Consider the following 72,089-nt stretch of genomic DNA (forward strand, 5'->3'; position numbering starts at 1 on the left):
AAAATGAATTCTGAGGTGATGTTTGTCATCAGACTTTGTCACTAGAATGTTCTTAGTAAATCTTTGTCACTAGAATGTTCTTAGTAAATCTTAGTAAATCATTGTGAATCTGGTACCAGCTTAAAGATGTACTGTTAGTGTGACGGTCCAGTAGTTAGGGTTTAGCAATCTTAGCACCACAGCCTGAAGATCATTCCTGGTCAAGAGACCTCTTGAGAAATGGCATTTCACATTCAATAAGCATTGTTGATGGTGATGGATGGAAAATGGGCTCTAAAAATTTTGGAAACAAATTTAGGATCCTGATTTTTACTTAGTTTAGGAAATTAATCCTTTAAGAAATAACTATAAAGAAACTTCTATGTATGTTCTTAGTATACTGTTTCTAAAAGAAAATTAGGAGTCACTACATGCTGTATGAATCCATATTGTGGTTTGCATGTAAAAAAAGGAAACGATGTGGAGGGACATACATCACCATGTAAACATGTTCCTCTTTGAGTGATGGGATTACAGGTCATGTTGATTGTCTTATTTTTGCTTACTTTTATTTGATAGTGTTTCATAGAGTAAGTATGTGTTACCTTTGTAAAAATATTTTTAATAGAGGTAAAACTTTCAGTGAAAGACACAGAGCATAAGTATACAATCTGACGAGTTTTTGACAACTATATATACTCATTTAACCCAACCAAGACATAAAGTCCAATCAAGGTATAACCCCAAAATTATATAACCCCAATCAAGATACATAACATTTCCATTTTCCTAGGAAGCTGCCTTTTACCCCCTTCCAGTTAATGCCCACATCCCATAAGCAACCATTGTTCTGATTTCTATTTTTTTTAGAAGGGGGGGGGGCAGAAGGAGAGGGAGAGAGAGAATCTTAAGCAGGCTTCACACTCAGCCCAGAGCCCGAAGCAGGGCTTGATCTCACAACCCCAGGATCATGATCTGAGCCAAAATCACGCACGAGTCGGACACTTAACTGACTGAGCCACACAGGTACTCCTGTTCTGATTTCTATCATAGATGAGCATGCCACTTTTTAATGAAAAAACACAGCATAGGTTTTTTTTTTAAAGAAATTTCTGTGTAGACTAAGATAGCACTAAAAATTAAATAAAGAAGTTGAAACATTCCTTGCATTCAAATATCTTACCTTGTCAGTGAGGAGATGAGAAAAATAATAAAGTATGGAAGAGAGAATTTAAGAGCTAAATCAAGAAAACTCAGAGAAGAGCAAGATAACACCTAAGATTTTATGAGATCTTAAATTCCATTATTTTATTCCAGTAGAAAAAGGGGGAAAGTCTACTAGACTGTAAGCTGTAAGGGGTCAGGAACTGTGTTCATTTTGTTCACTGTATCCTCAGTAACCTGCACATTACCTGGCAAAGGTAATGACTCGAGAAATATCTGTGGACTGAATAAGTGGATACTATTATTCGGTTACACAGTCAACAAATAGTCTTCCAACAAATATTTGCTGACGTCTTACTATGTGCCATGGATTGTGCTAAATCCCTGGAGACAGAATGATAGACAATGACCCCTGAAAAAGATAGACATGGTGTCTAACCTCATGGACCTCCCGATGTGTATTGTCAGGAAGACTGATAGTAGCAGTGTTTTAGAGACAGACAGAATGGCACGAGTGAGGGACTAAAGAGCAAGGAGCTTGGGGAGGCTGAAGAAATGAGAGAAGCAAGGGTGAGGATGCAGCAGACGGGGCTGCAGAGTTAGTCAAGGAGATGATGCAGACAGGACCTTGTTGGTTGTCAGATGGAGTTGATATTTTATCCCAAGAAGAACAAGGAGCCATTGAAGGATTTTAAGCAGGAGAAAGACATGGTTGGTTTTGTGTTTCTAAAGTATCATTCTGGCTCTTGGATAGAGAGAGGACGGCTTGGACGAAGGCAATGGCAGACAGAGGAAGACCAGTCGAGAGGTTGTGGTACTAGTGTGAAGGGGGGTGGAGGGCCCTGGAGAGGATGGCAGCAGACGGAGGGGAAGAAGTGGAGTTAAGGCATATTCAGAGGTAGAACTGAGCCTTGGCATATGACTGGCTGTGATGAAAAAATGAGTAGAGGTGTCAGGAGTGACTCCAGGTCCTGGCATGGGCAATTTGGTTGATGGTAGAACCATTTAATTTTTTTTTTCTCTCAGATCAATATGTAAAAGAAGCCAAGCTCATAGACTGGCCATGGTGAGGGTCAGCCCTCTGTTGGGCGGAGTTCAGAGCATGGGTCTATGATGTGTCCATTGCATACCTGAGGCACAACGGTGGTGATTTGCAATGGCTGGTGTAGGCAACATGGCGGTGGTGTGAGGATTTTTATGCCCACCCCCTTTTCTGTTGGGTGCTCTTCCTTGATCTTGCCTCTGTTCCTCCCTTTCTTCCAACAACCCTAATATCTTTTTCAGGTGTCTGATAATTCATTTCTACTGAGGTAATTATTGATACCTGTGGCTCTAAGGTGGGGTTGGCTTTTCCCCACCTCCTAGACCCCACATATCTCAAGTCTTTGCTCTTTAGAAGTAATGGGATGGATATCAGGGAAATAGGATGGGTCACAGAGTCAGTTGTTGGAATCGTAATTTCGTAGAGAAATGAGGTGGTCCTTAGCTTTTGTAAACTGGGTTGCTTCTCTTGCTCTCTGTGTCCCCTATTATTTTCTTTCTTGCCCTTTCCCAGTATTTTCTTTGCACTCTCTATCAGTTATTTTTATTTTGGGTCCAAGCTGTGTGACCTGGGGAAGTTTACTTAAGATCTCTGAACCTCAGTTTCTTCAACTATAATTGGGGCATAATATTAATGTCAGTGGGTTCAATGCCTTCTACATGATAATTTTTCACTGTTGATTGCTTCCCCCCAGCACCCATTCATTGGCTTCATTGCTGAGCACCCTCAGGAAGTCACTGTCAGACATACTCAGCTTCTGTAGACAAGCTGAAAGTACCACCACTGTTGGATTTGGAAGGTGTTTCTCCCATCTCTATTCCCCTCATCACTTGCACACTACATGAGGACATGCCATCTTTGAGAGATGGTTATTTGTCTCACCAAGTGATAGGTATATCTCATTGGACACAATAATGATTAAGGAAGAGAGTGTGGCTCGATCTGCACAAGTCATCTCCATGACGAGAAAAGCAGTTCAGTAAGTGTCCTATACTGATTACCAATCACAAATGTCCTTGTGTATAAAAACGAGTTCTTTGTTTGAAGAGTACACATATGAATCAAGCAAAGTAGCTCATATCGTTTACATCTGTGAATAATACGTGTGTCTATCCAAATCAGTTAACAAGGACCCAACCCCACTCATTTGTTTAGTCATACATGGTTGTTAAGCACCTTCCACATGCAAGAGGGTGTCCAGCAGGAACTGGGTCCACAGTGATGAACAAGACAGAGCTCCAGTGGGGTTCCCATTCTGTTGAAGAAGATGCACTTGAAACAACTAATTGCAGATTTAATTGATCGATTATAATTGTGGTGAGTTCTACAAAGAAACAATTACAGGTTGCTATGAGAATTTATAGCAGGGGATCTGATCACATGGAGAGGTCAGGGAGGTGGGGAAAGACTTCTGCAGAAATTACTAGTTAGTACTGAATAAGAAGGCTAAAAAGCAGTTCCGAGACAAAAAGGAGAGCTCCGCACTTGTTTGGGAAGTGAAGATTCTGAGTTTCCCAGTGCTGGTGGTGGTGTCTCAGGATCTGACCCTGAGATCTGCAGAGCAGATTTCAGTCTCAGCGACTTTCATGTTTTAAAGCTGGAATCTTACCACTTGGTTACACCCAAAGGGCAGAAATGTATTCAGGTACTCTCAGAACCAAGCAAGAAAAATTGGGTAGAGAGTATAAAGGCATCAAAGAGAGTATAAATGTGGTGGTGTCTCAGGATCTGACCCTGAAATCTGCAGAGCAGATTTCAGTCTCAGCGACTTTCATGTTTTAAAGCTGGAATCTTACCACTTGGTTACACCCAAAGGGAAGAAATGTACTCAGGTACTCTCAGAACCAAGCAAGAAAAATTGGGTAGAGAGTATAAAGGCATCAAAAAATGTTTAATTTTCCTTACCAAAGACACACACCGCCTACTCAGGAACCCTCACTCTATGGAGGGTCTGCTTTGGGACACTAATATACACAAGCAAGAGCTCACTCAGCCCTACGCTAACTTTGCAATGCAAATATAAACCCACTTCACGCCCGGGGAACTGAGGGCTAAATAACCTGTCCCAAATCACACCTGTACCAACGCTTATTCCCGTGAAAGCCCATGATCGTCCAGCTACACCAAGCTGCCCCATTCTTAGCATGTTGTTAGATGACTGCTGTCCTGATCAGGAGCAGTTAGCAGGTTAAAGAAACGGTTTCAAAGTGACAGTGAGCCCTGGAACCGGAGAGTAAGCCTAAGTACAATCTGCAATGTTCCCATTTTTAAAAAATAGTTTTTAGGGGCGCCTGGGTGGCACAGCGGTTAAGCGCCTGCCTTCAGCTCAGGGCGTGATCCTGGCGTTATGGGATCGAGCCCCACATCAGGCTCCTCTGCTGTAAGCCTGCTTCTTCCTCTCCCACTCCCCCTGCTTGTGTTCCCTCTCTCGCTGGCTGTCTCTATCTCTGTCGAATAAATAAATAAAATCTTAAAAAAAAAAATAGTTTTTAATAAAGATACCGATGGCTTGTGAGCAGGTCCATGCTTCAACGATTTAAGTTAGTCTATGTTGCTATTCTGGTTCCTTACGTTTCATCAACAAAGAGGTGACAAAGGGAGGTTAACAGGATTAGGATTGCTACAAATGGGCTGAACCTTGAAAACTTAATAAAAGACACCATCAGAGGGTTAAGGAGAAGAAACTAGTTGTGTGAACCGTTCTAAGCTTCCCAGGATCTGCATGCTTACTGTCTTTGTGTAAATGAAACTAATATTACCGTATTTACATTGAACTTCCATTTCCAAAGCACTCATGTGTTATTTAATTTTATCCTTATTATATTGGAGATCACATTCAAATAGGGCCAGAAAGCCAAAGAGAACTCAGGAAGCTTCTTGAGAACAGTTTGGCAATTGAGAAATCACATCGGAAGGGTTTAAGGATTATTTCTTTTTCTATTTCATGGGAAAACTCGAGTGACCCAAAAAACCATGGTTCTTTGGAAGGAGATCAAGAGACAAATAAATAGACTCTTCATGTGCCTTTTTGCTTGTGGGAGTTGGAAAAATGGAAATCCACACAAGAACTTCATTTCTTGCAGTTTGTGCATTGGTCTTCTCCAGAACCGGGGGTGTCCCTGATACACCTGATGCTAAGTAATTATATCGAGTACTACTTTAAATTGGTCTGGTAGGCCGAAGCAAAATGCCGTGCTCTCTTGAACCCACACCCTTGGTTGAGCCTTGGGTCCATTCCTCTTTCCTCACAGACTCCTTGTGCACCTGCAGTGTCAACTCCTACAAGATGTGTCCTGCTCTTTCTCACACATCCCCACTGACAAACACAAGTTCAAGGCTTGAGCCTCTCTGGCCCCATATAATTGCTACAGCTGCTGTGCCGCCCCACCCCCACCCCTTTCCTCCCTGAACTCCCCAAGGGAGTGCCGGAAGTATCTTTTTGCAAACGAATCCAATCAGGTTGCATCACTGTGGAGAACCTTTATATGGCTTTAACTGTGGAGCAAAGTCCAGGCTGCACAGCATGGCAAACGATCTGACCTCCACTGGCCTCCCCAGGGTCATTTCCTGTCTTATAAAGTACTTACGCCCCCAGGTACTTCTTGTTCCAGCAGCGCTGGAGCATTTATGGTGCCCAATGGGTCTGGCTTCAGGGAGGTGCAAGCTGTGTCGTCACATAAGACCCTGTGCCTAGAAGGCCTATTTGAAAGGTCTGCTATAAGGGTTTGAAATTCTTAATAATTTATGAATAAGGGGCCCCACATTTCCATTTTGTTCTGGGCTCCGCAAACTAGGTGGTTGGTCCTTGTGCCCAAACATCAGCCTGCTTCCCTCCTCTGTGTGTTGTGGGTACCTTTCTCTCTGCCTACCATTCCTTTCCCTGTGTCTCCATCTCATGTGCTCTTTATAGTCTTTCAAACCTAATTTGAGGGGTGCCTGAGTGGCTCAGTCAGTTAAGCATCTGCCTTCAGCTCAGATCATGATCCCAGTGTCCTGGGATCAAGTTCTGCATCAGGCTCCTTGCTCAGTGGGGAGCCTGCTTTGCCCTCTCCTTCTGCCTGCTGCTCCCCCTGCTTGTGCTCTCTCTCTCTGACAAATAAATAAATAAAATCTTTAAAAGAACCTAATCTGAACACTGCTTCTTTAGTGAAGACTTCCCAGAACCCTTGTCTTTTTACCCTCTACCACGTTAACCCCTCCCCCCTCTGTACTATTCTCATGCAGTTATTACAGTCCTTCCTTGCTATATATAGTGATTAATCACTTACCTGTCACCCTCTACCAACCTCTGAACTTCTTGAGGACAGGCCCATGCAGGGCCCAGGCGGTGGAGTGCTAGAACCAGACCATGTGTCTGGATGTCACCCTGGCCAAGTCACCTGGCCTGTGTCTTAGTTTTCTCACTTAACAAAAGGAGGACAATCATAGAATCTATCCTGAAGGGTTGTTACTGCAAGGACTGAACAAGATGATCTCTGTAAAGTGCTTGGCACAGGGCCTGCTATATTGTTAGTGCTCAGTAAATGTTTCCTGTTCTTATACATTACTCTCTTTTGATTTCCTGGAATGTAGTTCAATGACTAGAACATTTGTTCTTGAACGTTTATTGAAGACCTACTGTGCACCAGGTTCTGTGCGGGCTGCCTGAGATGCAAAGTGAGATAAAACAGGACCTCTCCTCTCAAAGAATTTCATTTTAGACACGGAGAGAGGCAAGCAATGAACAATTATGGTCCAGCATGATAAGATACTAAGCGCAGATTACCTTGAGAGCACAGCAGAAAGGCATCTGAATCCGACTGGGGAGGTGAAGTTTGATCTGACTTGTGCAGAACGAGTAGGAGTTAGCTAAACATGGAAAAGGAGGAAGATTATTTTAGGGAGAGGAAGCAGCATATGTAAAGGCAGCTGAGGGTGAAAATCTTGCATGTTTAGTTAGAAAACCAACTGTCATTTTCTGTTCCTGAAGCAAGTGGTGTTTGGTGATGTTTGGAAGACTAGAGATAGCCTGGCAGGACTAGCGAATAGATTGAACTCTGGTCTATTGGTGGTAGCCGCCCGGAACATTGCATCGAGCAGGATTCCGAGACCATGTCTAGTCTGTGGGAAATGTGATGAGATCCATTAGTTCCGTTTGTCAGAGAAGTAGAAGAGAGGAGTGGGAGCCTGCATGTCACATGTCTGCCATGAGTGATAGATTCCGTAGGGCCTCATACGCTCTACTGAGGAGGTTGGCTTTTCTCCTGAATACTATAGGGAATAATCAAAAGATTTTAAGTATGGCAGGGATATGATCAGATTTCATAATAGGTGCCCCATAAATGCTTGTTGAATTGAACTGACTATGGGCCTCTCTTCACCTATTAATGATTTAGTGTATCAAATGCACCCAAATGATCTGAACCCAGCAAATTAAACACGCATAACTGAGCCTGTCGTGCTCAGAGGCACCGTGCTAAGTGCTGAAAGAATGAGAGCAGCATCTGAAAGGTGCTTAACATGCTCCCAGGGTGTGGTTTACACAGGAAAACAGTCTGCTTCACACAGCAGTTTCAAACAGAGGATTCAAGGGGTATTAATAATTTATGTGGCTATAATATTTCATGCTATGAGCTGGACATAGCCCAAAAGAAAGACTTCCAGGGGCTTTTTGAACCTTTAACCATTCTGCTAGTTACAAATCAAATGGTAAGGAAATGATTGGAAGAAACAAGTTATAATGTTCTTAAACATAAATATATTCATACGTGTTTTTATAAATATTTCTGATAGGTATTTCATTTGTAACTAGATGGAAAGGGTTCTGAAATTTGGGCTATTAAAAACATAAATACCCTAACTTATTATTATCAAGAATAGGTTAAAACCCTATAAAATTGCAATCACTATCTTTTTAAACTGCGGTTTAAAAAATCTTGTGAGAAGCGGTGAGTCTGCTAGAATACGCAAAGGGAAGATGTCTGCAAGAAATCTCGTACAGTGGCCCATGACAGAGTCCTCCTCGCTTTCCTTGATTCCCAAGGGATTTAAGAACAGTGCAAATAGGATAGCAAGGAAACATTAATTTAAAATAACTACAAAACATGGGGTAAAAGAAATTTGAATGTAAGAAAATCCAGTGTGGAATTAGTGCACAACAAATAAAGAATTGTATGCATCTCAACACATTCAAGCCAAACAACACTTGAGTTCATATTAGGTACCAAGAAGAAAACTGTAATAATCGACATGTCTGATTTAATTATTATAAGTAAAAAGACTAAAAGCAGATGTTTCAGATACTGGCTAGAAATGATTAAAAGAATCAATGAAGAAAAAAAAGAATCAATGAAGATATCAAGATTAAAATTTCACTTTTTCGGAAAAAAATTTTAAGTTCTCTTTTTTATTGAAGTATCGTTGACATACGATGCTACATTAGTTTCGGCCATGTGACAAGATCATACTTAGGCTGTGCTCACCACAAGTGTAGCTGCCATCTGTCACCACAGAACACCGTCACGACACCATGGACTATATTCCCTATGCTGTGCCTTTTAGTCCTATGATCTCACTCTCTCTCTTTTTTAAAAGATTGTATTTATTCATCTGAGAGAGAGCAAGCGGGGAGAGCATGAGCTGGGGTTGGGGGGGGAGAGGCAGAGGGACAGGGAGAAGCAGACTCCCTGCTGAGCAGGGAGCCCGATGATGCAGGGCTTGATCCCAGATCCCAGGACCCCGAGATCACTAATGGAGCCAGAGCCAAAGGCAGAGGCTTCAGGGGCTAAGCCACGCAGGCGCCCCTCATTCTTTCTTACGGGTCTATTTGTTTTGTCTGTAGCTGCCTGGCATTTCCCCCCTTTGACTTCCTATCATTATAAAGGCTGACAATGGTCATAGGTGAGTATGGAAGAGTTTCGTCTTTGTGTAAATATCCTTGTTTGCAGTCACATTTCAGGGGTTGAGGGTAAAAGGAAAGGATTTGAACTGCAAACGACTTGAGCAGTGTTACGTCTGTATCACTAGTCTCTAGCACAGTTGGTAATATATAATTGATACTCAATAATTCGGAGTTGAAAGAAGAAATGAAGCTTCACAGAGTTCATTAATCCTTACAAAACTGCGTAAGCACTAAAGGTTTGCGCCTCTATGGTACCTTTATCATAGCTCAATTTTTAATTTATATGGTCACGTTACCCGGACATTTTCTTCTAAAAGCATCTCAGCTACAACGAAGAAGGTACATTAGGAAGACAAGGAATGGAAGTCAAAGAAAAATCAAAGAGCAATTTCTCTTGCTTTGCTATTACTCCATTTGTTGTTTCTTTAATTCATGCTTTTGTGAAAAACAGGAAGACCTCCAGGGCCTCCGACAAGACTCTCCCACTCCCACTCCCACCCAGCTGCCTCTTACTCTCAGAAAGGACTTTGTTTTGGCTTCCTTTCACTGAGACTCCAGAACACTCGAGAGATCTGGGAAGGAGATCGCTTTTTTTTTTTTTTTAATCTACTTTGTGCCAGGTACTACTATACTAGGCAATTTAGCAGAGATGATACTATTTAATTCTCACAAAAAATTTGAGAGGCAGGTATATTCTCGCTTTATACATAAACTACTGCACATGAAGATATCTAGCTTCAAAAATCGTAAGTAATGGGATGGAGTTATAATTCAAGCACTTGTGCTCTCCGCTTCTTCCCCCTGGGCTCTGCTCCCACTCTCAAACCTGACCCAAGGTCTTTCTTGTTTAGATTGTTGCTCAAGACCCTTTATGCTCCATCATGATGAGGACGCAGTATTCTTACCTTAGAATGGGCATTAGTATTGTTGTTTATCTTTCTAATACAATTGGCATGGACTGTTGTCGCAGCAGATCAATCCAGTGACCGAGGTTCTTCATAACAATCTATCGTTTGAGTAGGAAAAGGAGGCCATGGCCAGTATATAGAAAAAATACCTCTGTACTGTCATAAACACAAGAGATCTCCTGTTCCATGAGTTGACCATTAAAATGAGTTACTCGAATTACCAATAGAATGATGATGATGATGTTAGTTATAACTCCTGTTTACTAAGCATTTAAGATGTGTCAGTTTGTTTCCAATACTCCTATTATATCATTTAACCTTCATAATAACCCTATGAAGTAGGTGTTATTGTCCTCACTGTTCAGATGAGAAAACTAAAGCTCAGAGTTGGGCTTTGCTGAGTTCTTATAGTACTAAATGGCAGAACTGGGTTTGAACCCAGATTGACGCTCATGCCCCTAATTTTAGACATGATGCCATATAGCCTTCGACGAAAACATCTGGCATCATGCTGCTACCTTAGATTTTAGTTTTGCTTTCATGTCTCTACCAGCATTGCATTTATTAGATTTTTTTTCTGGTATATTTGTGTGTGGGCAGACACACGCGTACGTGCACATGTGTGTGTAGTATGTGGTTGTAGTTAACCCTGCCATAAGGGAGAATTCTACCGATAATCCCACAGCTCCAAGAGTCTTCTCGGCCAGGATATGCTAGTTTGTCTAGTAACTTAATTTTATTATAAGTTATAATGCTTATTTTTTGTAATAGTTTTCAGGAAATGCTATTGTTTTACTTCATTCGTGTGTGTGTGTGTGTGTGTGTGTGTATTCACATATATAATATGAAAAACTTGTGCATATAATGTCAGTGGCATTATTTACCATTAAGGAGACATGATGTTTCCTCTCACAACCCAGCTTCTGCCACTTTTACTTATTTCGTATGTATTTGCGCACTATCAGTTGGATACTCTGGTCGACATCCAGGACGCGCTGATATAAGGATATGGCTCCTGTACTCAAGGAACTTACAGTATCTTATTGTCGTTTATGTTTAAAGCGCAGGTAAGGTTAATCTTAAATTAGTGGCACAGTTGCAGCTTAATTAAGTGAAATAAATACCCGCAATCCTGTTCCCCACCCTCCACAGAAACTCTTCTATGATGTGGCAATAACTTATAGATTACCTATGTTTAGCATGCAGAATAAGAGTTGCCCAGTAGCCTGTGGATGGATTCTAGTTAGTTCCTGCTCAAGATGTTCCCCATAGTCCTGGAACACTAGATACTGGAGGAGTCCCAGAAACGAAGGGATTACCTTCACAGCTATCAGAGGATTCTGTTGTTTTAAATACATTATCCAAAGCCTTGAACACCATGTCCCACAGTCGAATCCTGGCTTCTCCAGCCACTATCTGTATCATGTTGCTATGTTATATAACCCTTCTGAACGTCAATATCCTTATTTGTAAGACACTAATAAGATAATAGAATAATAATAAAACAATAATAAGCTAATAAAAAGATGATAATGCCTTATATTGGTTTGCTTATATGTTTATTCATCCAGAAAACATTTTTAAAATGTTTACGTTCCAGGCCTTGAGCTAGGCACTATATATAAATAATGTTCAACAAGATAGACCCTGTTTGTGCACTCATGAAATTTCCAGCCTGGGGGTGGGGGGAGAGAAGCAATAAACGAACCAGATGCTATGATAGGGAATGAGGAGAGAAACCTGCTTTTGGGTGGGTGAGTGGTCAGCAAAGGCCTCTCTGCAGAGGTGACATGTAGGCTGACATCTGAAGACTGCAGAGGGTGAACTTTGTAAGTGGCAAGTGGGAAAAGTGTTTCAGGTAAGGGAGATGATTTGTGCGAAGGCCCTGAGCGGGTAAAGAGGGGTTGAGAAATTAAATGTAGTCTGGTAGATTGGACAATGAAAAGGAGGGCATTATGCTAAAAAGTGGATATTAACTACCCCCCAATCCAGCAGTTCTACTTCTGGGTATATGTCCTAGAGAAATTCTTGCATGGGTCTACTAGAAGACACGTCTAAGAATACTTCTAGTGGTGCTGACCTTTGTTCACGATAGCACAAAATTAAAACAACCCAAATACTGACAGAAGAAAAGAGAAGTAAGTCTTGGTATAGTCACATAATGCAATGTTACAAAAATGAATGAATTGTAGCTACATGGACCAACAAAGATGTATCTTATAAACATTATTTGGAGTGGAGAAAACAAATCATTAAAAAAAGAGCTTGTATTATTTACTACACATTTAAAATCATCTTAGAATATCCAAGATTTAAAAATATTTTTTGTGGATACATATTATATTGTAAAAGTATTTTTAAAAAGCAAGGAAACTGAACCTTCTGCTTCTGGCCAAGATACTGGAACAGAGAGTAAACTTAGCCTTCTGCCTTAACTAGGAAAGTAGACTATATGAAACAATGGTTTTTTGAATTTGAACAACAGCAGAGAAGGACTGTAATGCCTGAGCAAAGGAAAACAAACAAGGTGGGATCTGTCATTGTACCAGCTGATCCCCTGGAAGGAGTTTCCAGGTGGTGGTGCAGGAAGGGGGACCCCAAACAGAGGCCAGTGATCTTGCTGAGTGGAGGAAACAGAGACGGGAGTAAGGAAGAGCAAGGCAGCCAGGGTTTGCTGGTAGCGTCCTGCAGAAGAGGGAAGCATACAGAAAGAGAGCTGCAGAGATCTGCAGAGGGGTCCCCTTCACATCTTTGGCTGAGTGCTTATCTATGCTGGAGTGAGACGGGCTTACCCAAGGTCAGGGAAAGGCCTATTAGAAAGGCATGGGTCTCACACAGGACTGGGAAAAGTTCTTGTTTCACAAGTTAAAGTAAAAAGATCTCACGATATATGGGGTACCAGGTAGGAATCTTAGAAGTCAAACACCCGACCAGTGGGCTTAAGATCTGACTAAAGGCTGCAATGAACCCCAAATAACAAAGCTTAAACCAAGCTTGAAAGGATCCAACTATGTTCTAAATAACGTAACTGTGTGCCAGAAACAACAACAACAACAACAACAACAACATGAACCATGATTTAAAGGAATACAAGAAAATCTAGCAACCAGCAACACAAATTCATAATGTCCCGCATCTGATAAAAATAAATAACTGGGAGGCGTGCAAAGATGGAGGAGCGTGATGAGCATAACGACCCGGAACCTAGACAAAAGCAGTCCACGGAAAGAGATACAGAAATGAAAGCAACCAGCGAACTTGCAGATAAGGGCATGAAAGCAGCTGTTATAAATGTGCTGTGTGCGTTCAAAAGGTGGAAGAAAACACAGCTCTAGTGAAGAGAGAATCCGAAGAAGTGAAAAAGACCCAAGTGGAACTTCTAGAGATGAAAAATATAATAGCCAACATGAAGAATACCCTGGACAGCATTTAAAATGCATCTCTGGCAGAAAACATATGTCAAATCTTACTCTTTAGAATCTGGTCTGACAAGCTCTGAATCTTGGAGTCTTTAGTCCCTTATATGAAACGTAGTCATGAGTATAGTTGGATGAAGTAGGCCATTTTGCTGGTTTTTTTCTATTCACCTCATCTCTCTCTCTCTCTCTCTCTCTCTTTTTTAATCATTGTCACTCTCCTGTTCTTCCTTTACTACTTTTTTTGTCCTTAAAAACTTATTTTTTGTATTCCATTTAAATTTGTCTATTAACTTGATTGTTATATTTCTTTGCCTGGTTTTTTAGTGGTTCCTCTAAAGACATAATACGTATCTTTAACTTATACCAATCTACCTCCAGTACATACTGATAAACTTCTGCTAAAATACAGGAATTTATCACCAGCCTAGTGGCATTTCCCTTCCCTTTGTGCTGTTGTCATATTTATTACATCCACATATGTTGTAAACCCCATAATAAAGTATATAATGTTTGCTTTAAAGATTCATGTACCTTTTAAAGAAATTAAAGAGAATAAAAAATATGTACGTAAGTGTAATCTTTCATGTTTATGCTCATATTTCCCAATTCCAGTGTTTTCCATTTCTTCCTGTGGATCTGAGTTACCATCTGGTGTCATTTTCCTTTAGCCTGCTGGATTTCCTCTAGCATTTCTGATGGTGCAGACATGCAAGCCACAAATTTCATCAGTTTGTTTATTTGGAATTGTCTTTATTTTGTCCTCATTTCTGAAAAATAGTCTGGATACAGAATTCTTGGTTGACAGATTTTTCTTTTAACATCTGAATCATCATTCCAATGTTTTCTGGCTTCTATTGTCTCTTACAAGGAGTTAACCATTAATTGTACTGTTTTCATTCTTTATTCATTATGCTTCCTGCCACTTTCTTATTCTCCCTTTGTGGGATTTCAGCTACATGTAGGATGAAGTGTTTCATGAGATTCTGTTCATTTTTCTTTAATCTTTTTTCTCTCTGTTCTTCAGATATTTAATTTCTATTGATCTATCTTATTTAAGCTCACCAACTTTCCTCTGTCAGCTCAAATCTTCTGTTGAGCTCCTCTAATAACATTTTTCATTTCAGTTTTGTACTTCCCAGCTCTAGAAGTTCCATTTGGATCTTTTTTATAGGATCTGTTTCTCTGGGAGATTCCTTATTTGTTCACTCATTATTAGCATATTTCCCCTTAATTATTTAAATATATACGTTTAAAAAAATTCCTTGGATGTACTTATAATAGCTGCTTTGAAAACTTTTTGTGCTAAATCTAACACCTGGGGCCTTTTGGAATCAGTTTTCATTGACTGATTTTTATTTCTGTGTATGGGTCACACATTTCTGTTTCTTTGTGTATCTAATAATATTTTTGGTTAAGAAGCAAACGTTGTCAGTAATCTATTTAGTGATTTGGGGTCTGTTTTATTCTTCTTATAATTGTTGGGCTTTGTGTCAGTAGGTAACTAATTCATCTGCACTCTGTAAAATTGTAAAAATTGCCTCTTCCAGAGTGTACAGCCATTGACATCTCCGCTCGGTTTTGTTTTCTCCTAGAAGAAGAATGCTTGGCTCCCAAAGTCTACCCGATACGAACATGGCTTATTAGTAAGTCAATGATTTGGGTGCAGGTTTATGCTCTGATACTGCAAGCCAACAAGGCTTTCACTCTCTGCTGAGTTGTGTGTAGACTGAGGAACACATTTAAAAGTATAGCAAAGTCACAAGTCTCCCCAGACTTTCCATATTCACTGGCTGCTTTGGAGGGCACATGTGGTACAGCACGCCGGAGATCTGTGCAGATTTTATGATGTCAGCCTTTCCAGGATTCGCAGACTTCCACAATTTCCCTATCCTAGCTGTTCTGCCAACACTCCCCCCAAACCAAGACAACCACTTTATCCAGCTGATAAAATTATCTTTTTGCTACTTGACATGGGGTGGGTACATGGCGATGCCTCCAGCATGAAGGCCACAAACTCGTTCTTTTTATTTGGTATGGTAAAATTAGAATTCTCATGACTAAAACTTCTTATATTGTTTCCCAACTTTGGTCACTTTCCAGTGCTATGAAATTGTTGTTGTTAGTAATTTTGTTCAGTTTTATACTAGTTTGCTATAGAGGGGAATTTCTTTACCTCTTCTTCCTGCCACCATTACAGAAAGTAGAGCCTCCAAGGAGACTTTTTTAAAAATGGAAATTGACAAGTTGATTCTAAGACTTCATGGAAATGGAAGGACTGAAAATAGTCAAATAATTTTGAAAAAGTAAAAAAAAACTTACTCTACGTGACTCCCAAGACATACTATACAACTAGTGTGATTTTAGCATAAGAAGAGACACCTAGGTCAACAGAAAAGAGTAGACCCACTCCTACATGGTCAACTGATTTTTGATAAAGGTGCCAAGGCATTTCAATGGGGAGAGGATAGTCTTTTAAATAAATGGCACTACAACAATTGGCCCATACATTATATCACATACAAAAAGTAACTTGTAACTTGAAATGTATCATAGACCTAAACATAAGAGCTAAAACTATTAAAATTATAGAGGAAAAGTCTTAGGAGAAGATCTTTATGACTCTGTAGTAACAAAGATGTTTTTTGATGGGACACAAAAAGTATAAACGATAAAAGAAAAAAATTAATAAACTGGATTTCGTCAAAATTAAAATCATTTATTCTTTGAAAGACATTGTTAAGAAAACAGAGATGCAGGCCACCAATTGCGGGAAATTGCAAATCATGCATCTGGTAAAAGACTTGTATCCAGAATACACTAAGAACTCTTACAACCTGATGAGAAGACAAACACCTAATTAAAAAAAGCCAGTGAATATGGAAAGTCTGGGGAGACTCGTGACTTTGCTATACTTTTAAATGTGTTCCTCAGTCTACACACAACTCAGCAGAGAGTGAAAGCCTTGTTGGCTTGCAGTATCAGAGCATAAACCTGCACCCAAATTTTTGAAAAGAGATTTCACCAAAGAAAATATATGGATGACAAACACATAAAAAGAGGTTCAACATCATTAGCCAATAGAGAAATGCTAATTAAAACCACAATGAGATACCACTACATACTAGAATGGCTTGAGTTAAAAAGACCAACCATACCAAGTGTTAATGAGAATATGAAGCAACTGGAACTCTCATACATTACAGGTGGGGCTGAAAAAATGGTGCAACCACTTTGGAAAAAGCTTGGCAGTTTTTTATAAAGTTAAATATACACTTTCCATAGAACCTGGCAATTCCATCCCTGGATATTTACCCAAGAGAAATAAAACATAAATTTACAGAAAGACCTGTAACTGAATGTTCAAAGCAGCCTTAGTCATAATAGCCAAAACCTGAAAACAACCCAAATGTCCAACTGGTGAATGGATAAATACATTGTGGTATATCCGTATAATCAATTACTATTCAACCTAAGGAGTGAACTATTGATATACATAACAACATGGATAAATCTCAAAAGTATTATGCTAACTGCAAGAAATCAGACACAAAACTCTGTATTATGTCATTCCATGTATATAAAATTCTAGAAGAGGTAAGACTATAGTCACAGAAATCAGGGGTTGTTAGGGGCTGAGGGTGGAGGTGGAGATTGACTACAGAGGGGTAAGAGAATTTTGGAGGTGAAAGAAATGTGCTAGATTATAGTTATGTGGTGGTTAACGATCGCATGTATTTAGCAAAATTCATCCAATTGTACTCTTAAATTATGTGCATTTTACTGCATATAAATGATTAAGCAGTACATCTGATTAAGAAAAATCAAGGGAATAATAAAAAAAATTCAGATGGGGTTAACTTTGGAGGAGATGCAAGGGGACTGACTATGAGAGGTGTACATAAGAACCTTGAATACTGGGGATCTTTTATATTATGTTTCTGTATATTAAGTTAAAATAAAAAATAATAGTGGAGAATGAATGAATAGGGGAGAAGAGATGTAGACACATGCAAATAACCTTAGGGAATGAAATCAGCAGCAACAGAAGGATGGAATGCCAAGGCTTTTGTTTGTTGGTAAATGTAGAAGACCTAGAGCATATTGTTATGCCGATGAGAATGAGTCACTGAAGAGGGAGGGAATAGTGACAGAAGAAGAAGGGAACAAAGGAGCCAAGTCCTTGGGAGGGCAAGAGGGGATGGCTTTTGGAGCCCAAAGGAGGGACTGCCTTTGGTCATGCGAAGCTCTCTTCCTCCCCCATAAGGAGGGAGTAAAGAGAAGATGGGCACAGATTCAGTTAGGTTTCAGATCATGGTGCTGGGAAGATGAAGCAATTTCCTTCTGAAAGCTCCAATTTTCTCAATGAGGTGTGGGTTCAGGCCATCGGGGAAGTGGGGAGGAGTAGGAGATTTGAGGGCAGGGCTTAGAATGGCCACCTGGAGCGAGTAGTGAGCATCGCACCCGGGAGTGTATGCTGAGTGCCTGCTGGTACATAGCACCCCGTCCTTCGTCCTTCTCCGTCCTGCTCACACTTCAGCTACCCTCAGGGCCTCCTCTGGTGGAGGGTTATTGCCTCCCGGGCTGCGGTCAGGAGGGGAGAAGTGCTCAGTCATGAGTAAGAGTCAGCAGAGGAGGCAGCTGTCTCCCTGGCAGTCTCCTTGTCCCGGATCTGCAGTCGAAAACATGGCTAGAGATCTGTTTACAGCATTTTGCAATCCACGGAGGGCAAGAGAGGCCTCTTCTGAGCGTTTTGCTTGCTAATCTAAAGTTTCCAGCTAGGCCACTGCTACACAGGATGTTTTCTGGGGTGGTTTTGTTTCGGACGTGCGTACGTGGTGTTTCTGATGGGTGCTGAATGGATCAGAGGATTGCTCCTGTAGTTGCGTGCCCACTCTCTGCGCTGTGCTGTAAGACAGCTTCCGCTGTGTGTGGGAGTCGGTAGACTGTGACTTAGGGTCTACTATAATAGTATTTCCTACTTGTAATGTGTGCTTTACCTTTCTGAGATTGTAGGTTTTCATTCAATGTGGAAGGAGCGAATCAATCAACCGAAGTGTACTGATCGAACACTTGTGCAGGGTTGGGAGACAGGCTTCAGCAAGGAGTGTTGACAGACACTGCCCTCGGCTCAACTACGACCCGGTTGCTAAGATACATACATACTAAGGAGATACAGTGTGGTAAAATACCAACATACAGAATCTGGATTTGAATCTGAAACCTGCAGATGCTAACGACATCTATGACCTTAGGGCAAAATGCTTCACTCCCTGGGCCTTGTTTTCCTTGTTTATAAAACATGGGGGCTTGACGTGTTGTGAGAAATAAATAATACAGGTAAACTGACTAACGTGATAACTGAGCATAGTCAGGACTCAAAAAAGTTGACCCTGCCACGTGGAAATATCTTGTTAGTTAAGCGCCCCATCAAAGGGCAGACAGTTGTTTTCTGCTCTATAAAACGGAGAGCCCAGCAGCACCTACTCCTTAGGGTCATTATGGGACTTGTGCTACCACAATACTAAGTTGCTTACCTGCATTATTTCATTTGCTCTTCATAAGAGGCCTGCGAGGTGGGTGAAGCAATACCCATTTTACAGATGAGGAAACTCAAATACAGAGAGATTAATTAATTTTCTCCCAAGGTCACCCAACTAGTACATGGTAGAACCAAGGGGTACCAGCCCAGACCGCCTTTTAACTAGATGTGAGCGTTCGTCGTGGTATTAGCAGTACTACTAGTAGGAGCGGTAGAAGGAAGACTCAAAGGCGGATCACTTTGGTGGTGGTGGGCACGAAAGACTTCCTGGCAGTGGGGTCTGAGATTGGCTTTTAAGTGTGCCAAGATCTCTGTAGGCAGAGAGGGAGGGAGGCTTCCCGAAGCGGAGGGCGATAGCGAAAGTTCAGTCTGGGTAGGCTTGGGCTTGCTCGCTGAACTCGGCCTTCTTGACCCCTGGGAAGGGTCTGCCTTATAGGGAAGTAGTGTAAGATGCGGCCAGAAAAGGGGTAGGGCCTGCTACGGAGAGAACTAAATACTGGAATACGACATTTGCTTACAAGTTCGCTGTGAACGCTGGGAGTCTTTGGGTGCGCCAGCCTGGAACTCAGGACATAGGCCGGCATAGAAATAAAGATTTGGGATCCGTGTGTACAAAGGTGGTGAAGACTTCCGTGTCTTCCACTCTTCCAGAGCTTCAGAGTTTGCCTCGTGCTTTCACCTCCGAGGCTTTTGCAGCTGCTCACAGTAACCTTGTCCTCAGGGAGGGCAGGTCACTCCCGCTGAGCTCTCACAGGTGAAATGCCTGCTTTCGAGTAGATACTTAAGTCACTTGTTTATAAACAAGACAATGAGGGTCAAAGATGTCAAGTAACTTACCCAAGTTCACAGTTAGTAGGTGTTGGAGCTTGGACTTGAGCACTTCCTTTGCTCCCAGCTTATTCAGTTTTCCACACCATATACTGTCAGCGCAGTAATTAGCTCTGTATAATTCGTGCAGCCGACCACTGAGCACCTACTGTGTATCTTAGGCAGTATCACGCTACAGGGATGCGAAGACAAATATGTGTAGTGACGCTTGCAAACCACTGGGAAAAACAGACTTAAATCTGGCAGAGTCTGGCAAGCGCAGAGATGGTCGTGGGAGCCCAACCGCTCCAGGATGGGGTAGTGTGCGGGGAGAGTGGCTTTGCAACGAAGGCCACGTTTGACTGAGCCACGTATCCCAAGTCGGCGCGCCCAGATGGTCTGTCTCGCACTTAACCCTCCCAGGATGTCAAGCGGTTGTGGACATGCTGGAGCTTCTAAGAGGAAACATTGTGTGAACCAAAGATAGGAAGGAGATGGATGTGGCAGCCAGGGGGGTGCAGCCTCGGATCTCCCTCCAGAGAAGCAGATGTGAGGCCTACAGGAGCTGACAGCTTCCAGCTGCGGCCCCGCTGGGGTCCGTGCAGTGTTCGCTCCCCGGCTGCTCCCGGCCAGGGGCAGGGCCTGACAAAGTACCAGAGCAGGTCATTCCTGCCCCACAGCGGAGTCTTCCAACAGGTAGTCTTTGCTCTGGAGCTCCTTTTCTGGAGCTGCCCTGCAGCCCGGGGCGCTTCCTACCCAAACCTCCTCCTTTCCCCTCTCCTTTTCCCGGTGTCGTATCTGCATCACGGTCCGAGGTTCTCCAAACCCATTCCCACTCCCTCTCTTGCCCCGACACGACACTCAGAGTTAGACAAGGAGAGACACTAAGGGCGAAATGCTTGGAAATGTCTTTTTTTTTTAGGAGGGAGGAGGAGAATGAAAAGCACCACGGAGGTAAGAGGAAACGCAGCAGAAAGCCTGGTGACCACAAGGCAGAGAGCGCAAATCTCAGGAGGATGTTGGATTCTGAAGAGAAAACGGGGGTTGGGGAGACGTGAGAATACTCACAGCTACGTTTCCAGGCACAACAGTCTGTGCGAGAAAAGTGTTGACTGCATGAATGAACAGAAATGGAGAACTACTCGGATATTTAAAGCCAGCAGCTGCGACAGAAAAAAACCCCAAATTCTCAGTTGGTTTAACCCAGTAAAGGTTTGTTTTTCACTCACAGAGAGACCAGTGCTGGTCAGGAGACCCTTCTCTGTGGCTGGTCCCTCTCAAGCAAGAGTTGCCCTTCACAGCCAGAAAGAGGGGGAGGCAGCTGGAGCGTGCGGGTTGGGGAACTTTAAGGGTCTGCCTTTGGAGTGGCCTGCATACTTCTCTGCACACCCCCGTGTGCCAGAACCTAGGCACCTGGCCGCCACCTCCCAGGGAGAGAGGAGAAAGATCGGCTCCCGAGCACCCAGGAGGAGGAAGACGGAAGGAAGCTGGCTGAACCCACACCATTACCTCGGCCGCATGGAGTACGCGCTAGTGCTTGGCACTTAGGGCAAACCTTCAACAAGATGAGTGTGCACATGAGGGGTGGGGGAGGGGAGGGCAATTAAACCCACCAAGCGTTTCGGTAGAGTGAGAGCACGGTCCAGGTGCAAGCAGCGAGGGAAAGAGCAGAGGCTGTAGCTGTGAGCAGGTAGAGAGAACTCAGGGCTGCCTGCCTCTCTTCTCCCTTCTGAGCCCAGGGCTGAGAGCTGTGCTCTCATTTCCCAGACAGCCTGCACACTCGTCCATCCTGCAGCTCTACAGATAGCACTCCTTCCCTTTGCAAGGCCAAGGCCATGAGCTCTGCCAGGAGGGGACGGTATGTGCCGCAGGTCTGCAACCCCAGCTTCTTGCACGGTGCCTGGGGCAGAGCCGCTATCCGGTGGGGGACTGGGAAATATTCTTCACTCTGGAGATTCTGATGTAGGGATCTGGGTGGAGAAAGGGCACCCTTCTTTTTTAATATTAAAAAAATTGCTGTGAAATATAGATAATATAAAGTTTACCATTTTAACCGTTTTTTCCCCATTTTACCCATTTTTAAGTCTACAGCTCTGTGGCTTTGAGTACATTCACATTGTTGTGCTGCCATCACAACCAGCCGGAACCTTTTCCCTCCTGCAAAACTAAAACTCAAACAAGTCCCCTCCCAGCCCTTGGCCCCCACCATTTCACTGTCTGTCTCGATGAATTTGCTCTTAGTACCACAGATAAGCAGAATCATATAGTATTTCTCTTTTTGTGACCGACGCATATCACACAGCATGAGGACCTCAATGTCCCCCCAAACTGTGCATATGCCAGAATACCCTTCCTGTGGCAGGCTGCACGGTATTCCATCGTACGCACACAGCATGTTTTGTGTATCCATCCATCCATGGAGGCACAGCGGGGTCACTTCCACCTTTTGACTATCGTGAGTAATGTGGCTGTGAACATCAGTGTCATATCTCTTCAAGAGCCTGTCTTCCATTGTTTTGAGTATATCCGTACTTTTTTTTAAGGCACCTCCGGTGATCTGAAGCGCAGCTAGGGTTGAATGCCTTTCATGCAAATGAGAAGGAGAGCAGAGGAACTGATGAGGAACATGGGAGTTTGGGGCAATGGGTGACAGCGTGAGGGTCCCCAGGGCGCTGGGTCCAGTGGAGGAGTTTTCTGTGGCTGGGAACCAAGAAAAGAGAAGGAGGAAAGTCACAGCCCTCTGAAAAGGAAAGAATATCGGATGACCTAATTCCTTAAGTAGAGGTGATGTCATCTGCTGACCAGAGCAGGGGCAGGGTGAAGGTGAGGTTGGAGCCTGAGAAAAGAGAAGATTCCCGGCAGCTGTGGAGAAGAACACAATGGGAGGGTAGAGGATCAAAGGACAGAGACAAGTAAAGGTCCCAGTGGGGGTGTGTGTGTGTTGGTGGAAAGGGGTAGAAGTAGCCGGAACACCTTTCTATAGAAATGAAGCTCATCTGAGGTCAGGGAGTAAAGAAAGTAGGTGGCAAGTGTGCTCAGAAATGGATGAGAAATTGTTAGGCGGCCGGTAGGGTGTCTGTAAGCACCCAGGCAGATGGGCGCCTGGCAGACCAGGTCACGTGCTGGGCTCAGGGGGCTCCAGAGCGAGGTGGAGAAAGTGGATCGTGGAAATGATCCAGGATTGGAAATGGGCCAGAGGATGTGGCAGAAGGTCAAGGGAGGGGAGGGAGGCTAAATGCCAAAGAAGTGCTGAGCCTTGCATACCTAAACAATCCCATGGCTTGCAGAGGTTTCCCCGGTACAAACAAGGAGAGTCACTGTCTCCTACGTGGACACCCTTGTCTTATCCCATCAAAGCAATCACAATGTCCGCTGGAGAGCAATCTCTAGGCCTAGACTGACAGTCTTTCCAGCCAGTGAAAACTTGCCTTATAGATCAAGGTCTTCCAGGGGCCCTCGGGAACTAGAATTTTCCCTTGTCCCTGCCTCGTTGCTCTGTCACTGCAGCACTTAGCACAGTCCAGGGCCAACAGCTAGCTAAGACCTCAGGGAATCCCCCAATGAGTCGAAGCAGGCCTAGAAGTTCTAGAAGTCCTCACCCTTCCTACTTGACTATGACAGCTGCAGGCGGCAGTGACAAGGTCTCCAGTGATCTCATGTTGAGCTCATCTTTGTAAAAAGGAACAAATCAGAAGTTTTCTAAGCAATTGTACTGAAAAATGCATTCCCCTCCTCCTCCCTTCCTCCTCCTCCCTTCCTCCTAGATGACCCAATCTGTCTTTTGGATCTGGAACTTTATCTGGACTCTATGGCAAATAGGAAGCTTTGTTCATGTTTCCCTCTGCTGCCCCCATTTACCCCTAAGTCTTTGTTGGCGTTGTTCCATGTCTTCTCATTGCTCTGGGGCTTGGCTTCTTCCCTGTGTAATTGCTCACACTGCCTCCCGCCTGCTCTGAGCAATCTGTCAGTTGCTCCCTGCTGCTTGCTGTCTGCTATCTTTTACTTGCTCCACTGGGCTTTTGGCTGCCCTCTGGACATTGCTGCTGTTCTAGGACTAGATATAGATCTGTTTGTTTTTCTAAGCAGCCTCTTACACTAGCGTTTTGCTGTCCACATTTTACTGCGTTTCATTTGTTTGTTTCCCTGCTGAGACCAGGCATGTCAGAAGCACTTCAGAAAGGAGGCAGCCTAGGGAAGCCACCATCCTACTGGAGTCCTTGGAAGGGTCCAACGTGACAGGGTCCTTCAATTGCAAATGCGCAGGCAGCCTGGTGAGTAGCCAGCTGACATTGGGACAACCCAGTCCTCAGAGGATGTGGGGGCATTAACTTTGTTTAATACATAGAAGAGCCAGATGAAATTAAGTATAAAGATATGGAGCTGAGAAATGAAAAAGGGATGAAAGGAAGTATCCCCTTTCTTTTGTGTGTGCCATGTGGCTTCTAACTGGTAATGGGAAGTGAGGCCACTCTGGGCTCTTCTTGGAAATGCCCAGGACCCTCCTTGCTTCTTTTCCAGCCTGCTTCCACTTCATTCCAGCTTCTGCAGAGCTGCTGACCTTTGACCCCTCTGTTTGCCTCCAGAAACTGGTGTTGGCCCTTGGCTTCCTGTGTTTGTACTGGCAGCACTCCCTGGGGACTTAGGCTGTTTCAATTCTTGGCTGCCCCAAGCAGAACACCCCACACTCGCTTTGGTCCCATTCTGAACCAACTCTAGATGCTACAGCCAGGCTTTTCCCATCTGCCCAGGCCTTCAGAGGCTGTCAAGTTTGGGAGGTGGAGGGGGTGGTGGAACATAGGTCACAAGGAGTATTTGAAGGATTCTTGTCCCTGGGTGGCAGAAATATGGGAAGAGAGAAATTTCAGGAAAGGAGTGGAAAGTGGTTCAGAATAAGTTCTTTGCAATCTGGATAAAAGAAATATAGGGGAAAAATTAAAGCATCAGTCAAGTGGTGAAGAAAATCACGCATCCAAAACTGGTAAGGGTTTTAAGAAATAGGGGAAAATATTGAGTCAAATATTGGTGTTGAACATAAGAATCTGTGTCAGACTTCGATCTTATAAAATGCAGTCATAATAATCCAGATCACGAATTCACAGCTGCCTACCACTATTTTACGTAAATACCATTCCCTGATCAAAAGCGTGAGACGATCTGGCCTTATTCTTTCATTCCTTCGCTGACCTATTTTACTGAATACCAGCCAAGTGCCTGCCTGTTGCTAGATGCCACGGAAGATAAAAAGAAGTATAACACATAGTACGTGCCCTCAAGATAGACACAGAAAGGGGAGTTAGGTAAAGAAACAAAAGGTGCTGCAAGAGAATATGATTAAGTACCAACTAAATAAGTACTGTGTGTCCTCAAGAGGAAACACCCCTGGAGGCTGGAGGGAATCACAGAGGGTTCACAGAGAACAGGCGCCTCAAGGGACCTTGATGAATAGGTAAGATTGTAAAGGAAAAGAGGACTCATGCTTAGCGATGGTTCAGTGGGTTCTCATTACGTATGACAAACTGTAGACGAGCTGTCTCAAGTTAAAATCAACAAATGATGTCTCTGCTGTTTTCCTAAAGTGAGAGAAGAGTAAGAGTCAGGGACAAACATCTGGTTTCTGGGTGCTGGGTGATTGGTTGGTCACGGTGTGTTTTAGAGGCTGTGTGGTATCCTTAATGTGGTACCTATCTGGAAGGTGTGTTCTGTGACCTGGAGAAAAATATAGGCTTAGGATGCACTCACCTTCCATAACAAAGAGCTTGATCAACATTGGCTTCATCAATAAACTTTAATTATCTCACAAAACAAGAAGTCTGTGGTTACTATAAGTTCCCCCATACATCCTGTAGGGCCCAAGCTATTTCCTTCACTCTGCCAACTGCCGTGGAATTTTTTGCATGTCCTAAGGCTAATTTCCCCCATGGTCATAAGATGGTGGCTGCAATTCCCACAGAACTGCATTACAAGCATGAAGAAAGGGGCGAGGGCCAAGGACATTCTCCTCCTGAGGCTCCGTCTTCCCTCTAAGAAGAAATGTCTTTGGCGGACTCTCCAGCCCTTTTCCCTGAAATCTCATTGGCCAGAATTAAATCATATGCTTACCTCTAGCGAATTACTGGCAAAGATTTAAGCCATTCATGATTCATCCCCTCAGTCTGGGGTAGACGGCCAGCTTCCATGAGATCAAGGGATCTCTCCTCACTTTCTGAACAAAACCAGACTTCTCTTTGGCAGAGGAGGGAGTGGTGATGATAGAGGAGTAGACAGGAAACAGCGTCTGCCACATTCACCAGTGCTAACGGTTCCTGCTCGTGTGACTTCTCCAGGGGCTGCAGCCTGTTTCTTCCTTTGCTATAACCTACAGCCCCTGACCTTGGCCTTCATTTACAACTCTGCCTTTTTTCCCCATTTCTTGAAAACTATTGTTCCTGCAAAATGGATCTGACTTATGCAAGAGAGGTAACTCAAAACTCCAGCCAGTCAATTCTTATTCAGAGAAACCCCTTTGGCCATACCCCATTAAATCGGTGAATGAATGAACTTTCATTTGTTTTAAGTTTAAAAAATGTTAAAGCGAGGTACCCTTCTTACGACTCTCCTCTTTAACTAGACTTGCTCAGAGTGAACCAAACACTCTCTAGACCCAACTGCTTTAGATGACAGGGCTTCTTATATTGTAATTATTAGCTTTTTTGCCTGAAGTCCCTATTGGATTGAAATCTAGAGGACAGAGTTCAATGTCTTAAACAAGTCTGCATCCTGAATTTTAGAAGTGTGCTGTCTAATACAGTAGCCACTAGCCACACATATAGTGACTGAGCATTTGAAGTGTGGCAAAGGAGACGGAGCAATGGAATTTCTACTTGCATTAGATTTTAATTACTTTAAGTTTAAAATCTAATTCAGTTACTAGAAAACTTTTTTTTTTTTAAGATTTTATTTATTTATTCGACAGAGACAGAGACAGCCAGCGAGAGAGGGAACACAAGCAGGGGGAATGGGAGAGGAAGAAGCAGGCTCATAGCGGAAGAGCCTGATGTGAGGCTCGATCCCAGAACACTGAGATCACGCCCTGAGCCGAAGGCAGACGCTCAACCGCTGTGCCACCCAGGCGCCCCACTAGAAAACTTTTAACTATGCTTGGAACAACTCAGGTATGTAAACCTACTCCAACTGTCAACTTGATGAAATCTAAGTACAGATTGATTATTGCCGATGAAAACTTGGCTCTTGAATTGAGATGTGCCCTTATATGTAAAACATATATGGAAAAAAATGTAAAAGAAAAATCTCATAATTTTTTCTATTGATTACATGATGCAGTAGTAATATTTTGAATATATTGGATTCAATAGGGGCATCTGTGTGGCTCAGTTGGTTAAGCATCTGCCTCTGGCTCAGGTCATGATCCCAGGGTTCTGGGATCAAGCCCTGTGTAGGGCTTCTTGCTCAGTGGGGAGCTTGCTTCTCCCTCTGACTGCTGCTCCCCCTGCTTGTGCTCTCTCTCTGACAAATAGATAAATAAAATATTTTTAAAAAATGAACATATTGGGTTCAATAAAACACATGAACATCAATGTCACCTGTTTCTTTTTACTTCTTTAAAAGTCATTACTAGAAATTTAAATTACACATGTGGCTTGTGTTATATTTCTCTTCAATGGCAATGTTCAAGTAGGAGCACATTCGAATGTTTGTTGAATGAATGAATGAGTTCAGCGACTTGACCCAGGTCACTTAAAAAGGCTCAAAAGGAAGGCTCCGGTTCCCTTGATCCGCACTCCCTCTTCCGTTCCACCATCCACCGAGCGTCCTCTGCACCACACTATGCTTCCTGGCCACACTCTCCTGCCCAACTACAGGACGGAAAACTTCCTTCTGGAAGTGAGCTCTGGAAACTCTGCGGAGCACGTGGGTTGAGGTTCTGTGAGGCAGCAGCTTGTAGCACATGGAGCCCTCTTTGATGGGCAGCAGTCAATGATTGAGGATGCCAAACCCCAGAGGACTCCGTTGTTTCACGTTTTGCCATTTCTGGGTATCTCTTCTGAAATCTCCAGTCACCTCCCTGTATGCTGCCTTTCTGAAAATTCTTTCAGTAAGAGGTGGTTTTACACTTGGGGGCAGATTTCTTGTCATCCCCAGGGCTCTGGTGACACAAAACAGACAGGAGTAACGTAGGCTGTACACGCACAACTGGAGGAAGGCCGAGAAGCTGGGGCCACCCACGCTGCCACGGCTGCTGCTGGCCGAAGCCCGCATGCCACCGCCCTGGCTCGGACAGCAGCTGCTTTGTCAGACCCCGCACGGAAGATCTGCTCCAAGTCCGCGGAGCCCGCCCCCCAGACTGCAATCATCACACCGTGGTGCTTCTCCGTAAATCGGCACGAAGCCCTCCAGGCCCGTGAATCACGCTACGTATGATTAGTGATAGTGAAAAGCACTATCATTTCACATTTTCAATTTTAGGTCCCCACATTCCCGCTGGAAGTGTCTTTATTTATGAAAGGTTTCATCCAATAGACATTCGTTCAACACATTTTTATTGAATATCTGTTATGTGCCAAGCAATGCGAGCTGCCAAGATAAAACAATACAGACTGATGTGCTGGTCTGAACTCTATACCCATTACTTACTTAGCTGACTATCAATAAATTATGTATACATTTATCTGAACTCTCAGAGGTGAAAGAGGCACAGATAATTTTTAAGGCATAATCCAAAGATGCTTCTTTATATAAAATAGTATACTTGCCATCCTGGCTCGAAGCTAGAGTTATCTCTGGACCAATTTTTTTGATCTCTGACAGTGGCTTTAAAACATTTGGTGTAATTCTAGGAACCTATTCTAAGGAAATAATCAGATATATGTTCAAATATTTATAAAAATGGGTGGTCATTACAGTGTTACTTAAAAGAGGAAAAAATGCAAACCCTCTAAATGTTGTAAAAGAGAGGTTTGATAAAATGTGTGCGAATCATCACAAATCACTACAAATCTTTACAAATCATTACAAAGCAAGTTTTAAAGACTACTTAGTGATGTGGGAAAAATGTTTCCCTTATATATTAAGATTTAAAACTCAGAACATAAAAATACACACGGTTTATGGTTTCAATTTGAGGGAATAGCTATATGGCCAGAGAGACAGAGCCTGGGAGGATGGACACTGAAATTAACAAGGTATCTCCAGGGGTGAAATCATGCATAATTTTATTGTCTTCTTTCACTATTTAAAAAAAAATATTATTTATTTTATTTTTTTAATAATTTTTATTTTGTTATATTAGTCACCATACAGTACATCCCTGGTCTCTGATGTAAGGCTTGATGATTCATTAGTTGTGTATAACACCCAGTGCACCCTGCAGTACGTGTCCTCCTTAATACCCATCACCAGTCTATCCCAGTCCCCCACCCCCTTCCCCTCCGAAGCCCTCAGTTTGTTTCCTGGAGTCCATAGTCTCTCATGGTTCATTCCCCCTTCTGTTTACCCCTCTTCATTCTTCCCTTCCTTCTCCTACTGATCTTCCTATTCCTTATGTTCCATAAATGAGTGAAACCATATGATAACTGTCTTTCTCTGCTTGACTTTTTTCACTTAGCATAATCTCCTCCAGTGCCGTCCACGTTGCAGCAAATGTTAAGAACTCGTTCTTTCTGATGGCTAAATAATATTCCATTGTATATATGGACCACATCTTCTTTATCCATTCGTCTGTTGAAGGGCATCTCGGCTCCTTCCATGATTTAGCTATTGTGGACAATGCTGCTATGAACACTGGGGTGCATATGGCCCTTCTCTTCACTATGTCTGTATCTTTGGGGTAAATACCCAGTAGTGCAATTGCTGGAAAAAAATATTATTTATTTTAGAGAGAGAGAGAGCATGCACACACATGCACTCTCACAAACACACACACACACGCATGCACTTGAGCAGGGAGAGAGCCGAGGAAGAGAGAGAGAGAGAATCTCAAGCAGACTCCGCACTGAGTGCAGAGCCCCCACACGGAGCTCAATCTCATGATCCTGAGATCATGATGTGAGCCGAAATCAAGAGCCAAATGCTGAACCAACTGAGCCACCCAGGCGGCCCCTTCTTTCACTAACTTTTTAAATGTTCTGCATAATTGTTTACTATTTTTATAATTAAAAAAACAATAAACTTTAAAAAAATTGGTACACTTTCCCCTGTGGAATTAATTTTAAAATATTAAAAAAAAAAACAAACCAAAACTCATCACCCCCCTCAACATCTCCACCTTTCCTCAAATACTCATTCTGGTTCTGTCACATTAAGTCTGTTCAAACTTTTGAACCAATTTATAACATTGTGGCAAATTGTGTTTATGATACACTGTATGGGCAATTAAGTCCATAAATTTACTTTCTGATAGCATGAGATGTAATACTTTCACCTCCCTGAGCTTTTGGGCAGACTAGACGACGCAAAGAAGACGGAGTGCCCGAGTTCGGCGCTTGGCCCACAGTGAGCCCTCACTACCCGTTCCCTCCCACTCTGCCGGCATTTAGGCTACTCACCCCTCCCTGCTTTGTATAGTGTTAAATTCTTTTACAGTAAACATTTCTTTTTTCAGTGTGCTAAAATATACATAACATTTACCATTTTAACCTTTTTTAAGTGTCCAGGTTTGTGGCATGAAGTACATTTACACTGTTCTGCAACAATCACCATCACCTATCTCCAGAACGTTTTTCATCTTCCCAAACTGCAACTTTGTACTCATTACAAAATAACTCCACATTCCCTCCTCTCCCCAGCCCCTGGCAACCACCATTCTGCTGTCTCTAGGACTGTGACCACTCTATGGATCCCATGTAAGCAGAATCTTCCAGTACTTCCCCTTTTGCGACTGGCTTAATGCACTTAGCCTAATGTCCTCAAGGTCCATCCAATGTTGTGACATGTGTCTGATTTCCTTCCTTTTTAAGGCTGAATGATATTATATGTATGTCCGTTGCACATTGGGTTTATCTGTTCATTTTCGATGGATGCTTGGGTTACCTGAATCTTTTGGTTACTGTAGATATTGCCACCATGAACATGCGTGTACAGATATCTGTTTGGGCAATTCTTCTGCTTGAAGTAGAGATCACTGGCTTATATGTTAATTCTATTTTTAATTTTTCAAGGCATCACCAAACTGTTTTCATTAGTGGCTGTACCATTTTCCATTTAATAGTGTTATTCTTATTCACTTTTCTTCTCTCTAATTAAGTTGGTACCTTCTTAAGATCAAGAGCATGCCCTTCTGAATCCTTCAGAGCAACTAGAAAATTGCCTCAAGCATTGCAGGTGCTCAATAAATACTTGATGAATTTAAGGTCTTTTATTCTAAATTCTAGGAGCTCATTTCCACTGTTGGTGTGTCCATTTTCTCCTCCTCATTCTTCCTTTGGCTCTCATAAACGGTGATGGAGTTGACCTCTGCCAATAATCTCCCTATCTTTAATGATGTATAAACTTTGGTCACGCGGCTTCTTCTTCAGTGTCACTCGGCTGTGAAGAGTTTGGGCAATGGAGTCAGAAAGACCTGACCTCAAGTCCTGGCTCTGCCACTTGCACAGCATATGACCTTGGGCGAGGTTCTAACCTCTTGTTTTAGATATTTCTTGCTGTATAACAACACACTCTGAAACTTAGTGGCTTGAAACAATAACCATTTCATTATTCATTACAATTCTGTGAGTCTGCTGAGTCAATTCTTGGACCCCACATGGTGTCCACTGGGGTCATTCACATGGCTGCATTCATCAGTGAGCTTGGCGAGAGTTCAAATAACCAAGAAGGCCTCACTCACATGTTTGGCCCCTCGGCAGGGAGGGCTAGAATCACTGGGGACTGGCTGGCCTTTTCTCTCTTTTTTGAGTCTCTCATTAAAACTGGGCCTCCTTTTCTGTGAGCTCTCTCTCTCTCTCTCTCTCAAGAGGTTAGAGAGGCTTCTTTACATGGCAGTTGGCTTTCAAGAGAATAAAAACGAAAATTGCCAGTCATCTTATGACGTTGACAAGAATGGGTCCAGCATCACTTCTAACCTCTTCTACTGTTGAAAGCAGCCACGGTCCAGCTGAACCTCAAGAGGAGGGGAAATACTGTAAAGAGCGATGCTTGGAGGGAGGAGGGCCATGTGCATCCTGGGATGGGGGGGATTGGTGGCCATATTTGCAGACAACCCTTCTCTAAGCCTCTGCTTCCCCATCTGTAAGATGGGAGATAATAAGAGTAATTATTTATAAGATTATAGTGAAGAGTCAACATGATAATGCAGGAAAGATATGCACGAATCATGATTCCAATCATTATTATTGTGATTTTACTCCAAGGAGGGTGGAAGTTGCTCAGGCACCTTCTGAAATTCACCTCTCTTCTCTTTCTTTAGTAAGACCAATACCACGCTAATCGTCATCACAGAGAGTATTGGACTTAACACAACAATCCCTATTCTGACACCAGGCACGACTGGCCTCCTGGGAATCCTCAGGCCTTTCCAGTCCCCACACCCCTGCTCCTCACTTCCCTCCTGAGGTGTGGCTCTTGGAATCAGAGGTCATCACATAGTCTTTGGAGTTTACTTTCAAAATGCAAGAGCTTTCTGTAATTTGTTTATATGAAATCAGCATTTTGCTTACTGAAACATTTTAATGACTTCTTTGATCTCTGAGATTGCATTATGTACTTTCATGAAAGAAAAATAAAAAGCAGAGGGTAGCGCAAAATGCACTCACCTCATAACTCAGATATTCAAAGAAAAATGTCATTTCCATGCTGATCTGGTTTTTCTCACCAAATCGTATCCATTGGTGAGTAGGAGGAAAGATTTGCTTGAGTCAATCTGATTTAAAGAGCAGTCTGATCTGATCATCCAAACAGTTCCTTCTAGACTATGTCTCTTGGATAAAATGTTCTGTATCTTAGTTTTTCCCTTCTTCTAAGATGGTCTCTGGGAATAAGGGGGATGATAAGACTATTGGCACTTCCTGGACAAATGGAAGAGCCAGAGTCCTTGGGGCCATGTCCTAGCCCTCCTCTGGTCTCCATGGTGATGCCACTTGTCCACCTGCTTGCTGCTTGCCCTGCAGACATTGGCAGCTGAAGCTCAGTCTGATACTAGTCATTTACCTCTGTGGGTTTCGGCAGCACTCCTACTGCCACTGGCCCAGTTCCATTTCGGCAGCATCCCTGCGGGTGCTGTGGCCACTTGGTGACTCAGGCAGTCTTCTTTGCAGCCCTCTCTCTGGAACAACCTCGCTCCAACCCAACAACCTCTCTGGCATTCTCCACTGCCCAATTCTCAGCCCTTTCTGGGTTCAGCGTCCCTCTGGTTGACCACGCTGCCAGCGCCATCACCTTAGCCTTTAGACATCTTGCTCTCTCAAATAATGCTTTGATAAACATATTGTGTGTGGCTGGTATTTTCCAGGAACAGATACAGAGGAGTGGAATTATTTTATTTTAAGATGGTCCGATTTACCTCCAAAGTCACTATTACCAGTTTATACTTTATTTCCCCATGCCAATGTTAATTCAGAAAAGTATCAACTTTATAAAGTTGGCCAACATGATGGTTCTTAAAAAGGGATTTGTGTATTGCTAAGCATTTTTTCTTATGTTTATTGACCATATCTATTCTGTGAATTAAAAAGAGATTTAAGTATTGCTAAGCATTTTTCTAATGTTTATTGACCATATCTATTCTGTGAATTTCCTGTTCATATCTTGACTTCTTTTTTTAATTGTTTTCTTTTTCTTATGGATTTATATATCCAAGTATCTACATTAGTTTGGGCTGCCATAACAAAATACCACAGACTATGTGACTTAAGCAACAGAAATTGGTTTTTCTTAGTTCTGGAGGTTGGAAGGTCCAAGATGAAGGTACCTGCCAGGAGAGCACCTGGTGAGAGCTCTTCCTTGTGTTACAAAGTCTTCTTGCTGTGTCCTCATGTGGCCTTTCTTTGGTTGCATGCATATGGAACATGAAAAACCTCCCTCTTTATAAGACCACCAATCCTCTCAGATTATGATTATTTAACCATAATTACCTTCTAAAAGCCCTATCTCCAAATACTATCACATTGTGGGTTAGGGCTTCAACATATGAATCTGGGGGAGGGGACATGGTTCAGTCCATAGCACCAGGGTACTACTCATTTGTTTGTTATATATGTTCGTATATATACTTATGCATATATGTGTATGTATTTGTGTATGTATAAGCATATACATATATCTTCAAATATTTTCTCCTAGACCATAACTTGACTTTTTTGTTGTGTCTTCTGTCGTAGAGAAGTTTTTAGTTTTGCTGTGTCAAATTCATTCATCTTTTTCTTACAGCTTATTTTTACAATTTAAGAAGACCTTCTATACCCCAAAGGTCATAAACAAATGATTTGTTCTTCCATAGTTTAGAAGAACTTACGTATAAGCCTTTTGAAAATGATGCCTTTTGCAGGGGCAGGAAGGAGGTATAGTTTTAAGTGATAGTTTAATTTTTTTTAATGATTATTCATTTAAGGTTTCTATTTCTTGAACAAATGTTGGTTATTTATATTTTCCTAAAAAATCATCTATCTCATCTGGGTCTCAAATTCATTGGCATAAATTTGTTCCTAATGTTCCCTTTAAAAATCCCTCTTTATATGTGTACATCTGTCCTTTTCACACCTAACATTGCCTACTATTTTCTCTTTTTTAGTAATTGTTCTAGCAAAATAATGTTTTGCCTCAAACAAACCTCTGGTTTTATTGATGAAGTTTGCTGAGTTTTTTCCCCTGTATTTCATTAGTTTCTATTCCTATATCCACTGATTAATTTCTTACCGCTTATTTTGGCTTCGTTTTGTTTTTCTTCTCAATCTTTTTTATGCCCTAATAAATAAACATTAAGTCTAGAGTTTTCTTCTGAAAATTGCTTTGGCCATATCCCATTGGCTTTGATGTGTGCTGTTTTCATTGTGGTCCAGTTCCAAGTAGTTTATTTCCTTTTTAAACCGAGAGATCTTTAGAAGTGTTTTTATATTTCAGGACTATAGACTTATTTTGGCTCCCTGTTTGTTAATTTCTAAATTTATTGCATTCTGGCCAGTGAATGTGGCCTGTATAATAACAGTTTTTAAAAATATGTTGCCATTTCCTTTGGGCATAGAACAGAGCCAAATTTGGTGAGCTCTGTATGTGTGCTTTTAACTAAGACCAAAAAAAAAAAAAAAAAAAAGCTTAATATTTCATTATTTCTACCTTCCAGTTTTGTCATAGCTTCTGAGATAGGTGATCATTTAGTTGCCTTTGGTAACAAAACTTATCGTTGACTAATTTATTCAACAGATATTTATTGAGTGACTTCATATTCTAGGCACCACAGGCTTTGGGGGACACAAAGGTGGGCAAAAACAAACACTCTATGCCTTTATGAGTTTAGAATTTAGTAAGAGAAGCAGACATGAGCCACTTGATCCCATCCGTGAGACAACGGGCCAAAGCGAAAATATTTGATTCTGTGAATGCATATCACAGAAAGTCCTGTCCTAGAGAAAGTTCTCCTGATATTTGAGCAGAGAGCTGAAAGGGGAATAGATGTTCACTAGGAAAAGGACTGGGAAGGGAGGAGAAGAGTATTGTAGGCAGAACAGTATGTTGCAAGGCCCTTTTGTGCAATGTGAACAAGGTGTCCCGGACCCTGGAAGCAGGCCAGTGTGCCTGCAGCACCCATAGCTGCGTGTTCATAGAGCCGGCCAAAGCTGGGAAGAGTGCACGCGTGTCCACAGCAGAGGGACACGGGGTATAGACCACACAAGGCCTTATGAAGAGTTTTTGTCTTCGTTGAAGAAAAATGCGAAACCATTAAAAGAATTTAGGGAGCCTTACAGGATCACATCTGTGGTTTTAAAAAATAAATTGAAGAGGAACTGGAAATGTTTGCTCCGGGGAGGTTTTTTATTCCTTGATGCTGTACACATAGAGGTCCTATCTCCCTTCTTGCTCGCTCCCTTTAGTGAAGTCAAACTTGTTTAAATGTTGTCAAAAATGTTTAAGAAAAAGAACTGTCCAGTCTCTTGTCCATTAGAAGCCTACAAATTACCTTGTGCATTTGGAACCAAGCCTGCACTGGTGGTAGATTATAATAATGATAACAACAACAGTCACATAATAAAGAATGATAGCTATCATTTTCTGGGCATTTGCTATGTGTCCTAGCTCTGTGCTGGATCCTCTTCAATCTTTACAACCTTACGTGATTTTTTTTTAAACAAGTTTCGATCACTCTATTTGTCACCCCTTCTAAGGGAAACTTCCTTGCCCACAACTTCAGCTGAAAGTGGGCTGCCTCCAGTGGCTGCAATTTGTTCAATGTAATCATCTTCAAACACACTCACACACACACACACACACACACACACACACACACACACACACATACACATGCCTGTGCACACACCTTGATTGGGTCAGAGGTGGTACTTGGACCCAATAGCAACCAATCCATTGGCCAGGCAGCAGTTTTTAGGGTATCATAACACAAAAGGCCTTGTCCAAATAAATTCTTGCTTTTAGAAATTTCGAGATGGGGGTATATAAAAGAAATCGCTTAATTGCAGAAAATGAATGTGGAAGATGAGAAGCCGGAGAAGCCATGATGGGCCCGAGGGAGTTGAGGGCATGAGTAAGTAAAAGTACAAGTCAGCAGAAGCTGTGACGTAGAGAGAAGTTACCCAGGAGGAAGATGGAGAAACTGGTTCAGGGAAGAGAAGTACATTCCAGAAGCAGCCAGCTCTCAGAGAACAGCTGGGTCAGGTGAATGCTGGACACTAGAGAAAGGCTTCACATACTCCTACCCTGGGATCCCAGGCCAGTCCCTGAGAGCACGGCTACAGAGTGGTTCCTACTCTAAGCTTTGCACGAAATGCTTGCCTCCCTCATCAGGCCTTACCAGAGGCTCATTGCAGAGCGTGGCTGAAGAAATCTTTGCTCCGTGCAGCATACAGGACTTGGCATTGCCACGTGAAGATGAAGAAACAGAGGCTCAGAGGTCAAGTAAGTTGCCCAAGTTGATAGAGCAGAAAATCCAACTCAAATTAACGTGAATGTAGAGCCCGTGTTCTTAAGCATAATACTATTCATATGACAGCAACAGGAATTATCTGTTCAAAAATGTTTGTTCAAACCTTTAGTTTTTCTTGTCTTGAAAACAAACACAAGGGACACACCACTTTCAAATCAGCAAACCAAGTAACTTAGCATTATTTGCCTGTTAAGTATTATGGCTTAACAATGGATAACATTAAGAAGATCCCTGCTTTTGAGGGGACTGCACAAAACCAGTGTTTTTGTGTCAGCTATTTGCGGAGTGGGGGTGAGGAGGTGGGGGCAAGGACACATCAGGAGTTATGTTTATAATTCCCCTTCCAAGACCTGGTTAGAGCCTTGCAGGTCTTGGATCTGATTATCCATTGACCCAGGGACTGGCGCTGAGTGAACTAGATCGTGCAAAAGAAACTTCCGGCAATCATTGAGGAGCAGATTGCCGCTAATCTAGTTTTTGGTAGTCGAGGGACAGAGCTGGGTGTCCAAGCAACTCTAACTGCGGTTGTCTATGTAGACTGTCCTCTTCCTTATAAAAGGGTTTCCAAGTGAAGTGACAAGGAGAATGAATCCAAAACATATTTAATGAGGGCCTAGAAATGTGAGGCCTCATGCCCAGGTAAAGAGCATAAAGATCAGAGTTGTAGGTCCACAAGGTCTGAAGTAGGTCACCTTCACTGTGACATGGCAGGAAAAAAAAAAAAAAACTCTGAGACTGCAGGCTTCTGGTAAACCAACAACACTTTCTTTCCTGAGACCTTTCTCAAAATGTGCACACGGACCTAACTGACTTTCTGGATTGTTCTAGGTCCTGTGCTGAGAGTCCTCTCTGGTAACCCTTCCCAACAAACCCCTTTATCTCCTGAGCTAACCACAGCTGAAGACATTTCCTCTCTTGACCTTTGCCAAACCACCTTTTACCTAATTCCTGTGTTTACTCTGTTGAGAGGGGCTGTGGCTACACCTAGAGACCAGACAGACCTACCAAGATAAGGCAGACTAAGATTAGAAAGTCCCAGTGGGATGCAACAAGCCCCAGGTGTATGCTCCATGATGGTCAGCCCACTAACAGAGTCACAGAGTCCAGTGGCAAAGATCGAAACCAAGCCCTGAGGTGGACTCAGGATTCCACTGGTTACTACCTGTGTCTGTCTTCATTCTTCTTTCCTTAACCATATACCCAGTGCACTATTAATTTACCTAACATTTTCTTCTAAAATTTTGCTTTTTAACTTAATTAAACGAAACGTTATATCAGCACAACAAATGAGAAATGAGGATCACTTGTCAAAACTAAAGAAGGACACCTTAAAAACAGATTTAACTATTAAGGTAAAAATCATCTGTCCTTGTTTCACCTACCATCGTAGCTCACTGCCATTGGAGAATGCCTGCCTCGCGCTGCGCTGTGGGGGCCTGACCTGAAGTCAGCTCTGCATGTGGATCCTCTTTTCACCATCAGCAGTTGAGAGGCCACAGAGGGGGGACTTCAACGAGCTGAGCTTGTTTCCTTCCCTGTCAACTGGAGACAATAATAGCGCTTGTTTCGTAGGGGTGTTGAAATACTGCAGTGAAGGCAGTTAGCACAAGACCTGGCACATATTGTCTACTCTGTAAATGCTGTCTGCCTTTTCCAGAGTTCTCCCTATATGTGCACTTGTGATTTGCAGACCATCTATCACAATGTTTGTTTGGGAATATCAGTAAGACCAAAACTCAACTTGAAATAGAAACCATAGAAGTTAAAACCAGTAAGAAAGATATAATTATTAGAGCTCTTATTGACAAGGACAAGAAACTGCAAACTAGAACAATGGTTTGTGAGGACCAATTAGCCAAGATTAAATGCATCTTTATGAAGGGGTCCAGGGCTGCCTCCAAATAGAAGGTGTCATCCAGGTCCCCCTTAACACAACCCCCTCATTCAAACTGTTCTTTAGAGAAACCTAACTCTAGGCTCTTGGCAGCACAGGCTGGAAGCAAATCAGATCTGCTTGGGTCCAGAGTCCAGGTCCTCAGCCCCAGTTGGAACAGCCTCCCTCCCAGGTCTGAGCTTCACCGTCGTGCCCAGTTCAGCCAGAGGTATGGCTCTCTGCACTCAGGATGCCTCTCAGCCCAGGTCAAGGAGAATCTGTGGCCAGTCCCCAGGTCCAGCAGAGCAGCTCCAGACAATCTGCCACAGAATGTTCCCAAATGAAACATCCCCCTTCCTGTACAGCTTAGCTCCAGCCGTCTTGACCTCTCCTCACTTCCAACCACTCCTTTCTTTCCCAATACCAGTTTCCCTCTACATGCCCTGCCATCCCTCTGCATCTCTTCACAGTGTTGCTTCTCCCGTTTTCCAAGAGACTAACCTACCTTTCTCCTATCCTCTTCTCTGCCTCCTCGCTCCCATTCTCTCTTTCTTCCTCTATTTCATCCTACCTTCTCCTCCCCTCCCTCCATCTTTTCCTCCATCTCTTCTTTCCTTCTTCCACACACGTTTCTGGAGCATTTACTGATGGCCTGGGAATTATGCTAGGGGTTATAGTGAGAGCAGAGTCCTTGTCTTTATTGGACATTTACTTGAAAGGGATTTGTTAATACTAACAAATCATTCCTCAAATAATTATTTAATTATAACAGCAATAATGCTATAAATAATGAATCCAAGCAGACCAGACCCTATAGGACTCATCTGATATTTTCCATGCCGAGCTGGCATATCTGATGTACTAGCACGTGGCTACCCTATGGAGTAAGGATTACGTTCGCTCTGCATCGAATCTCCAGCATCTAGCACGGAGCCTGGCACACAAAATACACTTGGTATTACTTGTGGAATAAATCAATAAAATGCTTTTAAATATAACTTACACATGCTTGTTCATACATGGGGGGAAGCACGAGGGGAAGTCGGAGTGGGCAGACATCCCCTTTCTTCACCCCATCCACGCCCCTCCCCCCCACATCAATAGCCAGGTAATTAATAGCCAACTAACTGACAACTGTATGAGGTGTCAAGGAATGGATGTGGTCAAGTGTCCTCCTAGATTCCCTGCCTTTTGCTCTTCCACTGAAGAAAACCTACCTGAGAACTCCCTTCTAGGAACCCCCAATTTTGGGGACAAAAAAGGACAATCATTCTGCCTGGCATTGTAACTTCCTTTGACAACTCTCACTATGGCCAAATGTGTCTTTCAATTCGCATCCACTTTGGGACTTTGTATTCTGACTATCTCAGTTATGTAGTAAGCAGTGGGTTACTGAAAATCCCATCAATATGAGCAGCTGTGAAAAGAAATTAATCTAAAATGGGGGGAAGGGGGCAACTTTTGGTAATAACCACAAGGAGAAAATATCCAGCAGATACATATCCCCGCACGTTGTCACTTCAAACTGGAGAATTCTAAGACGGTACTGAAGGATGGGAGAAAACAAGCCGAGAAAGAATAGGAGACCCTCCCATGACAGCAAGGCACCATTCATTGGCAGGGGAGTAGGAAGCGCAGAACTAGCCCCCCCCCAGTCCCTCCAGAAGACGCATGGAGGTCATGGTGGACGCGACTGGCCTTAGGCAAGACCTGGATGTGACCCGGCTCTGATAAGGATCTGTCCAACTTGGCAGCAACGTGACAGTGAATTCCGCAGGATTGAAGAGCACACTTCATGCCAAAAAACTTGATTGCTTTTTTGGACAGAATTATCCTCATTGTTATTGTGTGCTGGACCAAAAAAAAAAAAAAATGCAGGAGCTGCAGCATCTCTAACTTTCTGGCTCGAGACACAAGCAGCCATTCTCCTGGAACCCCGGGGAAGTAGGCAGCTGTAAGCACTGGTGAGGTCACCTTCGACGCACGGAGTGCCCTGGCAAGCATGTCACAGCGAAAGACACAGGTGCTCAGCCCACTTGGGGCCAAGCAATAGCTCCACGTGCTTGCTGCGTAAACTCAGGATTTTTTAGCTGTAAAGGATATTAGTGATAGCCCCGTCCAACAGCCCTGAACCAGTTCAACTCCATTGTTTCCAGGGTGAGACGGAGGTCAAGACAAGGGAAATAGCTTTACTCAGGGAACATTGCTAAGTTAACAGCAGAACCAAGACCTGCTTACAAGGTCCCTTCCTCACTTTCATTTCCTCATAGTAAGTGCTCAGTAAATGTTCGCCACGATCACCATCACCACCACCACCACCATCATTCACTATTACAGACACTTCATACACCCTGTGGCAATTAGATAGGGTCTTCCCGCTCTGTGAATGCAGGAACCAGGCAATTTACTAAGTGGAGCGGGCCTGGAACCCAGGTGTTCTGACTCTACTCCCTGTGCTGTGTGTCCTGTTATCTGTATATTGTGACGTTACAAGCTACGAGCTTTCACCCACACAAAGACTCTGTGGCCGTTGACTCTAGAGAATAACCCCACCAGTTTTGTCAACGCAGCAGCCGGGCTGGTAGGGTGCTCCCCAAGAGTTTCTTCTAGAGTTGGAGGTGAGGCTGAGAGGCTGTGAGATGGTGCACAAGAGGTGTCCAACTCGTGGGGCTTCCAGGTCGGGCTGTCAAGTTGGTAGACATATAAAACATCTAAAGTTTGGGAGAGAGGCCAGGGCTGGAGATAACGATTTGGGGATTATCAGTGTACAGGTTGTGGTTGAAACCATGGGGGCCATGACCTGGGGACAAGCCCTGGGGAGCACGTGAGCAATGCACAGAGGAAGAGGAGCCTGTGGAAGATCAGGAAAGGTTGGAGAGATACCAGGAAAACCTGGAAAGTGTGGTTCTGTAGGAGCCAAAGAGGTAGCATGTGACAAGGAGGTTGGTTTGCATGCCTCTGGTATATCATGTGCCACAAGAAATCCCACCAGGTTTGGCGATCAGGAGGTCTTGGGGGCCATGGGCAAGAGGAAGTTTGGTAGAACTGTGGTGTTGGAGGCCACAAAACAGAGGGTTGAGGTATGAACAGGAAGTAAGAAACTGGAAAGAAAGGTACAACCTGCATGGTCACCAAGATGGCCCTTGAACAGGAGGAGCACAACAAAGAGGTGAGAACAGATTTTAGGTCAGGGAGGGAGGAGCTGAGGGAGATCAAACAGAACAGCCTTAATTTTCATGATGAAACAAGATAATGTGCTGAGGTTGCAGAGTACATGAATCAGAACGGACCATCCTCCCTCTCCCGCCTCAAGTTTGCACCTGGGGATTGCAGGAAGAGCTTGGTCTAGCATTTAGTTATTGCGGGTAACCCATCAGGCGGTGCTTACTGAGCATGAACAACGTGCCAGGCTTCACGCATGGAACTGAGGACAATACAAGGATGACTGTGATGTGGTACCCACTCATAAGGAGTCCCAGGCTTAGGGCCTGAGAATTAGCCATACTCCAGAGGAAGCTGGAGACTGGGCTGGGCCAGGGATGCTGATCCGCGGTCCACGAGCCCATTCAATCCTTCAACAGATTCACGGAGGGGCTTTTGCATGCCAGGCACTGATCCAGGTGCCGAGAACACAACAGAGAACAAAACAGACCCAGATTCTACTTTCATGGACCTTATATTCTAATGGGGTGTGTTAGCCAGGAGCGTCTGTATTATCTGCAAAGTACCAGTAGCTTAACAAAACAGTGTTCCATTTATGTCTCTTTCACACAAGCCCATTGAGTTTCCAGGGCAACTATCCTCCAGGCAGTGACTCAGAGGCCCAGAAGTCTTCACCACCTCAGTCTGAGGGTGCTTGGTTGTCACGGCAGAAGAAGAGAAGAAAGAGAACTTGCCGAGGGCTTGTCAGCACTGCAGCTTGGAAATGACCTACCACACTTTCTCTCAGGCCTCGCCTAATGACAAAGATGCTAGGGAGTCTGGGGGAGCAAATAGAATATTTGGGGAGCATTATACCCTCTGCCACATGGGAGGCAACAGTCCATAGATTTAACAAATGAATAAATTATATAACTATATAAGAAGGCAGTAAGTGCCATGGGAGAAAGTAAAGTGGGGTGAGGAGGGTTCGTTTCTGGGTTTTCTTTTCTGTTCTATCGTTATGCGTCTATTTTTGTGCCAGTACCACACTGTCTTGATCATTGCAGCTTTGTAATATGACTTGAAGTCCGGAATTGTGATGCCTCCAGCTGTGCTTTTCTTTCTCAAGGTTACTTTGGCTATTTGGGGTCTTTTGTGGTACCATACAAATTTTTAAGATTGTTTGTTCTAGCTCTATGAAAAAATGCTCTTGGTATTTTGATAGGGATTGCATTAAATGTATAGATTGCTTTGGGAGGTTGCTCAAAAAGTTAAAAATAGAACTACCCTACGATCCAGCAATTGCACAATTAGGTATTTGCCCAAAGGATACAAAAATACTAATTTGAAGGGATATATGCAGCCTGATGTTTATAGCAGCATTATATATAATAGCCAAATTATGGGCAAAGCCCAAATGTCCATCGACTGATGAATGGATAAAGAAGATGCAGCGTGTGTATATCCGTATATATACACCCACATATATATCCATATATATGTAATATTCCATTATTCCATTATATATTAATGGAATATTACTTAGCCATCAAAAAGAATGAAGTCTTGCCATTTCCAACGACATGGACAGAGCTACAGAGTATTACGCTAAGCAAAATAAGTCAGTCAGATAAAGACAAATACCATATGATTTCACTCATGTGGAATTTAAGAAACAGGACAAATGATCGTAGGGAGAAAAAAAGAGAGGAGAGCCAAGAAACAGACTCCTAACTATAGAGAACAAACTGATGGTAACCAGAGGGGAGGGGGCAGGGGGATGGGTGAAGTAGGTGATGGGGATTAAGGAGGACACTTGTTGTGATGAGCACCGGGTGTTGTGTGAAAGTGTTGAATCACTATATTGTATACCTGAGACCAATATTACAGTGTATGTTAACTAACTGGAATTTAAAGAAACACTTCTATCTTTTTTTAAAAAGTGGCAAAAAGGAAGATTGGCAATGTAGGGTTGCGGGGGAGAGGGTAAGCACTTTTAAACAGGATAGTTAGTCATGGTAGGCCTCACTGAGAGGTAGCATTTGACCAAAGCCCTAAAGGAGATGATGTTCTTGCTTGACTATCTGGGAGAAGAGTGATCTCACAGAGGGAACGGCACGTCAGGGCTCTGAGGCAGGAAGATACTGTGAGGAGGAGAGAGGAGTGGAAGTGAGGTGAGAGTGTTAAGGAGGGGCAGAAAGAGAAGAGGAACAGTGTGCAGATAGTGTAGAGCCTTCGAGGCCATTTGTCAAAGCTCTGACTTTGACTCTAAGGGGAAAGGGAAGCCACTGTCGGGTTAGAGCAGAAGAATGTGAACCTTTGATGTGACTATTCTGGCTGCTTGTGGAGAATAGATATAGGGGCAGGGGGCTTCAGGGAAATCAGATAGAAGTTGTTATAGTCATCCAAGTGGGAGATGATGCTGGCTTGGACTGGTACGGTAGCACTGGTGAGAAGCAGTGGAATTCTGGAAATGTTTTACCAGTCCGTCCCATGGGGTGAAGTTTCTAGAGCTCCCATGCTTCATCAGCCCTGACTGAGTAGGTCCTGGCAGCCCAGAGTTCCTGAGAATAAAGTATGTCTGAGCCTGTGGTGGGGTAGGGGTGGACGGAAGGGCTAGGTGGGGTGTCCAGTGCCAAGGCTGAGAAAGAGGCAGATTCTAAGCCAAGTCCTGCATATGGGGCCTGTTGATAGACTGGCCTCCAGAACACTGGGAACTTGCCACAGGAATGACCCACGCGTTTCCCACTAGATCCCAGCTCTGCCGTCTCTCCACCTGTCTTCCATCACACACATGCACTGAAGAGCAAGGTGAAGAGACTGAGGCAATGTGACCTAAAAAGCCAGCGTCACAGTCAGCAAAGGAACCCACTGTCCTGCCTCCCAGCTTAGAACTGCTGCTTCCTTCTCCTACCCTTCCCTCTTTGACCTGTCCTTAGCAAGATCAGGAGAACTGGGGCAGGGGAAGGAGTATAAACCAAGCAGAGTGACTCTTAGCCAGGCCCCACCCCCTGCACTGGGCCTGGGGACACAGCAACACTGTGCAGATCAAGCACAGTGAGGTAGATGGAATATGTCAGGAAGGAGGGCACAACAGCCACAGTCTACACAGTGGGTAGAGGTGAGAAGCACAGGCTATTAGAACTGATTCCAGCCTCAGTTTGGCACAGATTGGTTATGGTACCCTGGGAGGTTACTTTAGCCTCAGTAAGCCTCCATTTCTTCGCCTGAACAGTGGGGGTACTAAATCTCCCATAGGATTGTTAGAACAGATGTAATGTATATAAGATGCCTGGCTTAGGGGGGAGGATGTGATAGGTCCTATAAGTTTGTTCACTCAAAATCTATTCTCAAAGATTTTCTTCTTTGCCTTCCTCTTTTAGAAAGGGTAGAAAAGGAAATTGTACTCAAAAATCCCATCTCTCCTGTAGTTAGGGGTGGCCATAATACCCAGTTATGGTCATTGAGATGTTGGTAGACATCCTTGACTTTTACGAAAGAAAAGGTGGAGCTTCTCTCCCTCCCTCATCTTCTTGCCTGGAACTCAACTGTGAGGGCAGAGGTAGAGCAGCCATCTTGCAGTCATGAGGTAAGAGGCAAAAGGATCCCAAATGGAGGACGATGGGGTGGCAAGACGGAAAGCACTGGGTACTTTGATGACATTGTTGAGCCACTATTTTACTCCATGGCTACCTGCCCAGAAATTTATTTTTGTGTCAGACAAATACCTCCTTACTGATATTTACCAATGTCTGTGGGGGTTTCTGCTATGTGAAGCAAACACAATTAAATAACAATAACTTTCACCATCACCATCATCATATCTGGTCTCCTACATCTGCAACAACCTCCAGCTCCCAGCTTTGGAGTTTATTATCTAATTGGGGAGCCAATTAAGATTAAATGAACCTCTAAGGGATCATTTCCCAGGGAGTATTCCAAGAAGCTTTGGTTCCTCAGTATTAAGTGTTCTGAGAAAAGAAAAGGCTCTATTGCCAAGTGAACAAGAGGAGGTACCTGGCAGAGATCTTTATAACAGTGGTTTCAAATTGGTATACCATTCGAAGGCTTTCCAAAGGATCTGTGTAAAAAGCATATTGTTAAAGAACCAATTTCAGATGCTCAACTACCATAAGTACTCCTTCCCAAAATTAAGATGTCTAAGGACTCCTCACTATGGTTCTGTCTTTTCACCATCTCCATCCTTCCACCTTATGAAAGAAAGGCACATCTCCCTCCTGCTGCAAATTACCCTGATGTGTCGCAAAGACGTGTAGAAGCCTCCGTGCCACAGAGGGACAAGTCCAAATACTGGTGTCTAACTGGATCCTAATGGCTGGGTAATGAATCCTTTTGCAAGCCATGTGGTGCCCAATTCTCTGCTTTCAACAGAATTAAAGGACGTCCTAATTGAATGGTCAGCTGACCGATCGTTGAAAGTTATCTTAATGATAGATGACTCTGTGATCTTTGTCTGATACCCCTGAAATAGTATAGACTTGAGCAGCAATGCCATGAAATCCATTCTCACCTACTTACTTATGTGAACACAGCCCCTCAATGCCTGTATCTGTAAAGGTCATAAGTAGGAATGGAATGGGTGCTGCACCCTCTCCCATTCGAGCAATAAACACCTCACCCGTGGATACAAGAGACAATTGGGAAAAGAGCTACTCAGATTATTAATGAATGCAATTCCAACAAAAATTTACTTTTTACGTTTCATCATTACACATCAAAATATGTAATATTTGTCTGTTGATTTGACTCATTCTGGGCTAATGAGAACTAAATGCAGAACAAAAAAATTTAGAACACTTTGAGACCACAACTTAGGTGTGTGTGTGTGCGCGTGCAGGTAGGTAGGGAAGTATGGTAGGGTGACCAGTAAGAGACTTTCAAGTATCAAAACATTATTTAAAAACTCTGTTAGAGAAGGAGGATGGAAAACCATGGTGAAAATGTTTATTAAAGAAAAGCTTGTTCAAGTACTTTTAACTAGGTGGTGATAGAATATCTAATCATAGCAGTTAATGTAAAATTGCTGTGGAATTTCGAATACCTTGGGAAACACTGGGGAGGGTAATAGAAGAGCTTTGTTTTTAAATGGCAATATCTAAATTATGTCAGAAGTCACATGCTTTGCAACTATTTAAATGTATTCGATGTTTACTTTAAAAATGGATGAGGGCATATAGTTTTCAAAATTTTTGGAAGAGTATGGCAGAAATGTAAAGATCAGAGCCTTAGAGGATCTGTTTCATGAATAGATTAAAAATTGCAAGTAATGAAGAATGAGATTGTGGAAATAGTGCTTCTACAACCATTTGTTCTTCTTACAAGGGCTGATTCGAATCACTGCCTTGCATATTATTACGTGTACCTGGCACACTTTACACGTCGATAAAATGCCAGGGTAAACTTTATCTCCTCTCTCTCCCACTTAACCACCAAAGACAGGTGTTTGGAATCCGAATTTATTAGGCTAGTATAATAGTTCATCTAAACTGTGAAAAAGAAGATAATACAGTCCACAATCAAGTAGCTTAAAAGAGAAATGCGTTTGGAGAACAAAATACAGAAAAAAAAAGGGGGGGGAGAAAGAGGATAGAACTCCTAACAAAGAGCAAATTAAATACGTTGTCAGTGAGGGCCGTGTAGGAAAAATGGGCAGTGCAAGCGGATGATAGTGAAATGTTCGGCTGCAGGTGTCTTTTGTAAGATGTATTGTCTACTTTTATGGGATACATATGTTGGGGCCCAGTATTTCTAGAAAGAGATGGAAAAGGCAAAGAATAGCGATCAAGAATAATGAAGTGCTGACTGTCCTGAAAGGTCTGGATACACTTTAAAGTAGTATATTTATTACAAGATTTGTTTCTTTCTAAAAGTAACAGGAAGTCAAATGGTAACCCAATGGGTATCTTAAGAGTCAAACTTCTCCTGAGGAAATTGCTTAGGGTTTACTAAGAATGCATTGAAACAGTTTTTGAAGGGATTATTTATTTTGGTAAACAATCATGAGTGATAGGGGTGCCTGGGTGGCTCAGACGGTTAAGCGTCTGCCTTCAGCTCAGGTCATGATCTCCATGTCCTGGGTTCAAGCCCGACGTCAAGTTCCCAGCTCTGTGGGGAGTCTGCTTCTCCCTCTCCCTCTGACTCTCCCCTTGCTTATCTGACTTTCTCTCTCAAATGAGTAAATAAAATCTTAAAAAAAAAAAAAAGAATCATGAGTGATCAAACTCCTGCTTAGATTTCTTCCACTATGTAAAAGGAAAGATGGGATAAAAGAAAATAAAACTTCAGGTTAACATGGCATCACCACTATTGTGATGATCAGATTGTAGCTTGAATCAATTCTAATAACTAAAGCCAACTTTTGGTTAATAATAATGATAAATGTTGTTAATTAACCCCATTTATTGGTTAATAATACAAATAACTGAATAAATTATCCAGTTTCACACCCAGTTTTCAAGCTTCATTTAAACCAGAAATCGTAACATCTCCTCTGGTAGAGGTGTCAAAATGATCTAAAGGCAGAAGAGAAGTGGGAGATATCTGACTGATTCACAGCAGGGACTCTTGATAGCTGAAAATAAGGAGTCAAGTGAATATAGCAGGAAAGTTGATTTTACAGTCTACACAAGAAAGAACAGAAGACCTTTAAGAAAACAATTCTCTCAATTCCAGCCCATGCCAACATCATATATTAGGTGTTGGTTACTGTGGTATGAAGAATAAGACTATTCCCCCCAAATTTGCTCTTCCTACGTTGCCTCGCTTGTCGTGAGTCTACAACCTGTGCAGTTGTACATGGTAGCCCTAATCTACTATCATCCATTGCTTAAACTAGAAATCTGAGAATCATCCTTGATTTCCTCTATTTCCCTCATCCACTTCTCTCCCTTCCAACTGCTAGTACCTAGTCCCCAAGCTATTCCTGGGGGTAACAGCATTTGTCTCTTAGCAGAAAACTCATTAAACATGTGTGGAATAAATGACCTGATTTAATATGATCTGTGATTGACCTCTTTCCTCAAGCAGTGCTCTCCCGAAAATGAGGGGATGGATATAAAAAGTCCTTGTCCTTTAGGCAAAGCTCTTCAGGTGCACCCTCCTCCAGAAAGCCTTCCAGATCCTCTCCCGCCAATCAGACTGGGGTATGTGACCCTTTTCTGATCTCCCAAAGCACCCTGAGTTTACCTTTACAAAGAACCTATAATCCTGCCTTGCAACAATTGATTAACCTGTCTGAGTCCCCCCCCTAGTTAGGGGATTTTAAAACTGGATGCCCACTGCCTAGCAGAGTACCCAGTGCAAAGTAGAAAGTCAGTGAATGTTGCATGCGTGAATGAACGATACAAGGAATAAGTTCAATAAGAGGTACACACGAGGGGCGCCTGGGTGGCACAGCGGTTAAGCATCTGCCTTCGGCTCAGGGCGTGATCCCGGCGTTATGGGATCGAGCCCCACATCAGGCTCCTCCGCTATGAGCCTGCTTCTTCCTCTCCCACTCCCCCTGCTTGTGTTCCCTCTCTCGCTGGCTGTCTCTATCTCTGTCGAATAAATAAATAAAATCTTAAAAAAAAAAAAAAAGAGGTACACACGAAGTAGTCCTAGGTGGTGACAGATGAAAGAGCTGCTAATTCTGTTATTGGGGTGAGTGGTGAGTGGCGGTGAAAAATGTCTTGTTAACTGGTCTTGAAAGATGACTTAGAGTTTCCCTGGAGTTCAAGGCAGGGAAGGGTGTGACAAGCAGAAGGAACAGCATGAACAGAAGCACGTGGATGAGAGAGCATAGAAGGTATTTAAGACAATGAGAGCCTGGTGAAGCTCAAGAACAGTTTTGAGTGGGAGCAAGTGGGGCATGTGTAGCTGGAAAGGTTGCTTTAAGTGAGTTGTGAAAACTCTGAAGGGTTACCAAAGGGTTTGAAGATTAAAAAGTCACTGAAGTTTTGAAGCAGAGGAATGACATGATCAGATCTTTAAAAGAAAAACAAAAGTATCTGCTTCCTTTTTAATACCTTAAAACCATCACTCTCACCTCCATTTTTACATTTCTGGATACTTCATGAAAATAAAAACACCAAGTCCAGCTGAAGCAATTCTTCTTCCCTTGCCTGGTCTGAACTAGGCGTCGTTTTTTTCTTTCCCTTGTTTTCTGGCCAATTATTTGGTGAAGTGAGTGCATCATACAGCTGGGAAAACACGAGCTTCTCCAGTTTGTTTGGCTTCGGAGCTATGTGGGTGAGCGCGAGTCTGGGCAGTGTGTCAGCTCCTTCCTGAAAGTCTGGGTCAAGGAAGTCCACAACACAACCTTGTTTACTTGATTTTGCTTTCAGTGTCGAGAACACTGGTTCAGAGGACTGCAAAGGTGTATGTGGTCACTGTTGGCTCACAACCCTGTAATTCCTTTGAAAAGATGATCTGATTGGGACAGCTGTGACCTTATTTTAATAACTCAGTGCCTTTTGAAACATCCAGAGGAAAAGTGATGCGTTATTTTCCTAGTGGCTTTTGTTCCTGGCTAGCCATATGGTTTGCTGGATCACTGGGAGTTATTCTGCGGGACTGAGTTTGCTGGTCCGGCAGATTTAGAGGGGTGGACGAGGACTGACCGGTCTGAAGCCACTCCTCTGGCTTAGACATGTGAAGTTACAACTAATTGACAAGTGTTTACAGAATCCCTGCTACATGCCAAGCATTGTCCTGGGCACTGGGATACCAAGATGAATAAGACAATTTCTAGCAGAGTCTAGTAACCAGACTGAAAACTCATCGAAGGTGAAAGAAAACTCTTCTTTCTCTTTACATTTCCCAAAGTCCCCTGTGCAGTGTCTAAGTCAAGGCAGAGCCTTAATGATTACCAAATGCCTGAATAGACAGGTATATCTCAATTTTGCCCAACAAATATTTACTAAGCACCCACTATGGATAGACATTGTCATAGGTAGGAGAGAGGCGAAGATGAGAGAGCCCATACCCTCTAACTGCTCACATTCTGGTGGAAAAGACAGACATTAAAACAGTTATTATTTCCAGGATGCTGACCCGACACCATGTCTATTCGGATTGGTTGATGCCTTTGCCTTTTTGGTTGATAATACTTTACTATCAGTCCTGCAGGCAGTTAACAGAGGCGCAAGACACATATATGGGAACCAGAGGAAGAAATAACTTCATGATATGAGAGTGTTGCCTGATTAAATCTGGAAGGGGATTATGCGACCTTTAGCAAAACCCAACAGAGCAGGCGATATTTCATTTCTAGGGATCTACTCAAAAGCCCTGTCCCTGCGAGCATGATGAGGGACTCCAGATTCAAGGAATTGTGCCCTACAGATGCAAGGGGGCACCGAAACCTTATTTCATGTAAGTAATTATGGATTCCACATACAGAAAACCATTTTGAAATGGTATTACAAAACATTTTAATTTTAAAATTTAATTTAAATATTGTCTTTATTTCTTCCTATTCTAGACCAACCATTATCCATAAGCCTAGTTTTGCAGCCCTCTTGGTTCAAATAAACTTGTTATTTGCTGAATCACTGGACTCACTCATGAGCAGTTGTGATCCAGAGAACCTTCCAAGAACAGTTTAAGAACCTTTAGAGCTAATCCTCCAGGCAGGGGAAAGAGGAGTGCTTTTGTTTCCTTTTCAACTCTTGCAGAGCTGATGCTTAGAGCTTAGAAATATCATGAAACTTTCAACATTTTGAAGAAATGAAAGAAAGAGATGGGGAGAGGATGAGAGAGAAAGTAAGGAAGAAAGAAAAGAAGGAATGAGAGAAGAAGGAAGGGAGAGAGAAAAGGTGGGAAACAATCAACCACACAAAAAACATGTAATACTTCCCAGATCTCCCCTCTGATGTTCAAACCACAGAATTATAAAACCCTCCAGCTGGAAGGGTCAATTTCCCACTTGTAAAAGCATCAAACATCACCTGAGCCAGTTTTCCAATAAGAACCACAATTATTTCATGGAAACACGTCAACAGTTCTCTGCTCAATTTTATGAGCAAAAACAATGAGGCAAATTACACTTGTCTGTGTTCTCTAGATAATTGAATTTGGCTTCTTAAAATTCAGGTGTTGTCCTGCTGAGAAGAACATGCTAGTTCCTTTATTAACTCTTTTGTTTTTACCTCCTTTCACACAAAGCAGATTTCATAACGTTGACTACTTTAAAATAAATGACTGGCTCAAGACTGGACTAGTCTCTAGTCACTTGTTTGGCTTCACTTTTCTTCCCCTCTTGCTTGGCACACAGACTATGATGCAGACACCACACCATTTCACCCCCAGGCATTGTCCATGTCCCCCCTCCAAGGACTGGCCCCTCCCCTGATGTTCCCTGGAAGTACAGCCTTCTCCAAGGTGACCTTTTGCCTCTCCCTCCCTTTCCTGGATAAGGAGCCCTTCCTCTGCTCTCCTACCTCCTGCTCAGCACATCTCCATATTGCACTCACCATCTTGTGTTGTTCATACCGTATTTGCACACACGCCTGTCTCCTCCTCTTCCCGCACAAGGTGACCAGGCATCAGTCCTTCTTCACATTCTTAGGACCTAGCACAATATCTGAAAATAGCAGGTAGTTGTATCAGTTATCTATTGCTGCATAGCAGATTACCTCAGAATTTAGCAGCTTAAAACAGTATTTACTACCTCACAGCTTCTGAGGTCAGGAATTCAGGGGCAGGTGGCGCTTAGTTGAATGACTGGGGCTCAGGGTCTCTCACAGGACAGCGGTCAAGGCGTCCATCAGTCTCTGTCATCTCAAGAGTCAACTGCAGGAGAATCTGCTTCCAAGCTCACTCATGAGGCTGTTGGCAGGCCTCAGAAAACTGACTTCCAAGCTCAATCACATGGCTGCCAGCAGGCTTTAGGGCCTTGTTGGCCGTTGACTGAGGATATTATTTTCTTGCTGCATGAATTTCTCCATAGAGTTTCTCAAAACATGGAAGCTGGACTTCCCCAGAGTCAGGGCTCAGAGGGAGGGAGACAGAGACAGGGACCGACACAGAGTGGAAGCATTCAAACAAGATGGAGGAGCAGACTCTTTTTGTCACCTAAACTCTGAAGTGACAATCCATCACTTTTGCTGTATTTTTATCTGTTAGAAGCAAGCCACGAGGTCCAGCCCACACTCCAGGGGAGGGGATTGCACAAGGATGTGAATACCAGAAGGTGGAAATCGCTGGGGCCATTTTACAGGCTGCCTACTGCAGTGCTTGATAAATATACTGAAGAGATGAATTTCTCTAGTCGGATTGAGTGTTTCCTTCCCTGAAGATCCATAGCATTGGAGCTCTTTATTAGGGAACACAGCACAACGAGACTTTTCAGCTGAGCATAGTTCAGACACACCAGTGAATTAGAAGCGACTGTGTGAAAACAATGCCAAAATATGGCTGGCGTTCAATAAATAATTGTTGATTGGGTGAATAAATGAAAGAAACGTGGGCAGAGACTAGTACATGTCCATCAGTATTTGTTCTTCGATAAAGGAATTTCTAATTCTTAGCTAGGCACATAGGTGCTTCAGTAGAGACTACATTTCTCTATATCCCTTATAACTAGAGGTGGCCACGTTACCAATTTTTGGCTTGTGGGATGTGAGTGGAACATGGGGTAAGCACTTTGTTTTCTCTCTTCCCCCTGACTGCAATACAGAGGTTTGGGTAGGACCCTAAGAAGGAAAAAACACAATGAATGTGACAGGATCACCTGTTAGACCATCTATCTCTGGACTAGGGCATGAAGCTCTATCTCACAGAAGTCACTGCTTGTTGTAATGTAGGGCTTGTTGTAATGTAGGGTATTGCAATATAGAGTATTACCTGTCTGGTATAGGATTTAAAAAGCAAGGAAGATGGGGTGCCTGGGTGGCTCAGGTGGTTAAGTGGCCAACTCAGGTCATGATCTCAGGATCCTCGGACCAAGCCCTGGATAGGGCTCCCTGCTCAGCAGAGAGTCTGCTTTAGGATTCTCTCCCTCCGTCCCTCCCCCTACTTGCGAGTGCACGTGAATTCTCTCTCTCTCTCTCTCTAATAAATAAATAAAATCTTAAAGAAAAAAAAAAGCAAGGAAGAAAAAAATTCTCCCTACCCCAAAGCTAGCCCCATGCTTTTAACATACTATAGGAGTTCCTTAAATGTTTGTTAGATTAAATTGTGCCTATAGACCCGTCAGGCTGTGTCGGTAGATAAGAAAGGAACAGTTAGTACAGCATAAAGAATATAGTTAATAATATTGTAATAATAACTCTGGTGACAGATGGTAGCTAGACCTGCTATGGTGATCATTTTGCAATAGATGAAAATATCAAATCACTATGTGGCATACCTGAAACTCACATCATATCGTATGTCAATTATAATTCAACTAAAAATAAATTTAAGAAAGAAAGGAGCATCTAAGTTACCACCTTTCCCCTTGATCAGGCAAGCGTAGGCTGCTTGGGTCAACTCTTGTAAAATTCAGAGCTGTGAGGCTCCTCAGAGAAGTAACCCATTAAGTGGCCTTAATTTTCAAAGCCTGAGGCAGAAAGCCACCACAGGAGGCAGAAGGCAGAATGGATTCTTCTCAAGGAAAATCTGTCCAGACTGAGGTTTCCTTACAGGAGGTTGATTTGTTTTTCCCAAAAAGGAGAAGAGTTCTCAGTATAACCCCTGCAAAGGGCCAGGCCAGCAGCTCCTCCAAACTCTTGTGGCCGTCAAGGGCAGGTGGCCCATTGGGCGGCCGCAGCCACCGTGGGCCTGGCTCCCCACTTCTCTGCTCTTGGACGCCAGCCAGCACTCGATCCTGGATGAGAAGGGCCTCTGCCTTAATCTGGAACTGGACAGGATCCATGGCCTCAAACTGAACGTTTTTGTTCTTTTGGTGTTCTTTACAGTATACAGACAGAAGGCTCCAACCAACACCATCCTCGAATGCCAGAATAAAATGCTCACCCAGCCAAATCATCTCTGCTGAGGCTAGCTCTAGGAGATGACAAAACCTTGTTAAAATACAGGAAGGGGATAGGAAGGAAGTGGGATAAACCTTTCTTGCCAGGATTGAAAATCTGTTAATAGGATAGGTATATGCCAAGTATAGAGTCATTGGAAGATGTTTCTTTTTCATAGGAAGGGGATTTTGAGAAACCAGAAAAGAATGGGTGACGGACTCCAGCTGAAGTCTAGGAATCCAGGTATCTAGAAATGTAGGGAGGTTTAAAACACGTGCTATTCCTCGGGCATTCAAGGTACCTAAGACAGCCATGCTCATTACCGAAGACGATTCCATGTGGAAATGTTCTCACATTGTTGGTGTTGGAGGGAGGGAGACAGTAAGTCTGGCTGAGGGATAGTTTCATGAAAGTGAACTGGAGGAACTCACCCTTGAAGGGTGATTAAACTTCCCAGGTGGTCACTAGCATACAGTGGAGGACATGTCAGGCAGGGAGCGACATGAGCCACACTCCAGAGGGCTGAGAGGACAAGGGATGTTTCTGGAATTCCCAGCAACATAGAAAGGTGGAATCATAGGGTGCTCAAGTCAGGTCTTTCATAAGAAAAGTAGGGATGACTTCAATTAAAAATATGTAGAAAATAGGGGCTCCTGGGTGGCTCAGTCAGTGGAGTGTCTCACCCTTGGTTTGGGCTTTGGTTTGGGTTCGGGTTGTGATCTCCTGGGTCATGGGATCAAGCCCCATGTTGGCATCAGGCTGTGTGCTCAGTGGGGAGCCTGCTTGAGATTCTCTCCCTCTGCCCTTCCCCACACTCGCGCACACATGCATTCTCACGTGCTCTCTCTCTCTCTCCCCTCCTCTGCCTCCAGTAAATAAATAAATATTTTTAAAAATATGTAGAAAACAGTGTTAAGGAGATGGAAGGAGATGAGGAAGGGTTAATAGAACAGAGAGAAAAGAGAGAGTCTGTTCTGTGGAACCCAGCGCTAACAGTGGCATAGGGTTTAACGAAACGGCTACATCACTTGTGAATTCAGTGTCAGGAAACATCAGAAATGTGTCGTCTCACAGTTCCAGAGGCTAGAGGTCCAAGATCGAGGTGTTGGCACAGTTGTCTCCTTCGCATGCTTACGCGGAAGCATCTGTTTCATGCCTCTCTCCCAGCTCCTGGTGGTTTGCTGGCCATCTTTGGTGTTCCTTGGTTTGTAGGTGCATTACCCCACCTCTGCCTCCATCTTTAGATGGCAATCCCCCCATGTCTGTGTCTAAACGTCCCCCTTTTATAAGGACACAGTCACCTTGGATCTGGCCCACCCTAATGACGTCATCTTAATTACCTCTCTAAAGACCCTCTCTCCAAATAAGGTCACATTCGCAGGCACTGGAGGTTAGGACTTCAGCCTCTTTTTAGGGGGACACAATTCAACCCATCACAGCCATCTCGGTTTGAAGCCCAACGTGACCGCTTTACCGCTGTGTGGTTTTAGGGAAATTACTAGCTGTGTAGTCTTGTGAGAACTGCTTAGGATCTCTGGGCCCTGATAACCTGTTTAAAATGGGACGAGCGCTCAGCTGGTGCAAGGATCAGCACAAAGGAAGGACTCCGTAAGCGTCGGTAGTGACTACTACATGCACTAAAGGACCCTGTGCGCAAGTCCGAGTCCGGCCCTGGCACCACTCCTACTTCAGGAATGTAGACGAAGGGGCCACGGGCAGGTCTTTATTTTACTCGTGTCTTCCCTCCACCCCTGGTGCCTAACCCAGTGCCTAGAATCTTAGGGGCTCAGTAAATATTTTCTGCAGATGATGACTCTATCGCTCATCTTAATTTTAATTTTGAGCCACTGTCCTTACAGGGCAACAGAAGCCAAAACTCTGCCAATTTGGAGTTTCGCTCTCCCTTTTCCTGGGATTGTGGCTAAATTTCAGTGAATCCCATCGCGCCAGGCCTTGCCGCAGAAGGCACGGGAACTGGTTCTTATTTCACTGGTCTACAGTCCTGGTGTCCTGGTTGGTCCTAAGGCAGCAGTCCCCTCAGGCCTTGTTCCCGTCTGGATGCTCCCTGAGATCTGGTGGGGTTCTCCACCCCCTCCGTGCCTCACCAGGGCATGGGTTCCTCCTGTTGCCTCCAAACCAGCCTGGGGTACATAGTTCTCTCCAAGACTGTCTGAAGCTTCACCCCTCACGGAGTCTCCCCGTTTCCTCCAGGGCTCTGTGGTGAAAGAGGTAGAGAACCTCTGCCCCCCAGCTCCCCAGCACTTTCTGAGGGCCTGCAGCCCCTCCCTGTGCCAGCCACTCATTTGGAGACCATCCTACCCCCGCTCTTATTTGCCCCCCGTTCTGCATCCCTAAACCCAGCTAGATTGGAGGGATCTTTTCTCTTTACTGTATTTTCCTCAGACATTTTGGGGATACGTCACAATCCTCTCCATTCCTTTAAGGGCTCGGGCTTTGAAAAGCAAAGCCAGGGAGAGACCTGTGGGCTCCTTGTGCCTTCCTCACAGTACCTCCCCCCACCCTTGTCCAGACCAGTCAGTTGCCTCAAAGGGGAAATGCCAGGAAAGGGGGGGGGGAGTTAATATTTAAAAAATATTATCCCAGCTTATTTCGGGGAATAAATAAATGAATACATGGCACCGGCCCAAGGGCCTTGATCCTAAACCAGTTTCATGAAAAGCCTCACTCCTGAGTTTCCACGACCAGCTCTGTGCCCCACAGCAGGGCTGAGAGCCCCCACACCTTTCCCAAGTGGGGGTCTGAGTGGAGGGTTAAAGCTTCTGTGGTGTCCACGAGCTGCCTGTTCACGAGGCCCACGTGGAACCCCAGGTTTCTTCCCCTGTGCTCCCAAGCGTGGCTGGTGGTTCTAATGAACACTTAGCCCTGCTGCCCGGTACTATTACAGTTAATCTTTTACACGGCTGACCTCCTTACTCCCTGCAACCAGTTCTTACTCAATCTGGGCAGCAAAGTGAAAGCTTTGCCCCTTACTACCCAGTGACCTTGGGTGACTTACCTAAGCCTCTCCCAGCCTCATTTGCCTCATAAGTAAAATGGGGGTAAGAACACCCACCTGCTGGGTTGTTCTCAGGATTTAGTAACCAGGTGGGGCTGATAGCAGGTTGCTGCTGCGGAGCATAACTGAGGCTGTGGCTGGCCTGACCCGCTCTCCTGAGCCTCCCCCAGAGCGAGAGGGAGAGGCTGTCGTGCTCACAATGTCACCCAGCAGAAGGAACCCTGACTGTGGACTCCACCCAACAGCAGAGCGCTCACTGAAACACACTCACGCCTAAGCCACCCCCTGTTAGGTTCAATGTTGATCCATTCAGTAGCTAAGCACTCAGGAAACGCCAGCCACCAGCCCGGCATTTTCATGCACCTGATGAAAGGGGCTCCACGGGGAGACAGATATGGACAGAATAATCCTGAAAAGGGCTAAAGCAGCTTGAAGTATGACGGGATCATGGAGGGAAACCATTTGTCTGCTTGTGGTCATTCAACTCTTCACAGCACCCTCACAGCCACCGGTGTTTCCAGAAAGGAGTTAAGGGGGCCTGGGAGGAATGAGGAACTTTGCCCAAGAAGCCATCTGTGAGCTCGGCCCCAAAGACTCTCACAGGCATGGCCGTGAGCACAGGGAACAGCATGTGCGAGGTCAGGGCTCTGTGGCCACACGGGGCCCAGGAAGGAAACAGAGTGCTTGTCCCCAGATATCCAACGCCTTACTTGCTCACCTCTCACAGGTTTCCCATCGAATGGCGCTGTCTCGACAAGGCCTTCCTCTAACTAGCAGTGCTGTGCGCGAGCCAACCAGTACTGGCTCATAAGAGTGGATTGTTAAATTCTCAGAAAATCTGCGAGCCAATTAGTACACATGATCATTAATGTGAATTAAATGATGTAAACTCGTAATTAAATGAATTGTATTTGAAATCAAGATTCAAGATAACCCAAACTCATCCCTTCTAAATTATTTTACGTTTTACCAGCCTCTGTACTGAAGGTTATTTGCGTGCACGGTACCGTGTAGTGGAGATATTACACGATGTCGTGCTGCTGTGTGCACTTCCTCCTAATGTCGTGTTTGATGACGTCACATTCGTAGTTTCCAAGCTGCCGTGGCACCACTGCGATCAGGATGTCCCTCCCCCTAGAAAGCTGGTTATTCAGCATGTACCGTACACGCACCTCCCCCTTTCCCACTGCTGGCCCCACTCACCGGGTTTACTTTTACCACGGAATCTACTGCTTTCTAACAGGTGCATAATTTGTTTAGCATCGTTCTTTTCTGTGTCATCACAGAATGTAAGCTCCATGAGGGCAAGGACCTTTTCTGTCTTACATCCTTCATGGATTCCCACACCCAGAGGCGTGGCCGGCCCCTAGCTGGCTCTCAGTAAGTCTGTACTGAATTAATGCTGGTGACGGTTGGACTCTCCATGGGTACGAATGGTGGGGGCAGGCGGTGGGGGGGAGGCGGGAGCCCCTACCACCACCTTGCCTTAGCCCAGCAGTGTCTTCCGACACACAGGTGCACCTGACTTGCGGCCCCTCTCCTTCTCTCCCTCCCTCCATCTGTCCCTGCCGTCTCCCTGCTTCCTGGGGCCTGAGGAAAGGCTTGTGTAAATGTGTTCCTCGAGAGCCCAAGTCAGGGGATTTGTCCTTACCTTGCCAGATCTAGTCACAGGCCAAAGGTATTCAGCACATGGCTCTTATGTTCCCAAGACCAGTGCTTTGGCACCTCCAAGGCAGTGGGTTCCAAGTGGCCCCAGACCAGCAGCACCAGAAGGACTCTGTTAGAAATGCAAGTTCTCAGGCCCCACCCCAATCATACTGAATCAGAAATTCTGGGGATGGGATTGTCTCAGTCCCTTTGGGCTGCTGTAGCAATATACCATGGCCTGGGTGGCTTATAAAAACAGAAATGTATTTCTCACAGCTCTGGAGGCTGGCAGTCGGAGGTAGGGTGCCAGCACTGCCGGGTGAGGGGCCTCTTCTGGGTTGTAGACTTCCTGTTGTACCCTCACGCGCTGGAAAGGGCCAGGGAGCTCTGGGGGGGGGGGTCTCTTTTATTAGAGCACTAACCCCATTTACTAAGAGTCTGGTCTCATGACGTAATTACTTCGCAAAGGCCCTACCTCTTAATCCCAGCACATTGGGGGTTAAGTTTCAACATATACACTTTTGGGGGGACACATTTAGACCTCAACAGAAGCCCAGCAATCTGTTTCTGAGATACCAGTGTGGGAGATTCTGATGTATGCTGAAGTCTGAGGACCACTAATTAAGCTTTAGATCTAAGGCAGTGGTTCTCAGACGGGGCTATGTTTGCAGCTCCCCTCTCTCCCCGCCAAGCAGACATTGGGCAGTGGCTGGAGACACTCTTGGTTATCACACCTGAGAGCAGTGGCGCTGCTGGCATCTTGGGAACAGAGGCCCTGGATGTTGCTAAACTCTTAGATCGCACATGGCAGCCCCCATATAGTAAAGATTTACTGGCCAAATGTCACCAGTGCCAAGGGGAATAACCTGCCTGCTCTAAGGTATCCTTACTCCCCCACATCCACCCAGCCCTTCCTTCCTTCTTTTCAATAATGTTTTCTCTGCACCCAACAGCTGATAATAACCAACCTGCCAACCTCTAACAGTCACCTGTGAGGGGGACCGATGAGACCGGGGACCTGCTTCATGATTCCCTGTGCTGAGAAATACAGACACTTCAGCTCACCTTCCCAGCCCAGTGTGTTAAGTGTTATGATTGGGGAAATATGAAAGAGGTTATTAAACCCAAGGCTGGAACATCAGGGAGGACTTCCTGGAGAAAATGGCTTCAGTGTTGAGACTTCAAGGCCAAGGAAGACTGAAACGGGGAAGGTTGAATGGGGGATTGCTTTCCTTATGGAGTACTTTCTAGGTTTTGATCCCTATGCTAAGTATTTTACTATCTCATTTAATCCCGGAAATGCTTTCTGAGGTTTATACTATTGCTATTTCCATTTTACAGATGGGGACACTGAAGCCCAGATACGTTAACAACTTGCCTAAATCCACACAGATATGACATTGAGGCAGGGATTGAGCCCAGGTCTATAGATTCCAAAGGAAGTGATTGTTACTTAGAGGGCAAAAGGGTCGACTGGGAATTTTTTAAAACACAGTTAATCCTTGTGTTATTAGCCAAATTGTGTCACCCCAAAATTCATATGTTGAGGTCCCAACCTCCAGCACCTCAAAACATGACTATATTTGGAGAGAAGGTGTTTCAAGAGGCGAGTAAGCTAAAATGTGGTCATCAGGGTAGGCTCTATTCCAATAGGATGGGTGTCCTTGCAAGAGGAGGAAATTTGGACACAGAGACATGAGGGGCGTTCATACATAGGACAGACCATGTGAGGACATGGAGAGAAGGTAGCCATGTGCAAACCAAGAAGACAGGCTTCAGAAGAAACCAAACGTGATGAACACCTTGATCTTGGACTTCTAGCCTGCAGAATGGTGAGAAAATGAATTTCGGTCGTTTAGGACCCGCAGTGTCTGGCATTTTGTTATGGAAGCCCTAACAAACTAACTGTCCTGTACAGAGCTTTGGTGGTGGGAGAACTTAAGGCACAGTAACCGTGTTTTGTTTTCTCTGCTGCACAATAAGAGAGTGAGAAATCTAGGTCTTTGCCCTCCCCCACCCACAATGACACGCAGCCCCAGCCTCAGGGGCCATCTGCCGGGCCAAACCTTCTGGGAGACCATTCTCTTCCTGGCTTTTTTGTAAGAACCAAACGTCATTGAGATTTCAGCAGTGTAGGATGTCGGAAAAGGGAGGAAGAGACGGCAGGGCCTTAGCAGGTAGAGGCAGAGTCTCTGAGGTTGAAGAGATGATGGAAATATGATGGTGCCACCAAGCAGGACCCAAGTCTCATCTCCTCGAAGCAGCACAGGGAGTGGCCATTGCCCAGCCAGGCAGCACTTGGCCAATGCTGCCGACCTAGGAGGACACGCAACAGAGAACTGGCACCTCAAGGCATAGAGCACGGACATCTCGGCACCTGCCAGTGTGAATCCAAGACTGCAGACAGGGATTGCCAACAAGCTTTTCTCTACTCTGGACCCCAGAACTGACACTGCTTCTGGAGGACATGGGGTGCCTTTAGCACCAGTAAAAGATGAGACTGAATCTCCCAGGAGCCCAGAGAGACGGACCCAACGTAGACTGAGCTGAAAAAACTAAAAAGAAATGTGATCTAGTTTGCACACCCAGGCTGGCGTGTCAAGATTCAAACTGACTACACTTTATTTTCAGAATTGGGATACAGAAAAGCAGGCAGAAGCCAGTTCAAGGCAAACTGAAAATACTTCTGTCAGTGGGAGAGACCCTGAACTAGGGAGAAGGAGGAGCAAACTACCCAGTGTTTTCTTCTGCCTCTGCCGCTGTCTTGGCTCTGTTTTGTCTCCTGACTAGACCTAATTATGCTTGTCATCTGCATCAGAAGGATGGGGCTAAGATTAACAAGTTAAAGTGGGTAAAAGCTCTTGGAGCTCAGTAGATGAAAGGAGATCTAATTAGCAAGGCCAGCAATGACCGCAGGCAGGCCAGCCAGGGAGGACTCCGCCCTTTGTACTCACCAAAGAGCTACTTATAGCTCCTGGGAGGGGCTTCTGCAAATTCCACCCAAGCCTTCAGCACGCAAAGAACCTTCCATGTTTTCTTCCTGCCCTAGAATTTTGTGATTCTTCCTGGGTGGAGAAAAATGGGCACGTCTCTAAACTGATTGAAAGAAGGAAAAGGTGTAACTCTTTTTTTTCTCGAGGCAGGGTGATCTGCACAAATAGGGGTCAATGATGCGGGGTGGGGAGGGGCAAGCAGAGTGTCAAGGTCAAGTTCTGCCATGGCAAGACATGGATGAAGGTTCAAATCCCAACTGCCATTTACTAGATGGCAGAATTTTAGCAAAACACTTAATACCCTTGAGACTCTGGTTCTTTCTTGCCAAATGACGATAATACTTCCTGTCCGGGTTGCAAGGCTTAGATTGTTCATGCTGGACCCCAAAAGTGCATGTTTTAATTAACATCAATCAATAATAGTAGCACCTGGCACATGATAGCTGTTTGAAATATTGGTTGGACTGAACTCCTTCATCCAACAAATACTGAGTTATCTATTATGGGCCAGGGAGAAGGGGCACTGCATCCCCTAGGCGCGCAGTGATGAGCCACAGACACCGTTCTGTCCTCACAGGGCTGACGTGTATATCAGATGATAACCTCCCTCAGCTCTCAAATCTTCCCTCCATGTCCTCCTGCTACCCCTAAAAGGCATCACTTGAGAATTCTTTTTAAATTAAAAGAAAAAATAATAATCCTAAAACCTGTTCACAGGTATGTTTGCCTGAAAGAAAAAGACTGTTGATTTTCCTCTAAGAATTAAAGGGGCTTATTCATTTGGAATACCCAAATTAGCCACGAATTTTAAATGCTAGACCAAGTCTTTTAACCTTTCCCCTTCAACTCTGCCGTGTAGTCACCAGAGTTGCTGTTCTACCTGTTATGTAAATGGCAGACTGGTGGGAGTAGAAATGAGGGAAGAGATGGTGACAAAGACTGGTTCCCACTGGCCCTACTCCTTGGGGCGCTCACTCACTGCACTGACCCTGAGCACAGGTTTGTGTAAATATTGAGTTAATGGCTGCGCCCCACACTGGGCAGTGAGCCACAGGGGGGAGGCAGGGACCCTGATGCTGTGTCCTGGTTGAATCTCCAGGCCTGCTACTGCCTTCAATCACTGGGCTCGCAGCAGGCAGCACTCCCTGCAGGTCCCCTGCAGCCACCGTAAGAAGTGGTACTCTGATCGAGCAACCTTTGTGCGTACAGAATACGGGGCGCAGCAGGGCACCTGACTCGCTGCAAATCTACAGCGAATGAGTGCAGAGCCACGCCTCAGAGTGTACAGTCGGGCTCCAGAAAACCCACGCTCTCCCACTCCACCGCGCTGACACACATCTGTAGGACAGGGCTAGGTGGAGGATGGGCTGGCTGAAGGGATGAGTGCTTGGATGCAGCGGGGCCACATTTTAGGTCTGTGGGCTTCAGCGGCTGTGCTCCAGAACGGCCCCAAGCACAGAAGGTCGTGCATTCTGTGTGGTCTCTCTACGGGTGAGCCGGATAACCCTGGGCAAGTTACTTCATATTTTAAGCCTCAGCTTTCTCTTCTGCAAAATGGTGATTTAAAAGAAACAAACCGGTCAATCAAAACCACCATGAGATACCATTTCACACCCATTAGGATGGCTACTATTTTTTTTTTTTTTAAAGATTTTATTTATTTATTCGACAGAGATAGAGACAGCCAGCGAGAGAGGGAACACAAGCAGGGGGAGTGGGAGAGGAAGAAGCAGGCTCATAGCAGAGGAGCCTGATGTGGGGCTCGATCCCATAACGCCGGGATCACGCCCTGAGCCGAAGGCAGACGCTTAACCGCTGTGCCACCCAGGCGCCCCTGGATGGCTACTATTTTTAAAAAAGAAAAGAAAAAGAAAATAACAAGGGCTGACAAGGCTGTGGAGAAATTGGAACCCTCGTGCACTGTCAGGGGGAATGCAGAATGGTGCAGCCAATGATGGAAAAGAGTTCAGTGGTTCTGCCAAAAACCTAAAAATAGAAATACTATATGATCCAGCAATTCTACTCTGGGTGTACACCCAAAAGACCTGAAAGCAGAGTCTCAAAAAAAGGTATTTGTACACCAATATGTTGATAGCAACATTATTTACAATGCCAGAGGCGGGAGCAACCCAAGTGTCCATCAAAGGGTGAGGAGATCAACAGCGTCTGGTACATACACACAATGGAATATTACACAGCCTTAAAAAGGAAGGACACCACTACGACATGGGTGAGACTTGAGGACACTATGCTAAAGGAAATAAGGCGGTCACCAAAGGACAAATATGACATGATCCCACTCATATGAGGTACCTAGAATAGTCAAGTTCATAGCAACAGAAGGGTGGTTGCCAGAGGCTGGGGGATGGGGATGGGTGAGAAGGGAATGAGTTATTGTTTGGCAGGTACAGAGTTTCAATTTTGCAACATGAAGAGCGTTCTGGAGGTTCACAACCAAGTGGATATGCTTAGCACGATTGAGCTGTACACTTAAACATGGTCAAGTGGGTAAATCTTACGTATTTTACCACAATTTTTAAAATTAATTACTAAGAAAGAAACAAACCAATCTCCTGGGAAAGTGTGGTGAGGGTCCAGTGAGATCAAGTCTGGCGCGTGCACTCTAGGGAGATAAGGGGTTAATGGCCCAACTCCCTTAGGATCTCCCTCAGACTCCGCACTTTAAGACAGGGTTCCTATACCTTCAGCCCTGAAGAAGTGAGGAGCGCTTCAAGACTTTCATCCCGTGTGGCAGGCCACACAGAGAGGCCTATTGTTGGTGGTAGTTTGTTTTGTTTTGCTTTTTTTTTTAAAGCAGGGAGGACTCTGGGTGCAATTTCTAACTTCAAAGCAGATACCTCTTACCACCGACAGCCACAGGCCCAGGGAGTGTTTGGAACTAGCCTCCAGGCGGGGCAGGGTAAGAACAGAGCCTGACGGGGTGAGGTCCCAGTTTTATGTCTCTGCCAGACACTGGTGCCAGTTTGCTACCAGCTGCCGGCATCTTTCAACGCGCCAATAAAAGGTTCAGGAATGCTCACCAAGCCAGAAATGCCAGGCCTCCATCCCGGTCAGCGCCCAGCACGGCCACCGGCGCTAACTCTCCGCACCGTCTGCCGAGCAGGAACCAGAGCCGCCATGTGTGGGGCCCAGGTGTTCTGCATAGTTAATCTCCACAACAATCTAATGGGGCGAGTGTGATGAGGGCCGAGGTTTAGGTGTGAAAACTGAAGTTCAGAGAGGTAAAGGGACTTGCCCAAACTAGTGAATGGAAGAAACTGGACTTGAACGTAGGTCTGTCCAGAGCTGCTGTCTATTTTTCATCATGCTACCTTGGAACCAAATGGATGATTGACTGACTGACTGACTGATGGACCAATGGAAAATGATGGGGATTGTTATTTCCAAATGCCTTTCACCGGAGGGATTCAAAGCACCTTTTGAGAATTCAACAGTAATTTGTTGACTATCTCCTCTGCAGGCATCACAGGCCACTGGATGTAAACAGTTAGGCCTAGTTGCCTTTGTCCTTAGGGAGCAGATGGCCCACTGGGGAGAGGAACATGTGATAATGAGCAATAGTTAACTTTAACTGACATACTGGGCTAGCTTTCCCAGGGGTTATTTTATTTAATCCACACCAAAAAGATAACCTGTGAAAGAGGTGTTATTACAGTAAGTCCATTTTTCAGCTGAGAAGGCAGGCTTTAGGTGGGTTGAAAAACTCATGTACGGTACTCTAACTCACTCTTGATCAAAGTGTTGTCCTTGGACCTGACTGCTGGTCAGTGGTCTGCTAACAAAGGAATATAGAAATGGAGTACCCGTGTTTTGTAGCAACTTGATAGAACAATTTTATGTTCATTGAGGATTCTTGTATTTCACATGTTCATTTCTTTTTACTTCATCTCATTTTTAACGAATTCACTCTATTTTATTTTATAAAAGTGTTGGTCTGCAGTGGATTGAGGGGTGGTGGTAGCGTGGCTCCCTGCTCCTTTGCTACAGATAGTTGAGGAACCAGTGACACAGCTAGCAATAGCAGACTTGGGATTTGACTTGGGAGTCTAACTTCAGAACCTATGCTTGTCCTCAGGGTGGAAAAATGGCTGCTGCCCCTCCAGGCATCCCATGTGAATTCCAAGGAGGAAGAAGGGAAGACAAAGGGCAAAAGGGACATGCCAGCTAATTCACATGCTTCCTTGAGGTATGGCTGTCATGCCAGCTCACAGCCTTTGTTCTTGATATCTTCTCTTCTCCAGATAACTAAATTGCTTGCTCCTTCACTCCATGCAGATCTGAATTAGAATGTCACCTCGTTAGAGAAGAGGCGGTCTCTGGCCACCATGTCTAAAATAGGACTCTTGTCCTTTTCCTCTCAAGCCCTGTGCTGTCCAACATAGTAGCCACTAAGCACTTGTTCCCATCAAGCACTTGAAATGTGGTTGGTCCAAATTGAGGCATGCTGGGGTATGAAATACACACTAGCCCCAGACATCGTTTTATTTTCCTTCATAGGAGCTGTCACCACCAGATATTAGAGGATGTATTTGTATTGTACTTGTTTATCATGAGCCTCCCCCATTGGAACGTAAGCTCCATGATGTCAGGGACTTCATTTCCTGTTCACCAGTGTCTAGAACGGTGCCTGACATAAAGCAGGTATTTCCAAACTATTATGAATGGACGAATAAATGAACAAAATCAACAAGAGAGCCTCTCGGCCTCATTCTGTAGGTCTGACAATTCGCTTAAAAATATGTTTTTGTAAAAACTGGGATGCCTGTTTGTATATTAACTTTAGTCTCCATCCTCAAGGTAGTTAGACAGTAATCGAAGTGCCCTATTCAGCAATCCACACTCTAGAGACTGCTTAAGCTTTTCCAGTATAGAAATCTACACCAGGCACTTGTTAATTGGCATTAGGAATGTCAAAAATAACCATTCCTCACCAGAGAGAGAGCAGTGCTCCAGGTAGCACAGCTAGAGAGACCAGACAGCTCAACTTGCTTGCAGAGCGAGGCAGGAAAGTCAGCAAATGTGGCAGCATCATGGCTCGGAGCAATTCTTGAGGACCCATGCCTCCCTCTTGATGCAGGACTTTTATGCTTGACCCGTCTGCGTGGTGGGCTTGTTTAACTTCGAAGAGGATCTTTCCTACAGGATGCTTACTGGATTTTCCCCTCCTATCTCTCATACGTGGAAGAACAGACTGTGACTTTTGTGCCTAAATTGCCAATGCAAGTCTGGTAGAATTTGGCCTAACCCCTGCTTTCAGCACGTACCCAGGGGGCAAGGGGAGTGGGATTGGCTGTGGGCCCTGGTTCCCATCGCATCTTCTCTGATAGCTGGAGGCTGCTGATACTTGGGAAAAGAAACAGACAGTTGTTGAACCAGCAGCCTGGCTTAGGCCTATTAGTAAGAGACAGATTTTACATCCCAGACACGGCTCCTTCATTTCTGATTCATCCTCAAGCTCTTCCTCCTTCCGAGTAACAGAACCCCGACGCTGGCTCAGACGGTGCCTGTCTGCACTTTGGCTCAGTGTTTCTGGTCTCTTCCACGCCTGTTGCAACAAGCTACTGCCAGGGTGGCAGACGGCACTTCCACAGCGTCAGAGGTCAGGCCGAGATTGCTCAATTGGAGCCAAAATGTTAGAGGCAACTGACGTTCTCATGGCCAGGCCTCCGGAATTGGCTTTGGGCCTGTACTCCCCCTTTGGGGGAGACAGAGAAGTTCAGTTTTGAGAATCTAGGGTAGGCCCTACTTCAGATTCACCAGCGGGGCCAGCGCCCTTGGCCGGCTCAGGCACTGCAGTCTGGCAGGGAGTCCACACGCCTGCCAAGCCTTGCCTGTGGGCGGAAGAAACAGGTTTCTCCCATGCATACACAATGCTTTGCATGCTTACAGATGAATAAAATTCATTTTGATTGGGTTACCACCTTCGTAGAAACTTTTTGTCAATATCTGAATCAATAGATCTGAAGGAATGAACGCTACCCCTCAGGGTCACCATACTTAGAGGCTGGGTGCTGTGGAGCTTATCAAATCCTGAGCTGGTGTTCGGAGAGTACCAAGATTTTCAAATTTGGGGAGGCGACATCTTCTTTTTCTAACTAAAATGCAATTGGAAAGGGAGACAGCAATACAAGTCCTAGAGGTCTCCCTGCCTAAGCGTGCACACGGGGGCTGCTTCTTCCCACACCCACCCTGGCAGGTCTGAGCTGAGATGCCTCATCACCTGTGGGACACGCACGGCTGCAAGCCCTGTACCTCATCAGCCTGGGGCCCCCTACCTCTCCCTCTGGAGGAGTCGTCCATTCATTCTGTTATCCAACAAACATTTATGCTCACCTACTGTGTGCCGGGCCCTGGGAAGGAATCGGCACACGAGACTGCAAGGTTGGTCAGACAAGGGCATGGTGGTAGTGTGGTAGGGCAGGTAGCTACAGGAAGTGGAGCCTGGGACACCCCCCCAAGGGGGCCCGGGAAAGTTTTCTGCAGGAAATGATGTCTCAGTGTCCCCAGAAGGTAAGCGGGTAGAGAAGAGAGCAGGGCCAGGAGCAGAAGGATGGCGTGAGTATTCCAGGCTAGGAATCTTGGACAGAGGGAATAATTACTACAACTAGCCCACGTGACAAAGATCTAATGCCTTTGCATGTATATAGCTGCCTAAGATAGGTGCTATTATTTGCCCTATCTTGTAGATGAGAAAACCAAGGCCCAGAGCAGTTAAATAACTTGCCCAAGACCACAGAGCTAGAAAGTGGTAGAGCCAGGATTCGAGCCCAGATGGTCTAGAATCAGAGTCTTTGTGCTTATTCACTGTACTGTACTGCCTGAGATATCAGAAAAGCAGAAAAACCCAATTTCACCCGGTTCGGTTTGATGGGACTGGCTCAGAGGTCCCCCGGGGAGGGAGAAGGGGCCAGGTCATGCCAGCTTTGTTCACAGTGCTGAGGAGTCTGGACTTACTGTTCAAGGGCTTTAAACAGACGTGAAATGAACAGATTTCACTAAATTTTCTGTTACCAAGCCAGATTCTTATGAGATCACCAACCCTATTCTCATAATTTCCCACCTCCTTGTTCACCTCAATCGCCTCCAGAAGGTCAAGGTCCCCTCCTAGGTCATTCACTATCGCCCCAACCCTCAAGCCCCAAGGTGCTCTGCACGTCTGTTAACCTGCCCGTCTTTTCAGCAGTCTCCAGGCCCCTATCCTTATCCCTTCTTAGAATATTTCCCTCCTCTCTTGACCTGACTAGTGCCTGAATTTTGCCCTAAAAGTTTTGCTTCCATTGTTGCTACTTGAAAGTGGGCTGGCTTTTCCCCCCCAGACCCTGCCCATGCTACACAACAGCAGACAGGATGGCTGTGTGCCCCCACCCACTCCTTCTGAGCTTCTGTCTCCCCACTTTCTATTGAGACAGCCCTTGGCAAAGTGACTGGTGACCCTCAGATGACCAAACCCAATGATCTCTTTGCCGTGCTTACTAGAACTTTGCAAAAGCATTGCACGCAGACTATCAGATCCACCTTTCGGAAAGACTTCTTTCCTTTCTTTTGGTTTCTGTGACACCAAACTTCCCTGGTTTTACCCCCACCTCCCCGGCAGCATCTTCTCCATTTCCTTTGCCGGCTTCCTCCTCTTTGACTTTAAATATCACAGCTCTTTTCTATATTCTTTCTCCCCTTCGTGATCTAATTCAATCCCACAGCTCATATACCAATTTAAGTCTATGTTTCTTGCACCTAAATCTCCAATACTAACTTCTCGGGCACTTGGAGACTCACGTAACCAACCACCTCCATGACACCTCCAGGGGATACCAAATAGACCCTTTCAAATGTAACATGGTCACAGCACGGCTTTTCCTTTCCCTGTCACCCTGAACTTCACCAAGCTTCCCAAGCAAGGTCAATGACACCGCCATCCACTTGGTTGCTCAAATCAAAACCCTAGGAGCTATCTCGATTTTTCCCTCTCCTTTATCCCCATCAGTTAGTGCTCTTCACTTTCTCTCCCAACATATTCCCAGGATTCATCCACGTCTTGCCTCCTCTACTATTACCTCCCCCAACCAAGTCCCAGCATTTTCCAGCTCGACTACTGCCAGAAACCTCCTATCAGACTCGGCCTCCTCTCTTGCCGCTTCCCTGACAATCGACTCTCCACACCCCTACTAGGCTTCTTCCTGAAAAGTAAAGCATAATATGTCACTTCAATCCCCCAATACCTCCTCACCTGACTTAGAATAAAATCCCCACTTCTTGTCCCAGCTCATAGCGTCCTCCATGACCTGTTCTCTGCCGAGTCTCCCCCTTGTTCACTCCATACCACTCAGTGATCTTTTTGGTGCTTTGGACTCAAAAGGTGGTTCCAGCCTTAGGTCCTTAGCTCTAGCTCTACTCTGCCTAGAATGTTCTTTCTCTGGATGTCTGCACACATGAATCTTTGTCGAGTGTCCACTGAAGTGTGTCATCCTCAGAGAGGCCTTTCCCATTGTCCAACCTAAAGAATCAGCCCCACCACCTACACCCCCACATACACAACATATGCAATCATGCTATCTTGTTATATTTTCTTCAAAACTGGTGAAGAAAACAGCACTTGGCATTTTCATGTTTGTCTGTCTACCTCCCTCCTCTCTACCCTTGCCACACACACATTCTAGACTGTAATCTAGACCTTTTTCTGTTTCCTAGCCTAGAAGAGCAACTGATGCTCAAAAACATACTTGAACGAATAAATTATAAACTATGTATTCCACATGCCAAAGTCTAGACTCTGTCGCTATAGCTAGATTTTTTGTGAGAGGAAGCATGAGTCATCAAGAGAAAGATTTTCAGGTGAGATATAAAAAGGCCTTTCAAATCATTAGAACTATAAATGGACTGAGCTCCTCTAGAAAGAGGGAAAGGTTCAAAGAACTATTATTTAGTAACTTTACTATTTAGTACCTATTTAGTCTCATTCTCACCACAACCCTACAAGGTACATATCATTATGTGCCCATTTACTTCTGGAGAAACAGGTTCAGAGTGGTTAAGTAAGTGGCCCAGGGTCACACCAGAGGAAGTAGGATCTGAATCAGGGGTGTTTAATTCCAGAGCCCATGCTTTTGACTGCCACACTAACCTGGCCCCCTTACTTTGCTCCTCAAGCCTCACGCTCCTCAACTGCAAAATGATGAGAAGGACATACTTCAGAGGCTGTCGCGAGGATTGCAGGAGGTCATGCATTTAGAAGAGCTTGGCCAGTGCCTGGCACAGGGAGTGCACTTGTAACCTATTCGTGATTCGTGTATCAGCATTACTGCTAGTGAATGGGAGAGCTAAGACATGAAAACAGGCCTGGCCAACTCCAAAGCCTGATTTTCCCATGGAGTTGGGTGGGAACGAGTCAGATGTGCCGTAGAAGGAAAAGATCCTCAAGGACAGACCCTCCTCGTAGTCCTTCCTGACGGAGAGGCTGTGGTCCCTGCCTTTATAGTTATGGGCCAACAGTAACCCGAGTTAGGCTGGACAGGGAAGCTGTTCCTTTATCCAAGCAGCCGCGGCACCACGGAAGCCCAGGCGAGGCCGCTTGGCGTGATGCTCATTAGTCAAACCCAGCTGGGTGTGGATACCACCCCATCCCGT

The 72,089-nt window shown here is 44.4% G+C and overlaps 1 long non-coding RNA gene across 1 annotated transcript; it reads right to left on the minus strand.

Moving 5' to 3' along the window:
- Positions 1 to 27,314: 27,314 nt before the first annotated feature.
- Positions 27,315 to 52,590, minus strand: LOC103663030. The gene is made up of 3 exons (XR_568636.1): positions 52,508 to 52,590; positions 52,311 to 52,420; positions 27,315 to 27,881 (listed from the first exon to the last, which is right to left on the minus strand). It is a non-coding gene; the product is annotated as an uncharacterized LOC103663030 (long non-coding RNA).
- Positions 52,591 to 72,089: the final 19,499 nt, after the last annotated feature.

The sequence above is a fragment of the Ursus maritimus genome, unplaced genomic scaffold (genome assembly GCF_017311325.1).
Source record: "Ursus maritimus isolate PB19 unplaced genomic scaffold, ASM1731132v1 scaffold_12, whole genome shotgun sequence".
Taxonomy (NCBI): Eukaryota; Metazoa; Chordata; class Mammalia; order Carnivora; family Ursidae; genus Ursus; species Ursus maritimus.